Source organism: Coptis chinensis, chromosome 2 (assembly GCF_015680905.1).
Source record: "Coptis chinensis isolate HL-2020 chromosome 2, ASM1568090v1, whole genome shotgun sequence".
In the NCBI taxonomy this organism is placed as follows: domain Eukaryota; kingdom Viridiplantae; phylum Streptophyta; class Magnoliopsida; order Ranunculales; family Ranunculaceae; genus Coptis; species Coptis chinensis.
In genome coordinates this window covers 22057989-22130077 of record NC_141457.1, presented here as the reverse complement: position 1 = coordinate 22130077, position 72089 = coordinate 22057989, and the positions used below count along the sequence as shown (strand labels likewise).

Here is a 72089-nt window from a genome sequence, read left to right as displayed (position 1 = left end):
ACCACCATATCTATCATATCATAATATATCACAAATATTAACTAACATTCATATCACACCACTATATCCACCATATCATGGTAACCATATTCACATTCTTTTGTAATAAATTATATGCATCATATCATAATATATCACCAATCATATACAACAACTCACTCATACTTAAAGCCAATACATTTCTTAAAAACCACTCGGCTACTTATGAGAACGAAGAAAAATATCACAACTAAGGGGTACATTCATCCCTCATGAGTATCAACTCACACAAACCACGTATACATTTCCTTGTAAAAAATCATGTACATCATAATACATAAATATTCATATGCAACAACTCAGTCACACGTAAAAATCAATATTTTACTTTAATATCACTCGTCTACTTATGAGAACGAGGAAAAAGTCACAATTAGGGAGTACATTTGTCACACCTCAAATTTTGACAAAATCAGAAAAAATAATATTTGTTCCCGACTCTTCCATTTTCGAGGTGTGATGCACTCTCAACTTCCAAAAACCCATAAAAAATTTCAAATAAACAAAAGTCCTCTTCATTACAAAAATTCACAAATATGATTAAGTTACAAATTTTCTTTCAACAACTCTTTAATTATAATTACAAATAAAAATACAAAAAATATTGTCTCAACTGAAAATCTATTGCACCTCAAGGAAAAACAAAACATATCCTGTAATGCGACGCTAACGCAAACCACAAGCAGCAACCAACCGTCTTCAACACTAATCATGTCAAGACTTATCAACTGGGTTCATTTTATGAACACACCCGATAAACAAACATGCAAATCGGGTCAGCATTATAAACAATGCTGGTATGAGTAGCCCTAAAATACAAATCATACTTATACATATATATACACAATCAATCAGGCACTTAGTTCCTCCACCGAGGCGCGCCTTAGCTTCCAACGAATAATACAATATTATTAAATACAATAATTAAGGCAGGTAGTTCCTCCACTTAGGCGCCTTAACTTCTCATTCAATAATAATAAGACAATTAGTTCCTCCACTGAGGCACCTTAGCTTCAAACCGTACTAGATCAACTACATCTAATAATAAAATAACCAAACTAAAACTTATTCTATACCTACACTGGTGTAGGCCTGATCACAGAGTGGGTCACACCTGCATAAATAATCCCTTCTGTAAAACCATTGTGAATGCAACATAAATTACAATAAATCATTTATTATAAATTTAACGTACACCTTGATATATCACCACAATTATTGTTTAGAGTTTCTTCAAGTGTCTCTAGAATCACGTCATCTCTATGTCTTACCTAGTTTCTCTGGCTACCACAATCACTTCTTTACGCCGAATATGTACATCCACATGCCTCCCCTCACGTAATGAACCACTCCGTGCGTAGTTACCCTAAGCGGGATATCGCATACCAGGTAACCCCCACATGAACGTCATTACGTGGGTACTACCACTATTCGGCATAAAATATCGCGCGTCTCGTTCTAATTTTGTGAACGAAATAATCAAGCCACTATTCGGCTACGATTGCCCTACACATGGGTCAACCAACTTCTCATACACCCTATACAAGGGCCAATCATATCACATACGCCCTACACATGGGCCAATCACATGAGTTGTGGTAGTTAGGTTATAGGATTTTCGTTACCTAATTTATTCAGGTATCATACCTTTATATCTCATGACCACTTTCATTCTTTCACGTGCCAAATAAATTATTACACTAAGCCACAATCCCTTAAGAAATATCTACAAATATTATACTACCTCATAGTAGCATCTCACAGATAAAATGATGAAGTATTTACATTTATTTCTCCAAAAAAATATTGCATTTAATATATATCCTAACATATGATATCATTTAACAGAACAACATTTACAACATACCACATAATGTCACAATTGCTCCAAACATATCGCATAACATTTTGATAGCGTTTTAAGAATATCATGTCTCTTAAAATTTCACTCTCGTCACGTGTCAATAATTGCACAATATCAACGTCAAATCTTTCTTAGATAATGACAAACATTTTATACATGCTTCCACAACATGCTACCATTAGATTAGTCCATACAATTTAATATATATAAAATAAACAAAGTTAACAGTCAACGGTCAATAGTCAAAGGGTTGACTGGTCAAGCCCAACAGTCACCTGTCCCCAAACCGGTGTTCATCCAAACATGTCCTAACCCAAACCCATGTTTAAAACAGTTCAACCCATTATCCTAATCAAATTAAACAAGACAAAGCCCCAAAACCAAATCCCAAAAGTCTAAACACTTACAGACCCAATTGGACCAATTGTAAGTCATAAGGACCCAGCCTAAAACAAAAAAATAGAAACTGGCCCAAAGAAACAAACAAACTCTAACCAAAGCCCATCTAACTTAATAGAATCTAGTCTACTTAAACTCAACAGATCTGGTCCACTCAAACTCAACAAGCCCAACTCAAGACTAACCCAACAGATCCAAACCAACTAAACAAACCTTAAGCCCAAAAGATCATAAGTCGGCCCAAAGAAAACAAACCCATTGGTTTCAGCCCAAGCCCAAGCCCAAGCCCAACCAAGAGGTCGTCTTCCTCACCTTACCAGCAGCTCTCCTCCACCACCAACCACCACAAACTTCCCCTCGCCACCACTCCAAACCTAACCGAAAATAATCCCAATCAAAACCCTTACAACTTTAACAAACACAAAAATCGATTTAATTAACTTTCGAAATCACTCCCCAACAGATCTCGACAGCCATTAATGCCCTTTCAAATCTTCAACAACACCCCTCTCCAGCACTCAATCAACCAAACATCAAACCCTTCATCCCCCGACATCCACCAACAACTCATTCAATCAACCAAATCAATCTATATGCCAGTTCAAATAAGTCAAATAATTTACAGACGATTCTTTCTGTTGGGCTTTAACCGCCATTACCAGTCCATAAAGCTTCCACAGCCCCTATTCAACATCACTCTAACACCCCCACTACAACCAACCATAACCCAACCAAAACAACAAGATTATACAGGTTCAAAGAAAAATATACCAACACAACAACAGTATCGCAGTTCGAAATAGTATACAGGACAGGATGGTGTTTGGGGCTCGCGCCTCCATTAACAACCACTTAAGAGTTTCAACAGTCCTACAATTTAACTAGTTTTAAAAATAACGCGAAGAATAATAACAGGGGAGAATGAGCGAAAACATTATACTACAGTAAAGTTATCTCTGTATAGACGTGAAATAGAAAACTAAACTACTCACCTCTTGTATCGCCGAAACAAAGTACATAGAAAATTTACGCGTAAAAATCCAATCCCAAGCTAGCTAAAAGATGCATGATCTGTGTCTCCGTTCTTCTTTGTTTTTAGCTTGTGTGTGTTGTTTTTGTTTTTAAGGAAAACCTTATTTTTTTTTTCCAGAGACCATTCTAAAGAATTTACTTACCATATATTTGGCTTAACTTTTTAGAAACTTCCCATTTTACTAAATATCCCTATACATAACTATGGAATATAATTCTCTATTAAAAATAGTATATCTATTAAGAGTCTTTTTGAGTTATCCCCCCAAAGATATGTCGAGTTTTGTGTTTAACCCCCAAAATTTCAATCATCACAATTAGACCCCCAATCTGTCTCAGAACTCTAAAAACACTGTTCATTTTTCCCATAATACCCAAACTACCCTTTCAAGAAAATTGCAAATATCAGTATTGCAGTATCAGTATTTCCAGTGTTTGTTTTCCAAATATCTTTTGCTTATTGCCCATCCCTTGAATGGTCAATTAACGAGTAGTATTTCTCTTCTGATTGAGACCTTTTTCATTTCATGAGACAATTTCAAGCCACCCCAACGTCTAGAGGGGTGTACGGCGTTGGTGTAGGCTCATGACATTGGAGTTGGAATTGGGTTTGAGGTTGCAGCTTGTGTTTCGGTAGAAGGAGAGATGGAGGTTACGTGTAATGAGGATCTTGGAAATTTAGTTGTTTAGCTAACGTTGAATGTAGTCCTTAAGTTGTTACCATTGGATGGGTGAATTTTATGGAAATGTGTATAAATGGGAATAAGTAATGAAACGAAGGTTTTGATTTCGCGGCGTTATGGCTAATTAATTTTCTGTTATGATTTGGAAATAGTCCTTTTTAACTTGGACAGTTCAATTTAAAAGATCAAAACGAAACAAAAAAAATAAATGAAAAATCATGTGAATGCACCCAGTATTTACTAGAAGCTTTAACTTTTAGGTACCTTGTTTTTGAGTCTTTGCATGAAGAGGCCAACTTAACAAATATATTTTTTGCTTAATGGCACTAAAATGCATTTGGGATAGGGTATCAACATGCAAATCAATTTTTCGGCTACACACCTTTCGATCGGCAACCAAAATAACCGATCCATTAAAAAATCGAAACCGACTTGAAACAAAACACACCCCGGCGATCCGACACATAACACAAAGAAGAAAATCTTCAGTTATTTCTATTAAACATGAAGATGTAAGGAGGAACATTGAAAGAGAAACAAAGGCTCAAGAAAAGGAGACTCGAACTTGAAGATGATCGAGAAACCAAACGTCCAAATTCCCATCGATTCACATCTTTGCACTCAATTAACAAATCCTATTCAAGTATTCAACTAAGTTCAGCCACTCTGAACATGTGTTTGGTCGATGAAAAGAATTAAGTGCAATTCTAACGCAAAATGATAGAGCAAGTTCATGAAGGCACTAAGGCCGGTCAAACAACCGAGTATGATGGCATGAATCAGACTATCAGAGTTAAAAGGCAATGTCTGAAACGAAATGAAAAAGGTCTCACTATAAGAGAAATACTACTCGTTAATTGACCATTCAAGGGATGGGCAATAAGCAAAAGATATTTGGAAAACAAACACCGAAATACTCGACATCAATCTACGATATTTGCAATTTTCTTGAAAGGGTAGTTTGGGTATTATGGGAAAAATGAACAGTGTTTTTAGAGTTCTGAGACAGATTGGGGGTCTAATTGTGATGATTGAAATTTTGGGGGTTAAACACAAAACTCGACATATCTTTGGGGGGATAACTCAAAAAGACTCATCTATTAAGTACCTTATATTAATATCTTTTGAAAACTTTCCAAATAATTAAAAATCTCTACACAAAATTCAAAATACTAATTTTCCCTCCTTTTTCTTTCTATCAAAAAGTCAAGCCCACATTTACTATTTACTAGCCCGTTAACCAAGAAATAAATATCAGATTCCAAAATACTAAATATTGTTACGAAATAATGTAAAGATAATTTGGGGGTCTTACAACATTCATCCCTCGTGAGTATCAACTCACACAAACCACATAAATATTTTTCATAAGAAATCATATACATCATATGCAATAACTCCATCACACGTAAAATCAATATTTTACTTTACTTATTAATTATCTTGTTGACTCATTTATTAAAAGACACAGCTTAACCTTTAGTTCCTACTCCATGATTTGCACTTCACACATTTGCCAAATCACACATATCCGTGTGCCTCACTCACACCGAGTACCACTACAAGACATATGTCCCAAGCGAGGATATCGCCTCCAGGAAATATATTTTCATCTTGTAAACTCGTAATTTGTGAGTCACAGCCATCTCTGGGCTTTCCATACACATACACAAAGCCTCTTTTGGGCATAACAAAATATCAGGTCATTTATAACACATTCAATGAATACATTAGGTCATTCCCGCCACATTTAAGGAATACCTATCATAACACTAATAGGTCATTCATGGCACATTCAATAAATACCTTAGGTCATTCCCACCATATTCAAGAAATTCAAACCTACATTCCCGTACACTCAAGGAATACAGCCCACCCGCAAGGTGAATGCCTTAGCTAGTTCCTCTCTAAGGCGGCTTTTCACATGACATCATTAGTCATAAACATTTCTTTTCATCAAAGAGGTGTGGAGAGATCTAAAGATATGGGCGACACATTAAATTTTCACCGTACACTTTTACACAGGATTTTAACACTCAAGAGTTCTCATTTATTATAATATTTTCATTACAAAACAAGCATCGTCTCAAACAATAATTCATTACTAAATATTTCAAACACAATAACTAATCAACTCGATCACCTCATTATATATTAATTATATCAATCATAGATATCAAAATGTTCAATCAGGAATAACACATTAGTTAAATGTCTCGTGAATACATTGTAAACAACCACAATCACGTACACAATTAAGTACTAACATTGTTCACATATAGTTATCACAATAACTAATAACTAATATATAATATATAATATAGTGTTTGCACTTTTGTTCAAAGCTACCTACGTATCCAAATCTTTCAAGATTGGAATCAAGCATTCGTAGTTTTTATCAACCACATAGTCAAAGTCAAAGAACAATAAGAATTTATGTTTTAAAATTGCACACTTCATTTCCATTTCATTCCTCAATTATATATATATTAAACACAAACTTTAATGTAACATGTCACGTGAGATAATATAAATCTATATTAACATTTAGTGTATATGCAACAATTGTACTTGGAATATAATATAAATGTGAAATTAAGCAATCAAGATTCAAGACACTCGTATGTTTAAGTAAAATCATTTATCTCATTACAATAAGAAAAATTAACTAGAGCTCCCCTAAAAAGAAAACATGGTAGGTTATCTAGTTAACTTGCCAAAACAATAACGTTTCCTATAGCCATCCAAATGATACCCCACTTGATTATTTGAAAACTAGGATAGGTATACTTACTTTTTCATGTAGAACTCAAAGTTCCAATGTCATCCTATCTAGGAGTAAAAATATTTCAAAGTTGGTAAAAATCCTAATTTTTAGCAAATTAGATTTCTGACGGACTATCTTCTGAATGACACAACGCTTTCCATAGGTGTCCAAATGCATTGAGGTTTTTTGAGTTGAAATGTTAACACACAGAAATTACTTTCTTATGTTTTACAAAAAAACTCAATCTCATTCTAAATGTTCAAAAACTAGGCTCGAACACAGTACGCATAAACTGATTTCTGACACACTATTTTCTGCCAGTCAAACTTCTAGAAACCATAATTAATTCCATAGGCCTCGGAATGCGATGAGGCCAATTAGAATAGAAAGCAGACTTCCAAATCTTACTTTCTTATGTTCATAAAAATCTAGTTCAAACTCTAACTAAATTAAAACTGGACTTGAACACAGTGCGCAGAAACTTATTTTTGACGCACTGTTTTCTGTCAACCAAACTTCCAGACATCATATCTACCACCACAGACCTCGGAATTCGACGAGGCCAATTGGGTTGGAAAGAAGACTCATAAAACTCACTTTTTCATGTTTTGGAAAAAGTTTGAATCTGACTCTAACTATGTGAAAACTCGATTCCAAACCAGACACAGATTTGGCCCAAAAACAAACTTTCACCCAAAACCCATCTTAAACAAAACTTAAGCCCACATGTTTATATAACAACTCAAGCCCACCATTCTGATTCGACCCAAGCCCAACTAAAACCAACTTAAGTCCACATGTTTATAAGACAACTAAAGCCCACAATTCTAATCTAAACAACAACCCAAATCAACTAGACATACACCAACAGTTCAACCCAAAACCTAATAAAAATCGGTTTACCCCAAACTCAACAATTCCAACAGTAACAAGTTTATATCAAATGTATATAAATAATTAAAATTGATTCATAATCATCTTTTTATCACATAGGTTTGTTTACACAGTAGGCAGACTAAGTTGAACACATTATGCAGACTAAGTCGAACAGTATGTAGAATAAGCACAGAAGAATAATTGAACATAAAATAATGACCAGAAATCAAACAGCGAAGTTTTTAAACAGACTTAAAAATATAGGTTCACTGAGAGATAAGAATATCTACTCACTCGTGATATGTTCCTGTGGCCAGCAAATCCCCAGCAATAAACCTCCCTTTTCCTCTTTGAGTAAAACTCTCATTTTTATTTTTTTTTATTTTTTTATTTTTTTATTTTTTTATTTTTTTATTTTTTTATTTTTGTCTCTGTATAAAAACCTTTTCTCTGTTCAAACTTGTATATTTGTTTCCCCTTTTTTTGAAAAACCATATCTCTGTTCAAACTTTGTTCAAATAGGGAATGAGGTTTATCCTCTTTACCATATCTCTTTCTAATCTTTATCCTTTTTATTTTATTTTATTTTATTTATTCTTATTATTATTATTAATCATATATTATAAAAATAATAAATAGAAATAGTCGGGTGTTATATAAATCGTTTTACATGTCTAGTGTTTACTAAGGTAATACATAGTATAATTGTTTGGACGATGAGGCCCTATTTTTTAACCAACTTTCGGGGCCCAGCCAGTCACCTGTGTCGACTGTCCTCAGAGCCACCCCTACCGGTGGGGATGGCCGTTTTGGACAAGACCCGCTAACCCGACACGAATCTAACACATCAATAATGGATTTGGACTGGGCATAATTGAATTAAACTAACCCGTAACTATACCCGTTTAATTGCTAGGTCAAGCGAGTCGTATCATTAACCCGACTATCATGTAGCATGTTTAGTTGCATATCTTAAGTATTTTGGACTTTAATTTCATTCTCTTTGCCTCAAGAGGTTTCAATTCTTTTTAATTCTGGCATTGTCTTGCCTTAGAGTTTGGAAAACAATTACTATCACCCTTTTTTATATTGGTGAAATAAAGTTATATTTAAACTTTTGAAGTTATATGTAGTTTAGGTACAAGTCAAATTGAGAGCTCAAAGGTACATAGGCGTTTTGTAGACAATTATGTTGATATTCAATTTTCATTGATATGTAATTAAATTATGGATGGTTTTTTAGACTTGATAAATATCTTTTTTAGACTTATCTATTTTTAATAAATAAATTGTGAAATACTATTAATTTTGTTCATACGAGTGAACCTGATCCAAAATTGTAAAATAGTTAGCACATAACACCGCGAAGGTAAATTAATTAATTGAGTCATAGTTGTACACACAAAATCCAAATGAGACCGTAAACTCAACAATGAATACCAATTCAACTAGTCACAATTTCAGTTCAAACATGATTTGTTCGAAAAATCAATAACAAGACCAAAGACACAGTTAATGTACCAATTCACACAACTTAGGCAGTTAAGACTAACACAAACTTTGCACAAAATAATTGACAATTGCATTGAACCCAAAACCTTACTAAACATACATATCGAACATCAATAGAAATAAAGACATAACTTATTTAAGATCAAAATAAAAGGCAGTAGAGATACTTGCCTGATCAATAAGAGATAAACAACAAGAAACAAGCGATATCAGCACTCCAAAAACCTAATAGAACCCCCCCCCCCCTCCCTCCAAATTCTAGCTCTTCCTTATCCCATGGTGGCGGCAGATTTTTACCTAAAAAAGAACCAAAATTCTTAAGCAACCCAAGTAGAATCACTCGCTGGCCATGCATATACCTTTAGAAAACTCTTTGAATCTAGGTTCTAAGGAACCAAACAGAATAAAAAATAAATAAACAAAAAAACGGTTACTAGGGAGAAAGATATAGCTGTTTTCGTGATAGGTACCAAATATGATCCAAAACTGATTTCTCACTCATTTTTTCTTCTTCTTTTGTGTTGAATTCATAAGTGATATAGTTTAAACAGCCAAAAATTGAGCCTCCTCTCATTTGTTCCCTCTTGTAGAAATTATAGTGAATGAGAACAAGAAGAGATCGGTATTTGGTTTTGGTTTCCTCGAGTTTTCTCTCGAACCTTAAAGTGAGTTATCCTCTCTTTAGTCAGTTTTCAATCATACCAAAATAGGTGAACATACACTATGTTGATATATGACAATGATTGTTTCATGTTGAGGGTATGAAGAATGATTGTTCATACTCCAATAAGTGTTTTTACTGCTAGACTGTTTATTATTTTGTATCAGCGTATAGTTAAACTTTTGTCTACCTAAGCCATTTTTTAATTTTATTTTGTGAGAGTGATTTTATTGTCCGGTCATTGTCCTAAAAATTTACTCTCTAAGAGCATCTCTAGGTGGAAGTATCACCTGCAAATTTGCCTCTACAATTCGGAATTTCCCGAAAAACCATCTCTAGGTGGAGGCAAATGTGGAGGTATCACCTGTCTAGCCGCATCCGTGGATGGAAATCTGCAGTTTTGGATGGGGATGCGATGCGATAGTACGTGGTAGTGTCGTGCGCCATTTTCAATTTAGCGCGACAGTGGGAATATCGCATGGGTTGTTTTTTTTTTTTTACTTTTTTCAACTTGGGGTGACAGTAGTAGTGTTGCGGGTGGTAAGTCCTACTCCAAATTTGCCGTTGTTATTTGCCTCCACCTAAAGTTGGTCAAAATTTACATATACTTGTCTCAAATTTCAGCCTAAAAAATATGCATGTGATACTACCACCATCTAGAGATGCTCTAAAGCTGAAACTATTTGTGATGCCACACAGAGACTATTTTTTGTCAGTCTGTCTGAAATAATAACAAAAAAAAAGGGTAATCTTAAATACACTCTCAATTTCTAAGAGGGCACTCTCTGATCGGAAATTTGTTATTATATTTGTGTCCCAACTTAAAACCCATGTTTTCTAAGAGGGCACTCCCCAGCAAAAATAGTGGTAACCACCTATTGCCCTTAACTAACTAATTTGCACTATGCAACTCTTTACACTATCAAAATACACTCTCCTTCTCCAATTATCTACATCCAGCTCAAATTTTCTCTACTTCTCAACTCTCAATACCTCTATATTTTAACTCTCAAATGGAGTATGTATCATTACCCAACTCTCAAATGAATGATTTATCGCAATACAACTACCCACATCTCAATGTCGAATAAATTGAAAATTATATGATGTTAGAATAACCAATTGAACATGAAAAAGAATAAATTAGAGATTAATGTAATTGAAATTGCCTAATGGAATTGAAACTAAATGGATTACGATAGTTTGAATCTTAGATTTCAAAATAAATTTTGTGTAATCTTGATGTATGTGCTATTTTGAGGAATGGTAACATATTGTCGTAAAATACCATAAACCACGGTAACGGGTTGTTGAAACATAACCATAAATTACAGTGTCGGGTTACCATTTACAAAGTAAAGATACAACAAATAGACACCGAAAATTCTTAAACCTTTCGGTATCTTATTGTTATGTTATCAAATTCTAATATTTAAATGTTTCATCATCTATTTGATAATAATTTGATTAATAATTAGCATATTTTAACTTATTTGTAGTAGTTTTAGGTGATAACTTAGTTCAAACAAGTAGAAAACATTTAGGTTATAATTTTTTATTTTCGAATTGGTAGCAATTGTACATGTCTATAGGGTTTAGGGTTTGAATAAATAAAGTTCTAACTAGACTTTGAATCTAACATCTAAATTTTTACCAACACATTAAAATTTGATTATATAATATAATTTAAACCCATTCTCCAATTTATAATAAAACGTTTAGGTTATAATTTTTTATTTCAGAATTGGTAGCAACTATACTTATGTCAAGGGTTTAAGGTTTGAATTAGTACAGTTCTAACTACATTTTTTAATCTAATATCTAAATTTTTACCAACATATTAAAATTGGATTAGACAATATAATTATTTAAATTAACCCGTTCTCCAATCTATAATAAAATGTTTGGGTTGTAATTTTTTATTTCAGAATTAGTAGCAACTTTACTTATGTTTAGGATTTAGGGTTTCAAATAGTACAGTTCTAACTAGACTTTATTTGAATCGATTTGACATCTAAATTTTTACCAACAAATTAAAGTTTGATTAAATGATATAATTTAAACTCATTTCCATTCCATAATAAAACATTTTGGTTATTATTTGTGATTTCAGAATTGGTATGTAACAACTGTACATATGTTTAGGTTTAGCCAATACATTTCTAACAATAATATAACTATATTTTGAAAGAAAAAATAAAAAATAAATAAAAAATAAATCAATACAGTTCTAACTATATTTTGACTCTAGTATCTAACATCTAGTACATTTGGAAGTTAATATTCATTATCTAATCTAATACCTATTTTATTATATATATATATATATATATATATATAATTTTTTTTTTTAATTTGTAATGGTATCAAAATTTGAGATTCCTCAATATTCCCAATTTAGGGTTTAGGGTTTAGGCTTAGACATCTCGATATTTCAATATTTCAATATTTCAATTATTTTGATATCTCGACATCTGAAATTGAGTTTTCATTTCGACCAATTATTCAATAATTCAATACTATTTCAATATTTTGCCCAATTGTTTTTATGAAATTTTGAAATCAATTTATTCTCTTTTTAGGTTGATTTGAATTTCTTTCTCAAAATCAAACTCGAAACTCATTTTCAACTTTTTGGATTCCCCTTCAAATTCAAACTGAAATTCAAACCCAAATTTTAGCCCTTTTTCTACTCTCTTTCTTTCCCCACCCTCAAATCTACTTATCTTTAAACACTTATTCTCTATTCCTAATATAGAAACTTACAAAAACTCAAAACTATGGGAGGTGATGAACATGAAAACTCACATAATCCACACACTTGCAAGGTAATTTGTTTGACTTATCTTCTCTACTTCAATTGTTTTCTTTAAGTTGGGTATATGTCTAACTATTTTCTTTTTGTTGAATTTAAGTCTAATTTAAGCACATTGAAAATGGAAGTAGAAGTTGACAACATATGTCATGGGTTTGGGACAAAAGTTATTGTGAAAGAGAAGGGGAAAAAAAAGGAATCGTAGAATGTTGTAATATTCTCAATCTTATGTTAATTTCGGTAACTGGCTATTACTTTACAAATACAATTTTCAGCAAGTGAATACCAAAAGTTTGAGCAATTTTCAACAACTAGATACCATTTATCAAATTAGTAACTGGATACCGAAGTTGAATTTTAATTTCGGTAACTGGTTACCGCTTTACAAATACAATTTTCAACAACTGAACACCAATATTTTGAGCAATTTTCAACAACTAGATACCATTTATCAAATTAGCAACTGGATACCGAAATTGAGTTTTAATTTCGGTAACTAAATACCAACATTTTCAGCAACTAGATACCAACATTTACTATTACAATTTTCAGCAACTAGATACCAACATTTTTCAACAACTAAACACCAACATTTTGAGCAATTGTCAACAACTAGGTACCACTTTACTATGCTTTGAACAATAAATACAATGTCTTCAATTTAGAATCCCACTACCAAAATCACCACAACCAAAATCCAATTTCTACAAAAAAAAAAGCAAAAACTCCAAACAAAGCGAGACTCGGGTGTTGTTGTTGTTGTTGTTTTTTTATTAATGTCGGTAGTAGTTTAAACGTAAAGAAAAGAGAGGAGGCAGCGGGGGTGGCTGGGAGGAGGAGAGAAGAGAAAGTTTCAAAAGTATTTTACACTGTTAGGGGCTATTTGTTTTTTTGGGTTAAGTTATAAAAGAGTCTTATAAGACCATGTGTTATAAGAGGGTCTTATAAGATGGTCTTATAAAGTGGTTTGTTTTTCATTTTAAGTTTCTCTTATAATTACTTGTAAAAATAGTAAAAACAAATACATGACATCCTATAGATGGTTATTTGACAAATATAACCCTACTTTACATCACATTTAACTTGAATAGATTAATTTGAAACAAGCGTATAGTTTGATTTTCGGTTTTAAATCAATTTTGATAATTAGAATATCAATTTTAGGAAACTATCTTAATTGGCGGTGGTGGTGGTAGTGGAGGTGATGATATTGGTCTTAATAGCACAGTGGTGGTGATAGTAGAAGTGGTGGATATCTTAATAGCACGGTGGTGGTGGTGGTGGTGGTGGTGGTAGTGATAGTCTTAATAGTACGGTGGTAGTAGAGGTAATGACATTGGTCTTAATAGCACAGTGGTGGTAGTAGAAGTGTTGATGGTAGTAGAAGTGGTGGTGGTTTTAATAGCACGGTGGTGGTGATAATGATAGTCTTAATAGTACGGTGGTAGTGGTGATGGTGGTGGTGGTAGTGGCGGCAGTGGTGGTGGTGGTTTTAATAGTTTGGTAGTGGTAGTGGTGGTAGTGGTAGTAGGCGGTGGTGGCTAGAGCAATGGAGTTATTTGGAGAAAAAGATAATAAAAAGGGAAGAAGAGAGAAATGAGGCTAGGGGTATATGGACGGGGGTGTTTGAGTCATTTTTCAAGTTATAAACCTTATAGACTTGAAGTAGATCCAATTTTGGTACTTATAGAATTGGAGCCTCTTATAAGACATTTCTAGTAGAATGCCTCTTATAAGAGGCAAAAAACAAACCAAAAAAATGTCCAAAATTATTGGGCCACATCTTATAAGAGGCAAGGTCTTATAAGCAAGGCCGAAAATATCGGTTGATTTATCGAAAAATCACCGATATATATCGTTTTTTCAACAATCCGACTTCGAAAAATCCGATATTTCGGCTCTGAAAATTTAATCATTTTTAAACTGATATATATCAGTAAAACCAATATATATCTTTATATCTACGACATATTCGATATAATCGATATATATCTTTCTGATTTTTTTCTCCGATAATATGTATTAAAATTGCGATTTAAACGATATATTTCGGCGAATTAAACGATATATATCCGAAAAAATGAAATGTGCATAATAAAGTTTACTTGGTTCTGACGTTCTGTCATTTCTGTGTACATTCAAATTGAATAAAGTGATAAACTATTCTCTCACATTCAATAAAGTGATAAAGTGATAAACTATCATTCAATTCTCTACAGTCTGCACATTCTGTGTTTGCTAAAGTAGTTGCTAAAGTGGCTAATAGCCTAATACTGTGCACATGTGAATGATCACCTATGAATCCCGTGATGACTCCACCCATTGTAACATTATCAAGTGAAATGAATATAACTATATAAGTATATAACTCAAGAACTACCAACTGAAATGAATCATCTCAAATTTCACCCAATCCATTGAAAGATAGCAGCCACTTCATTTCATAATTCATATTACCTTGGTTCCCATTAGTCATTATCATCACGTATGGTTCTTGACGCCACATCACTCCCACAATTTATTACTTGGTTTTTTGATATGTCTTCAAGTCTTCTCACTGGTTGTGTGACTTTATTGTATCTGTGAGAGTCTTACAGACTTATCATAGGCGGAAATGGTGTTTCTGGGCCTCCTGGACAATAGACTTATCTGTTTTATCATATGAGAACTACTTCTCAGGTATGTATTTAGTAAAAGGGAAAAAAAATTGGAGACTAACTTTGTAGTTGTAGTTCAGTTATGTTCTTCCATATCTAGTTGTGCATAGGGATTATTTAGAGCCTGATTGCTTATTATTATTATTGTTATAAATGAAGATAATCTAAATGGAGGTTATGGAGCTAGTATATTAAGTCGGATTATAAGGGTTGATCATGTAACTAATTAATATAAGATTTCTACTTCCCTTGGTTACTGCATGAAAATACTAGTATCGGGATAAAATTATAACTGGGGATGACCTAAAAAATAGTCTGTTTACAATATAGAAAATCCAAAAATTCGGTTCTAAAGGGCTACGTCAGTGTCCCACCTGTCACGACTTACAAGAACTCTAACAATATATATATACACACACGTAGCCAAACGTGTCCATGACGCATCTGTGTCGCGTGTCGGTGTCCGTGCTTGATTAGTGTTGATTGCTTTCACCGGAATAGATCTGATTAATGTAGACTGACCATGTTCTACTTTTATGTTATACATATTTTTTTAAATGCATGTCTTACATTTTGATTAATTAGTTATATTTGTCTACCTACAGATTCTAGGTTATATATTTGTCTAAGATCAAAATGGTTAGGACACCAGATATTGGTTGGTCACATGGTACACCATTGGATAGCACCAAGATGAAGTTTAGATGTAATTATTGTCAACTTGAGTTTCAAAGTGGTGGGGTTAGTCGACTTAAACAACACTTATCTGGGGTTGGTAACAACATAGCAAAGTGTCTTCAAGTCCCTAGAGAAGTAAGAGTTGCAATACGAGATCTAGTAAAGGAAAGAATAGACAAAAGAGTTAAAAGACGGCAGCTGGAGACTCAAGTCCAAGACAGAATGTGTGCAAATTTTGACGATGATTCCAACGATTCTGTCGAGGAAGAAGAAGAAGCAAGAGCATACTCAAGTAGGGGTCAGGAGTTTCAGGGCATGCAACGTGCACGAAGAAACTCTGTAGCTGACCAATGGGAAGAGGGTCAGCTAGGAAGGGAAGGTAGTGAAGCTAGAAATTTTCAGCATCAACCTACTTTTGTCTTAGGAGGTGGTTCTGGGGGTGGTTATGGATCACGCAATAAAGGAAAGAGTTTCATGGGCTTTTGGAGGTCCAAATCCATGAGACAACAAACAATTGATCCATACACTGTTAGACAGTTGGGACATGATCAGCCGAGTATCAAGAACATGGGTAAAATGAAGACATGGAGGGAGAAGTTGGGTAGACGCTTAAGTACATGGTTCAATTTTGCTGGAGTACCTCCACATGCATTAACGTCGAACAATCCGTATTACCAACCAACGATTGATTTTATCACGACGTGTCCTATTGGAGTGAAAGGACCAACTGCTCAAGAGATAATGGAAAAATATTTAAAGATGGAAAGTGATGATATCAACTAATTCAGTTGTGAAGTGGTAGAGAAGTATCCAACTTATGGATGCACCATCATGTGTGATGGCTGGTCTGGGACAAGAAAGATGTCCCTCGTTAACTTTATGGTTTATTGTGATGGAGAAACAATTTTTCGGAAGTCTTTTGATGTCACCATTGATCCGAAAGATCACATAATCATATATAATTTAATGAAGGAGGTTATGGATGAGATAGGTGCACCAAATGTGGTGCAGATAGTAACTGATCAAGGTTCTGCTTACAAAAAGGCTGGAAAATTGTTAATGAAGACACCAGGATACAATTTATTTTGGGCACCGTGTGCTTGTCATTGTATAGACTTGATATTAAAAGATATTGCCAAACAAGAAAGGGTGGCCGGGTGTATCAGTAAGGCTCATGCAGTTACAAAATTTATTTATATTGCATCTAGGGTCTTAGCATTAATGAGGTTGTCATATGGTGGTGATATAGTTAGACCTGCAGCAACTAGATTTGCCACAAACTACTTGGCTTTCAGAAGTTTCCAGTATAAAAAGATATTACTCAGGCAAATGTTCGTGTGTCAAAGATATCTCGACACCACATCGGCTAAGACTGTAGAAGCTATGATGATTGTGGAGCAAGTCGCTCAAGAACACTTTTGGAATGATGTTAACTATGTTTTACAAATTCTTGAGCCCCTGTACAAATGCCTAAGGTTGTTAGATGGTGACAAAAAAAACAACAATGCCATATGTTCATAAAGCTTTTGATGTAGTGAGGAGAAGATCTCCAAATCCCCGGATGTGGTTGGGCCCTTGATATTGTCAACAAAAGATGGACAAAATAATTATTGCATGTGCTACACACACAGTTGGTGAGTTTAATTGATTCAATTTAAATTAATTAAATTATTACTATTTCAAATATTCCTAAAAGAGAGTTTTTTTTTTTTTTTTTTTTTGTATCTCGAACCCGTGAGTACCAAAGACACATTAAACCTCGGATTCTCTCAACCCCACATTGATGCAGCTTCTGGCAAATAAAAAGTGTTATTTGATGATGGTGAAAAGCAGGCTAAAACATTGCATCAGGTAAAAATAAGAATATTGATATTCTCAAGTTAGAATTTAAATTTTACATTCACTAACACTTTGGTCTATTAGATGATTTTGTTTCGGGATCACACTGGGGAATTTGGCACACCTTCAGCGCGGGCTAGAATGACAATTTTAGAACCTGGTAAGTAATTAAGATTTGCTTGGCATACTCTCAAATCTCAATCACACTAATGCTTGGACCATAACTAGTTAAGATTTGCTTTTTCGGTTTAAATAATACAGCTGAATGGTGGGAGTTGTATGGTGGTGACACAAAAGAGCTAAGGGAGTTGGCGATAAAAGTCCTATCTCAAACCGCTTCATTATCTAGGTGTGAGTGCAACTGGAGCACATTCGGCCTAATTCACACGAAGCTTAGGAACCATATTGGCGCGCCAAAATTGATGATGTTGGTGAAAGTTCACTATAATTTACGTTTGAAGCTAAGGCATGCACAAAATGCAGAGAATGACCAAATTATTGACCTCACTCAAGTATTTATGGATAGTGAACAAGTTGATCCCTTGGCTGGCTGGGTTATTGATAAAAATCTTTTAGCGCCAGTGTTAGATACAGAATCAGGTAGGCCTGACCCATATGTTGAAGATCTCATCGACAGAGTAATTGAAGAAGGTGGTGATGCACAACCTAGTTTTAGTTTGGGTCCTAAATTCGACACACCTATCTTTTCAGAAGATAATTTACCTGAAAATATCTCCGATGTTGATGAGACACAAAACCCTGATTCTGTTGATGATGATGACGACGACGACGACGACGACGACGACGACGATAGTGGTGGTGATGGTGACAACAGTGGTGGTGGTGGAGGTGGAGGTGGAGTTAATTTAAACGTTGAATTGCATGACGAGACTGATGAAGAAACTCCACTTGACCCATATGTATATGAGGTTGCATCCAGAAACAACCGTGATAGAGAAGTTCTTAATGATAGTTCCCAAAGAAGGTATGAGCAAAGGCGTGGAAGTGTTGGTCAAAGAAGACATGAAGGACACATTAGACGAGCTGATGTTGATATTGATTCAGTTTCATCTAATTTTGAAGCAATGAGTATGAGTTCAGGAACACACAACCAATCAAGAGAGAATGATGGTTATAGTGGCATGTTCAGTCAACCTGCGAGTAGTGGGTCATATGGTTCCGATTTTGGACAAGCGCCACAACCTCAAACTATTAGTGGTCCCCCTTCATATATGGATACTGGATGGGGGTTCATGAACAACCTTATAGCCCACCACAACCTGAAGCAACATTTGGACAAGTTTATCCAAGTTATGTACCTGTTGGAACTGCACCTGGATATGTTGTGTGGCGCCCAACATATATTTGCACCAATAATACTCCTCGAATTGGAATCATGTTACAATTTCCACCAGAAAAATATGAGGGGCACGTTCGACAATTTCTTGACGGTGGGTTTAACTCTGTATATACTTGGGTACAATATTGTGAAGCAGTTAGGATTCAAGAAGAGGGTATGCGAGCTGAGCAGCCACGTCACTCATTTATGTATTGATGCAATCTATTTCTCATATGTTTTGTAATTTCTCATATGTATTGATGCAATCTATTTTTCATATGTTTTGTAATTTCTCATATGTATTGATGCAATCATTATCTCTGTATCCTGTTTTTCAACAATTTCACTTTATGGGCCAAATCATTACAAAAAAGTCAGGAATACATACAGCTGTAGTGAGTTGTCAAAAAATTACACAATTTCAGTTCCGATATTTTTGATATTCTGATTTATTATGATATTTCCCGATATATCCATATATCAGGCCTTGTCACCAAAAACCGCAAAAACGATTTATCTCTCCGACATATCGATATATCCGATATATATATATATATTTTTGGCTCCTCCGATATATTCTAATATCCCGAAAAATTGAGCCTTGCTTATAAGAGGCAAAAACAAATGACCCTTAGTAATCTATGAAAATAGTACTAAAAACCTGCCCACAAAGTCACCCGGTTTAATGAGCGTGCCCCTCTTCTAATTTTTTAGTGAACCGGCTGAGTTACTCTTAACCAAAACCGGTTCCCGGGTCGGAGAGTGCCGGAGTGTGTATTTAACAGGAACTGCACATACCAAAACACGACAAATCAAACAAGTTCAAGACTTATTATTTAGCCTGTCTGGTTTCTCATGGCGGCTATCATAGCAACAATAAACTTCACGCCGCGAAATACTACACGTACAACAACCAGAAAAGTTAAAGCTACTTTAACTTCTTCTTCTACAACAACGAATGTTTCGGTAAATGGAAAGGCAAGTTTGAGAAAGAAAGAAACGGTTGTTGTTGACAAAAATAATAAGAAAGCGTTAGATTATAGTGAGATTCAAAGGTTGAGCGTGAAGGATTATTTGGAAAGATCAAAGGAGTTGATAAAAGCAGACGGTGGGCCACCTCGTTGGTTTTCTCCTTTAGAGTGTGGAGCAGCTAGATTGAATAATGCTCCTTTGTTTCTTTACTTGCCTGGTAATATTTATTTCTCATTTATCTCTAATATTATTATGATACACTGTAAGTAACTTAGTAACTTGTCAAGTGCAGGGCTGGATGGTGTTGGACTCGGACTCATTTTGCATCATCAGAGACTGGGGAAGTGTGTGTTTTTTAATATTATTATTCATTTCACTTTCAATAACTTTTACTGTAATATATGTATGAGATTATGTAATTTTTACGGGGTACTTATAATACCTGATTCTGCATGAGTGTAGGATGTTTGATGTATGGTGCCTACACATTCCAGTTACGGATAGGACAACATTTGAAGGTCAGTTTGTTAGAATTTAAGATAAGTAAATTGGGCTAATATATACTTTTGTAGCTGTAGTTGATCATCATCACTGTTGTAAAACTATCAGAATTGATTGATGATATGATTGAACTTAAGAATATAATCAGTTTACTGTCTTTCAGTTACGACCATTGATTGATGGATCGGAGAGATGTATGACAATTGAAGATCTTCTTCTTGTAATGGATTTTCAGACCTTGTACATCTGGTTGAACGAACAGTTAAGACAGAGAATACCCGTTCACCAAATAGACCCATATATCTTGTTGGAGAGTCTCTTGGAGGATGCCTTGCACTTGCTGTTGCAGCCCGGAATCCTGGCATTGATCTTTTGCTAATATTGGCCAATCCAGGTGAGGTTTTAGTTCTCATATGCGTTGTTGATCGGTTCTACAATAATTATCCACTTTCTCTCTTAGTATGGGGATCCTTCTAATCCCATGATACAGTACGCATAGGTGGATCTATTTGATAAGAAGTTTTTGTTTTAAAAAAAAGAGACGAGAAGTACATATTATTGCGGAAAGTTGAGTGTGCCTTTGCATCTTTCTGCATAGCTCAAACATCCAGACATGTTTGCCTGCTAATTAATTTACTTCGTTATGGTCTTTGACAGCTACTTCATTTAGCAAGTCCCAACTGCAACCTCTACTCCCTTTTCTGGACACTATGTCTGAACATCTCTATCCTGGTTTCCCTTATATCCTAGGCTTTCTTACAGGTTTGATTTCTATATTCATCCAAGTTTCTCTAAATTTATCCTATCTGGAGGTTTCATGTATGGAAAGAATAGTTTATTCACTTGATGTTCAAATATGTAGATGTTGCATGACAGCCATTTTGCTAAAATTACCCTATGCGTGGACTGTTCCATGATATTGATTTTCTTATCAAAGTATCGACTTGTCGTAGTCTTCATACAAACTTGGCGAGTTGTTAGTGACTCCTGTTATCTGTGGAGAAGAAATAGTTGTAAGATACACATTGATCAATGGGTCAAGTGTGAATAAGTCTGTCAAATTGCAAATTTCTCCATAAGCTCAAACTTGTGGAGAGCGCAAATTATATGATTATGAGAGGAGGCTCAGGGATTGAAAATTGGTGGGACACACCTAGAAATGGGGTGGAATAATCTCAACACTCCCCCTTGGTTGGACACGTTGGAAATGAACATAGATGGACACTTTTTTTATTTATTCTTGTGTAATTGCACCTGACAAGACTTGAACGCAAGACATCTTCTAACCTCAAAATGTCAATCTCTCAATAAGCTTGAACTTGTGGAGAGGGAAAATTTCATTAATATAGAATGGAGGTTTGGGGATAAACATTGGTACGACAAACCTATGGGGAGAAAGAATCTCGACACTCTTCCTCAGCGGGACATGTTGGAAAAAACATAGGTTCACATCTTAATTGTTTTTGTGCAACTGCACCCGGCAAGACTTGAACCCAAGACCTCTTATAACCTAACCTTCGATACCATGTCAAAATTGGGCATCTAACCCAAAACCAATGAGCGAGATGAGTGGAAAGACCCTGGGATTCATATATTGATAGGATGAGGGGAGAGTCCCTGGGATTCATATATTGGTTGGCTAGGCATTAGACTCCTGTTATGGGATCAGTAATCTTTACAATGTTGCAGCAAACATTGAAATAATTATGCACGGACATTGACGCAGATAGACTTGGATATGGACATGGACGCGGACACATCCCGTTCAATCTATCACAAATGCGCAAATCAGTTATTATATATCGAGACGTAAAACGAAGATGCCCCAAATGGGAAAAACAAGCTGGAAACATCTTGTAGGTGTTAGTAACAGTGTTCCTTGATTCCCTTGATTTCCTCTTTCCGTGATTCCCTGATTTTATGGTTCTATATTGCTTATTTTGGCGAGGCTTGGTGGTTACACTCTCTAATTTTGGTTGACAAACTCATGATACTTACTCGTTTACCAGGGAGTGTTAAAGATATTAAGGGTATATGCGTTGTGCTTTACAGATGTATTATTTATTTGCTCTTGGTAGATTTTTAACATTAGGCTATATGTAATTGTAGTTATCGCTTAAGTGAATTAATGCACTGAGCTGTCAATGGTTTTTAACCCATAAAGAACGGAAAACTCGGCAAAAAACACTGATAAAAGAATATACACATCCAGTTAGTGGAACTACCATCGCCGGCTCATCCTATAAGCAGGTGAGGACCTCAAAATTTAAGGCCCAATTTTGGTTCAAGGACTTTTCTTCTTTTCTTTTGACCTCCTCTAAGCCCATCAGTACATTGTTTTCTGCATGCCCAATCCAAGGTAATACTTTACTATCTATAAGAACAGAAAATTTTTCATTAGTTTGCCCATTTCATGCAAGATTTACACTAATTTTACTTTAACCCTTTGAAGGAGCCTCATTTATCCTTAAAAAATGTTCCAATTATACATTATAACATGTGTAGGAAGGGGCCTTTTTATACTTTCGCATAAGGCCCCGAATTGTCTTGAGCCGGTCCTAGGAACTACCTTACTCCTAGAATTAGATAAACACGTTGTTATCTAGCACCTGATAGTAAAGTTTACCCTATTGACTTGTCGAGCGTTGAATGATGTTGCTAAGTCCCCTGCATTGTGTTAAACCCATGGCTTATCTTTTACACATTTAAACCTTGTTATACAGGAGGAAAGCTTTAAGAAGGACAATATTAAAATTAGAAAAATAACATAGTGATTGCTATTGAGTTGATTATGCTATCATTGTTAATTTTGGACATCCAACTCAAATTTACTTGGTAATGAGAGGAGAGGCCCAAGAACTTTTATACTATACAGTAAGGCTTTAAACAACACATGACTATACTAAACATCTTAACAGACCCCTTAGGTCCCCACAATATGGCGTTACTTGAGCCTATGACGTGGAACACATACATGGGTTATACGGAATAAATGGGCATTTGACAACTTGCTGCTTTGATACCATGTTAAATTTGGACATCCCACTCAAAACCAATTGGTGATTCAGTGGAGAGGCCCATGAACGTTTGGGCTATACTGCAAAACTTTAAACATCCCATGTATCCCATGTGGGGTTTTCAGCAAGCAATTGTTTTACTATCAGTCTATCATTTCTTTTGTCCTTACTAATTGTTAAACTCAGACAATGTATAAGGTATAAGTTTCTTTCAGAGTGATACTTATATGGCAATGCCTATTTTTAGGGGATCCGTTCAAGATGATGATGGCAGCTGTCGAAAAAGGAACACCTCCCGAACAAGCAGTTGGAGAATTATCACAGAACCTTGTTGCTATTTTACCGTCATTGTCGGTCAGTGTTAAAGATATTGTTAGACATAGTTTTTCTTTTACATTAAAGGAAAGTATTTAGCTGCTCAGCGTGGAATCCCCAATATTGCTTGACTAATGCAATGTCAAGATGAAGCAAATATGTAAGAGAGGAATGAATAAATAATCAATACCACAAGGAACAATGTTTTATACACAAAATCCTCCAAATACGAAGAAAATACAGCGGTCATGGTCAACTGATTTGAAAGTTTTTTACTAATATGAAAGAGACATAACTTGCAAGCCCAAATCTATCACTTCTATTACAAAAATAATTCATTTCTCTTGTTTGAACCATGAATCTCCTAGGAGAAAAATCCCCTCTCGGATTCCCCCATTAGGAAGCCATTCTGGTCGAACCCTCAAGCCCTCTCAAGAATTGTCTCTTTCCTTTGGAAAGCCTAGATACACAGTAGACATCGTCACTTTACATGTAGTAGGTATTTATAATTTTTTATTATGAAAATGAGAAGCCGATAGAAACATGAACACTTCACACATTTGGCTGTAGTATATGGTTGCCTCTATCCAAACAATCCCAGATAGGTACAACAAGTTAAAGCTTGTTTTAACAGATCTTGCTAATGCTTTTTCTCTTTTTTCCTTTAATTTTATCATTTTTCTACCTTACTTGATAGCACCCTATACATTGCAAAACTGCAAATTGAATCTCATGGTATCTTCGACAAATCCAGTATATAATCTAAGTGTGATGGCATATATGCTTTTCAGAACACAAATTTAGCAAATGAAAACGGATTTTTTCTTTTGTGTATTAACAACCTTTGTGCCTATGCATGAAATTTGACCCGTGCAAACGAACTCCACCAAGAGCTATATCGAACTTGAAACTGTAGGCTGTTTTTGATTACATAGTGGGCAAATGCATATATTTGCCTTGCCCGATTTACCAGTAGCAATTATAGTGAGCAGATACAAATTCCAGTATTAGAGAGGCAAATATATCCAGTATGTAGTTGGTAAAAGTAACCCACAGTGGGAAAATTATGAAAAGTTCGGCAACACCTTAGAAATGCAATCAAATAGTAGCACATAAAGTCAATCACAGCCTAGTGACCCTTGTATGATGTAACTTGTCGGTGGAAACTTCAACTATGGTTGAACATCAATTAATTTAATGAAATAAACACCTAAAACTAGGGTTCAAACGTTCAACTAGAAGAATAAATATTAATTAAAAACCAACTGACAATGAAGGCTAGCATGCCTTTAAATAATAATTCCTATTTATAATCCTAATTGGAATCTAAATAGGAAACCACCTAAATAACCTATTACTAAAAACAAATAAGAAACTAGTAAAATAGAAACGAGTTACTACTTCAAAAAGTAATAACTAAATAGGACTTGGGAAACCATGGTTCTACCATCATAGTTTTAGGATGCAATCATGTCATCAATGCTCTAGAATCAATCTCCCTGCCTTTAAAGCGATTGGCTGTTGAAGTTCACTGTAGGTGATGCCCGTCACTCTCCTGCGGTTCAAGAATATTTTGTCTCGATTTTTGGCTTTGTATTGACTCACAAAAAGAATCAATTAGCATACAACCACTATGTACCACATTATGAGAAATTCATCGAGAAGAAATGGGAAGCCACAATTCACAGAACATGGTCCCAAGGAATTTGATTGTCAATGGAGAAAATTTTGTCTTTTGACCCAACAAGTAAGGATCCTCATACTCACAAACTTGCCGCTTGTAACCATCATAACAATGACAATCTCTTCTTGAGTAAAATTCTACCAATAATGAAAATATCCCTGGATCCTATGGTATGGAAAAAGCTGCTTCATATAGCAGCGGGGGGTGGAAGTTGGTGTTCTTTATCTGTCCTATCTCGCCTCGCAGTGTTACCCACAATGGTCGAATACTGCCATATTGTCATTGATCACAGTCTTAGTATCACACCTGAGTGAGGCACTCACTTTTGAAACACCGAAGCAAAGGGGGGGTAAGGGGGGGTTTTAGATCTACAGAGGATGCCTAGGAACTTCCGTGGCATGGCAATCAGAATACTTAAGTGTGGCAACAATCTGACTGTGTCTGTGTTTATCCTCTTGATTCTGATTTATTCAAAGGAATTTCTGAATTCCCACGTCTGATTTGATCCTGTCTTCCTATACTTGCTCCGTAAATACTTCAACCTGTGTTGCAGCTTGATGATCAACGGTGTGTTGCTCTTCCGCAACAACCTGTGTATAAAGTTTGCTGATGGAACAATCTACGGCAATCTCTTCTGTGACTGTTTAGTGTAAGTTATCATGAGGATGTTGCTTGTTTTGGCAGGGTGGAGTCTTTGTGCTGGCAGGAAGGTGACGTGTATTGGTATGATAGTCTGATTGTAATTGAACACATGAAGGAACATGAACATGATGGTCTGATTCTCGAGATGATTTAATCGAAGAGAAGGTGTTCGCCTGACCAACAAAAGTGAAGTTTTCTTGTCATGGTGGTGGTGGTAGTTCGCCTCACCTTTGAACAGTGATATCTACATTAGTATCCCGAAAATCGACTGGTTCTTGATACCAAATTTGATGTAACTTGTTGGCGGAAGCTTCAGCAATAGTTTAATTAAGTTTAATGAAATAAACACTTAAAACTAAGGTTTAAACCTTCACCTAGAAGAATAAATTATATTCATTAGAAACCAACTTACAATGAAGGCTAGCATGCCTTTAAATAATAAATTATATTCCTAATTCTAATTGAAATCCAAATAGGAAACCATGTAAATAATCTATTTCTAAAAACAAATAAGAGACATAAACTAGTTACTAATTCTAAAACTGATAAGTAATAACTAAACAGGACGTGGGAACCCATGTTTCTGCCATCATAGTTTTAGGATGTCATCAATGCTTCTGCATTATTATAAGCCTGAGAAGATCCTCTTCACATGTGCCTTCGGTAACTGAATATTAAATTCTTTCTATCATCTTGTATTCTTGTAAGTTAGTATCATTTGTCGATCTCGGCTTTCAGAAGTACCCACCTTATAAAAAACTGGCATTTGGATAAAAATTAAGCCGTTTGGATTTTTGGATTTTGGATTATCCAGGAGAAATTTCTCTCACCATTGTGTGTGCATATTCAGCTAGTTCCGATTGCATATCTCATTCCCTTAAAAAGTGAAGTCATCCCCACCCTGGATAACTCTTTATCCAATATGATATGATCCCATCACTATTTATTGAGAAAAACCTTCAAAGGTTTTTGTTTAACTTTTAAAGATGCCCTCTTCTCCTTGAAACCTATTTTCGTTATTTAGAGATTGTCAAGTTTTCGTCATAATGGTACAATGTTGTCACAAGTTGAACTTTGGTTACTGGAGATAATCATGTCTATCAAAGTGCTCTTCTTTTGGTGGTCCAAGGTTGTTAAAGAGTTTGGCGATTGTCCTTTTTGAGCATTTTGTTGTTAGATGGATCATTTGTTATGTTAGGTTGTGGAGTATTTGGTTTTAGAGTTTAGTTTTTTTAGCCCATTTTGTCGTATTGATCAATGATAGTTACTTTTACGAAGCAAAAACAGAACAACGTTAGCCTTTGGGTATCAATAACCCTTCTAAAGAGCAGCAATACATGATTCAACTTGCAGGTCCTGGCTGATATTTTGCCTAGAGAATCGATTCATTGGAAGTTGCAAATGCTTAAGTCAGCTGCATCCTTTACCAATTCTCGAATTCATGCTGTCAAAGCTGAAACTTTGATCCTCGCCAGGTTTTTACTGGAAATCTATTAAATTGCTGGTTTTAATATACTGTTGTGCTTTATCTAGGAAGTAGGAACCATGCATTTAGTACACTTCCATTGTATGATGTGTAGCAGTCAAAATGTAACTATCATTTTCACCTTAGCTTCTTCTCATGCATGGTGGTAAGCAGTAAGCCGGTAACGTGGTACTGGGTTGAAGGAAAAACGTGGGATCAAGTGTCACCTTTCAATAGTCAAAATACGCTTAATGAAAATTGAAAATCGTATACTCATATTTTTTAAGCATTTGCACGGTTGTACCTAAGATACCAACTCTTTTCCTTTATTTATTTAATCACTTAAATTTATAGTAAATCGAAATAGCAGATACCAACTCCTTTTCTTTATTATTTATTCAACGACTAAAATTTAAAGTAAATCTAAATAGCAGTTTATGGATTTTGACTATGCTACGCTAGAACTCTGTTAAGATCTCATGTTTTTCCTGAAACTAACTATCTATTTTAACTAACTCATTGCTCACATACAACTTAGGAAGTCCTTTTACTTTCCATTCACGTTGGTGAGATTCACTGTGCTTACTGGACAAACTATTGAGGTGGATATTCACTTTCTATAGGAGAAAAGTGCAATCAGGGCCGTTGATCCACTTTCTGTCACCCCTACGAAACAAGTTTGTACATATGTTCACCGAGTCAGTGACATTCCGCTCTACAATATAGAGTATATTAGGCGTGCCAGATTTGATACGTTGAAGAGTAGTTGTCACTTTCCTTTTTTATTTAGGTCACACTTTAAATATGTAGGATTGTAAACAACCACAGACGTAAGGTGACTGGAGAGTCAATACACAAGTTCTCTTTATATCTCTTTTTTTTTCTTCTCCTTTACCCTTAAAATTTTGTCCCATGTAATTCTAGGTTAGGGTCTATATTGTTGTAAAGCCTCTAGATTATTTTCTATCCTTATAAGGATCTAGTGGTGTGAATGACTTGCTCATTTACATAATGTGTTATCTCACATTATCTCATAATCTCTCAGTCTGTCTTGTTTTTACATGATATTCTCTATCAGTGTTGTGCTCTAGTTCAGTTTAGAATTCAGACCATGCATCTTCTGACGAAGAACTCTGTTTGCCTTGCTTTCTGTTTGTCAGAAAGTGTCACCTCTTATCTAATATTTTTTCTGCTATATGGTTTTCTATAGAATAAGTTAGAACTGTTTGCTGTTAAACTTTTTCTGCAGTAATGTTTGTAATTGCATTTCCGACCGGTTGGTTAATATAACTGTTTTGTCTCTTTTAGTGGAGGAGACCAGCTGCTACCAAGTCAAAATGAAGCTGAAAGGCTTTCTAAAGTGCTGCCAAGTTGCCAAATCCGTAATTTCAGGGACAGTGGCCACACCCTCCTCATGGTAAGAAGTGCATCTATTGTATTTATTTACTGCCTTTAGCATGCTTACATTTTTCTGAGTGCATATCCTTTCCTTGACTTAGAAACACATGATCACTTTTCCAGCGTGAACTATTTTTTATATGTATGGAATCTTTGTTGCCATTTTAATGTACAATGAAGTCTATGTTGGATGTGATTTTTTCCCTTTCACCATATTGGTTTCATTATGCCTCGATTATCTCGTGTAATATCATTGTCAGAGGACTAGATAAACAAATTTGACGTTCAGGACTGTCATTTCAAATGTTGAGTCAATGATAATCTTACTTGATCACATCAACATCAAAGCTTACAGGTTCAGTAAAAAAAACTTTTGACTTCTATTTATATACTTATTTATCTGTTATAGATAATAATTTGGGGTTGTTGCCAAATATCGCGAAACTATACAGCACGAGGCCATTTTGGAGGGAGGCTGATCAATTGTGGCCTTCTCTGTTTGATTGATCATAAATCGTGGTCAACTTGTATTTTGCTTTTTTCTTTGGGGTCTTTCCCGCAGTTTATGTTCTAATCCAGGTATAAATTTTATAATGAGGTAGAATTCTCAATCTATCCTGGGGGTTTGAGGGTTTTTGTCAAGCGGAAATTCGCTCATTAAGTTCAGAAGATCTTTGATGTAAAAAGATGACGGTAGAAAGAGGGGATTTGCATTTCAAGAATGAAAGCTTCTTGATCTCGTTCCCATGGTTTTTCCTGAGGAGTAAGCTGAGAGGTTTTCCACATAAGCTGTCTTGTGGTTTTGGTTGGTTGCATTTTTCTTCTATTTTATTGATTCATCTTAAATAGGTCTAATCATTGATATTTGGGGCTTTCGCCCAAAGCATATTTGTTTCATCCTTCATAATTTTCTCTTAGGTAGATGCACCTACTACTACCCATCTGTTCTTTAATTTTCTCTTCTAAAGAGGTATGATATGGAAAGTGATTAACTTAAATTTTTTGTTAAGGAAGTGTAACCCCGATGATATTGATACAGTTGGCAAACTTCCTCAAGCTATAAATTTCAGTATGACATGACAATTGTGCCGCCTGCAATGTAAAACTGATTTCTTTCTTTCCTCACATTATCCAGTCTCTCGTATGTGATGGTCTTTTTTATATGAACCAGGAAGATGGCGTTGATTTGGTGACCGTCATCAAGGGTGCTGGTTTTTATCGCCGCACAAGAAAAATTGACTATGTCTCAGATTTTGTGCTACCCACCCCCTCTGAGTTTAAAAAGGTATATGATTCATCGTACAGGTAATATTTACTTAAATTTGGGAGATAGTGATTTTTTTCTTTAGTTCTTTTTGTGATGCTTAAAAAGATAAAAATAAATTTGACCTGAAATGTACCTCTCTCTGTATTCATTTATCAAAGCATAATTATTTCATCTGTAGGTAATAGAGGTTCCATGCCTTTGGGTGAAACAAATTATGTGAAGAAGACAATGAAAACGATTGCTTAAACCAGTTCAGTTTTTTTCCAGTAATTTATTAATAAGAAAAACGTGAACATAGTGAAAATAAAGATTGAAGGAATGAGGAAGAAGTGACTCTGCATTGGAGTAGTGGACATCCCAGGTGGGTTTGCGCCCTATATTGATCAGATAATCACGTACATAGTTCATACCCCTAGCATCCTCTTCTTCAATACTTGTACATTACAAGATTCGGGGTGTCCTTAAGTTGCAGCAGACATGCTTTGTTATTTTAAAATTCTTAATTAGTAAGGCCTGCCACTCGTTTTTAACTATTCAAATTCCAACAATAAAAACTAAATACTTGCATATATATAAGTATAATATGTCGAAGGTATTTAACCTGGGTGTGAGCAATTTGTTTTTATTTGAATAGAGATCATCTAGTTCTTTATATTCATCATGTTAACATTTGTTTTCAAAGTGTCAACATGTCATTATATTAGGATGATACTTTGTCTAACATGGGAACTTATTAAACTATCCTCGCTACGTAGAAGCTACGGAATTGGTACATGCTGTAATAACTAATAAGTAAAAAAAAAATATGCACAATGCACTATCTTTGACATTCACCCCATAGGTTCCCTGAAACTTGTTACTTTCAGTGATTAACCTTGCTATGATATGGATTCTTCCTCCCTTTTTATTTATTTATTTATTTTTGATGGCTGGATTCCTCCTAGATGGGTTGACTTAGCTACTAGTCCTGTGATGCTCTCAACTTTAGAAGACGGGAAGATAGTGAGGAGCCTTGCAGGGATACCTCACCAAGGACCAGTTCTTCTTATTGGCTACCACATGTTAATGGGGTTGGAGTTGGGTCCACTTGTTTGGCGATTCATGGTTGAGAAAGATATACTGTTGCGAGGCATGGCCCATCCAATTATGTTTGAGAAGCACTTGGAGGAACGTTTATTTGATTCGTCATCATTTGACTCGTACAGACTAGTGGGTGGAGTTCCTGTTTCAGCATCAAACTTTTATAGACTTCTCTCTACAAAAGCTCATGTTCTATTGTATCCTGGAGGTGCTCGTGAGGCTCTCCACCGAAAGGTAACATTACCAAGAGATGCCCAATAGTCGAGTAACTTTCTCTCTTCGTACTTACTCAGTAGCTTAGTATCTTGTGATCTATATATCTCTGCCCCCTACCTTTCTTTCCTTTACAAATTTTCTGTTTTTCGGTAACTAATCAGCTTTGCCAAAAGCATGTAATGTTAGTATAATCTCCAAAATCTGCTTGTATTTTGGTCACGTACATATATTTCAAGGAATTAAAGATGAAGTTAAACCCAGAATAAATTGGCAATGAGTGGATTAATATTATTGGGTACCATAGAGCACATGGGCCTTTGGACTAGACAGAATAGCTTTCCCTGATTCCATCTTAAATTTGGAGCAGAACTCGATATCAATTGCCAATGAGTGGGGCACCCTGGAGATCTTTTTTTTTATGCAAGGTTTTAAATGCCTGACGCAGTACTATCTATACTCATTTATAATGAGTCATGGGGGAGCCAGTCGTTTGCGTCGCTTTTGTGAGTGGCGTTTGTCCCCTATTTTGTCGGCTTTGTTTTATCTTTTTTAACTTGGCCCACCCAAATGAATGTAAACCCTTCGCCACTCTTAAATTTGTTTTTGACTTTTTTTGGACCCACAGCAACAATATCGTGCCTGGCTCATGCATATCTCCACTGTCCCACATGTAGAGCAAAACACGTGGATTAAAATTGTTGGTTGATGTGGTTGCGTACTTGCGTGGGCTGTTGGGTTAGACATATCCTTTTTCTGGTGCTAAGTTCAAGATACAATAGCACTGAATTTGTATTATTCAGGGGTGTCAAACATACTAAATGGGGACCTCGTTTCATATAGAGAGGACTTGTCATGCACTAAACTCTATGCAATGTTGATCTAAATAGCAAAACAACCCACATAGACCGTACTACTATAGCATTAGTAATACAAGTTGCATGAGTGCCATACAAATACTCACCACTAGCTGCATAAATGACATGAGTGCCATACAAATACTGTAACTTTGAGGATAGTAGGTTATAGTATTTGTATGGCACTCATGTCATTTATGCAGCTAGCAGTGAGACGGTGATTTATTTCTTATAATTAATAGAATCTATCATGTGTTTTGTTAATTAGTTAACATAATAACATGGTTCTATGTATATTTTAGGGAGAAGAATACAAGTTATTTTGGCCTTTACAGTCAGAGTTTGTCAGGATGGCTGCTCGATTTGGGGCCAAGCTCGTTCCCTTTGGTGTCGTTGGAGAAGATGATATGTTCGATGTAAGAAGAAAGACTTTATATTCTCTATTAGTTTTAATATACATTCGTATCTCATGTGACTGTCTTGTCTGTGTATATGAGAAAATCTTTTCTTCACATAGCTTTTATTTGTTCTTTCCTGTAACTAACACGTACACATACATACACAAAAGTAAAATAACTAAGACGAAGAAAGAAAGGAAAAAAAAAATCAAATAAATAAAGAGAAGAAAAATTACATATATGGAAAGGACAAGTGTGTAAGGATATGTGAGATAACGGAGATTGATTCTATGTTTTGATTCACGACATCCTCTACAATATGCTATCCTTGTGTGTGTGAGTACAATATGATGAAATGATTACTTCTCACATATTCCTATCCATAATTCCGGGTACATACTTTTCCTCAAATTTCCACTCCATAATTTCATCTTATTATTCATCATGGGCAGGAAGCAGCCAAAGTTTCCAGTATCCTTAGTTCTATAGGTTGTTTACCACCATAATTTGGTTGCGTCATGGCACTAGTTATTTGTTTAGGAGTTACCTTAGAGAGAGAAATAGTGACAACTTAAACAGATAATGCAATAGCTTGAGTTTTACTAGGGAATGAAGGAAATCTACTTACATCAGTCGTAAAAAAAATGTAGTACTACTACAGGCAATAAAGGAAGAAAAAGAATCTTTCAATGAAGTTTTAGGTAATATTGCATAATCTAGACAGAAAAATATACTGGTAATACTTTCCTTGAGTTTTGAAATGCAAATCTAACTATTGTTTGGTTAGTTCTTTATATCTCCTTGATTATCTAATGAAATACTAGTGGCGTGTTAATTATTTCAGATATTTTTTGATTATGACGACCAGTTAAAGGTTCCTTACATCAAAGATCGGATAGAAGACATAAATAATGGACTTGTGAGGAGGCTCAGGTATTCTCTCTTTAAGGTTGATATCGTGAGCACTTTTCTTCTACCATAAATACTCTGTAGCTGTTTATCATTCTTTAATCCCATTTATGTCTCCGGTGAAGGTGTCCAGTTGCCTACTGATCAAGACGTCGGAGGCTGGGCGAAGGTCTTGGGTTGGATTCCCACCTTCACTGGGGAATTTAAGAGATTACGAAATATGATTTCAACTATCAAAAATAAATAAATAAATAAAATAAAATCTGTAATTCGTACTTAATGGGTCCTTTTGTTATATTTATGTTTTGAGTTTTTCATTTCTTAAGTTACTATTATGTGTGCCTCGATAATTCCATTTTTATTTATGCTAAACACCTAAAACGCTATGTAAGATCGGCACTAAATGTTCAAAAGATAATCCATGTCTGATTCGTATCCACGTATACTTCGTACCCCTTCGGATACCCATACACGTACCCGTGTTAATAACCCTTAGCTAAAATTGCATTAGAAGCCCTAGTCTTGAGATCTTACTAGTAGCAATCAATAAGCTTCTCTACTTATAATATAAATTCTTGACAGGTTGGTGGGATAGGAGTTTCAAAAGGTGATTTTGTTTACTATAAAGCAGCAAACATCAACTTCTATAGTTTTTAATATACTAGTGGGGATTGGATGGGAGAGGAATTTCTTCGTGCCTTAGTAGTGAAGCGCCAAGTTTGAATACAATGTTTAGAAAATCATGTGAATCCAAAGCTCATAGACAATTGAGTTAAAGTTAGTGCCCTACTATAGCCTTTTGCTGTCATTTCTTTTCTACATAACAGAGTTTTCAGGTAAAAAAATAGGTGAGGTGGATTTGTGTTTACTGTAGAAACTAATTTAGGGAAAAGTTAAGTGACCGAGAGATCTCATCACTTATATTTATAGATGAATAATAGAAACCATAGAAAGGGTAATAAAGTAATTATAGAGGTAATAATAGGAAAGTACAATAATAGCCCTGCTAACATTTACACCTTCATTTGGATTTAGAGCTGTGTTGCATGGGTATGGGACAGAGTGTCTGGTTTGGACACGGGTACGATGATTTGGACACGGCGAGATCTGAGAATTAGGGTACTGTTTTGCTTGTGTCCGGGTGTTCCTATCCGTGTCCGCACGGCACGGGCACGCGATACAGAGGAAATTAGGGCGTACCCATGCAACAGAGATTTAGAGTTGTTTGAACTTTTGTAACTAAAACTAGAATTTGATAATGCCATAATGGCTATTAGTTATATATCCTGACAATGCTGCCGAATTGCATTTATATTTTGGACTAACCGTTTGGATTCAATGCTTTTTTTCCTAGGACTGAAATTAATGGCGAGGTTGCAGAGGAAGACCTTTATATACCAGGGCTGCGGCCAAAACTGCCAGGCCGTATCTATTTTCTGTTTGGGAAGCCAATTGATACGCAAGGTAATAATTACCCAAACTGTTGTACCAGATTGATCTATCAAACTGTTTTAAGTCTAACTACATTTACACAAGTATGCATGTCGGTTTCCAACACAGATACGGAGTGCCCAACATGGCAACCTATGTGTAGTAGGACACGGGAAACAACTAAGTAGAAAGAAAACCAATACCAGGTTGTTTAGTTACCCAAGAATTTAATAGGCTCAAGACCTTACAAAGTGTCTCCTTACAAATAAATTGCTACAAGTAGCATATCGTGGAGTTGTGACTACATTAATAGATCATTTTCTTACTCTTTTAGGGTTTAAAAAATACCCTAGTTTGTAATAGTATGCTTGTTGTATCCGTGTTTCTGACATGAGTGTCCAACACAGACGTTTCCAACTTACTTTTTTGATAATATGAAGTATCCATGTTACATAAATGTATTTGCAATATTACCCAATAGCTAACATAAATCTGTTAAACCATGCAACTATAGAAAAAGTCTCTGAATATCCGATATGTTGATGTGCAACGCCTTTGGTGAAGCTCAAAGGTCATAGTCTCTATGTGGTATACGTGTATAACATATTGATCTCAAAATTGGCATATGTACTGTCGAATCCCTGACTTTTCCAAAGGCTCAAGCTGCTAGAGAGGATAAATTGTTATGTATTTCAAGTTAGTCCTGGTTGTTGGTATATAAGTAAGACACCAAAATGTGGGTTAAGTAAGACATTTTCATCTAGGTAAGGAGAATAGGGTTACTGATGCCTTGAGTAGGCGTGAACAGGTTTTAGTTACTATGCATTTTTCTCTCGTACTAGCAAGCACTTCTACTCCCAGTATATCATATCCACTTCCTTGAGCTTTGCAAATACATCTTGCATTGCCTTGGTGATCTCTTATTATACAACCACCCACCCCCACCCCACCCCACCCCTTATCCCGCTTCATCCTTTTTGACACCCATCACTATAAAGTTTATTTGTCTATCATAGGAGGGATCCAAAAGCATTGTATCGCCAGTTAATGTATATATTGTAGGCTCAATCCCATAACTTAAGCCGTAGTCCTATTGTGTGGCTCTTATCATAACATTTGAATGTTTGCCTTCACTAATATAATCTGGTTTTGATGTGAGGCGCACTGTATGTCTGTATGATATCGTCTATATGGCGTTGTCTCATGCACACCGCCATGCACCATCCAAATCTTAATCTGTTCCACGCTCATCCATTGCCCCTTCTCATGGGAGATCTAGAGTCACTTCGTGAGTCAATCTTGGGTGTAATGGATGCTTCCTCAGTCAGTGAAAGACTTGTTGGTCTCTTGGTATCTAAGTGTCCACTCTCCTAAAGAGTGTCAACCGTGGAGCATTCTACCCTTAGCTATTGTGTTGGCTCTGTTGCTGGAAAGGAATAGGAGACATGTTGATGGTTGTATGGTGTCCATGGCTGAGTTATTGTATCGATCAAAGAGTTTATTAAACACTATGAGCATTCAACTTAAAACCAATTAGTGATAAGTGGAGAGGCCCATAAACATTTATACTATATTGTAAGGTTTCACACATCAAATGTGGGACTATAACAAGCATCTCAACACGCCTCTCACATGTAGCATTGTTTGAGCCTAACATGTGAACAACACACTTGGGTGGGGTGACAAGGAATTAACGGGCCTTTTGAGCCAAACACAAATATCTTGCTCTGATACTATATGAAACATTATGAGCATTCAATTTAATACCAATTGGTGATAAGTGGATAGGCTAAAAAAACATTGTAAGCGGAGAGAGGCCCAGTAAAATTTATACTGTACTATAAGGCTTCACAGATCCCATGTGGGTGGGACTATAACAAAAATCTCAACAGGGTTCATTTTCCTTTGGTCAAAATTTTCCGAGCAGCCAAGCATGACCCAAGCTACTGCTAGTTGTTTTTTGTCTTGTTTTGTATTGGAGGCCTCATCCCATTACTTAGGGGCGGATCTATGTAGAGGCCAGGTAAACCACCCAAGGTTGAATTTTTGACAAAAAAATAAAATACTAGTACTTGTATCCCAAATTTAGCCCACAGTCTACCGCCCAAACAAAAAAATAGAAAATAAAAAACTAGCAAGTGTAATACAACTTAATAACCAGCCCACCTAGACTAAGTTTTCCCATTCAACAATTCTCTAGCTATAGAACTTTATATTTAAGTTTTTTTTGTTTGTTTGTTTGTTTTTTTATCAGTAAAATTCACTTTGTGTTCATAGAAAGATAATAGTGTTACAATGTTCAAGGGTCTAAGTAGCAAGTAGCAATGTAATTAGGCAATTACCAAACTCGCTCATCTTGCTAGCCCATCCCAATTACGCATGAAATCAACAAATTTTACACTCATAAACAATGGAGTATCATATGTAGGAGTTCATTGTTTAAGTTTTTATTATTACAAAACAATCTCCACTCTTTTTTGTTAATTGGATTATCTTTTCTAATGAAGTATTGATCATATATTTTGTAACAGTGTTATAGATTATCAAAATTTGTCAGGTTACTTTTATACCCCCAAAAAAACCCTGGCTCTGCCATTACTATTGTTAGTCTCTAGTTTGGTTATATTTTATTGTACTGGTGGAGAGTTTCCCGTTTCATCCTTCACTTTTCCTAATCCATGCTTGCCATTTGCCGTAGCTTCATCGAAATGCACAACTCCACGTGTTGAATTTTTCAAAATTTGGAATGCAGATCAATGAATAATGCAACGAAAAAAAATACACACTTCATGTACAACTACTTTTTTTAATATCTTCTAGATTATTATTATTATTATTATTATTATTTATTTATTTAATTTTACTTTTGAAGTACGGCGAGAGGATCTGAGAGACAGAGACAGAGCCAATGAACTGTATTTACATGTGAAGTCTGAAGTTGAAAGAAGCATTGCCTACTTGAAGGTGAGGAGAGAAAAAGACCCATACAGAACACTCTTGTCCAGGGTACTTTACCAAGCAACCAATGGTTCCACTTCCGAAATTCCGACATTTGAATTTTAGTATCTGCCTGTTCATAGTGCAAACTCTTTGAAAAATCTGGTGCATCTGTCAAGGTATTGACGATTTTACTCTTAGTGCAAACAGCTACTGTAATTGTATTCATATTTAGATTATCAAATGTAGTATGAATAATGGAAAAGTTCAGATTATCATAAATTCTGACAGGGAGGTTAGGATATTTATACAATCATACATACTCTTATTGTTGCAAATTGCTAAATGCAAGTGCTATCTCCCAAACACTGAGATAGCCCAAAGTACTGGTGCATCTGATGTGTATCATGCATTCCTGTGTAATAACATTTTTCATGTTGTCAAGTTGAATGTATTTATGAGTTATGCTTTCATAGCTTCATCAAATTTATTTGGAGAATATTTGTCAAAGTTGAAATACTGTGATACTTGACAAATTACTTTAAGAAGTTTTATCATAGCATGCCGATTCAATGAATTGGTTGGGACGTAACTATCACACTTGGAATTTGAGTTAGTTTCCAGTTGCATGAATTGCTTCAAAGTTCGCAAATGAAGTTGAGTGTTACGTCTTGGTTTTTAACAATCCGACCTTTGATTAATAAACTAGCCATTTGGCTCGGCCCATGGCTGGACTTGCTATATAGATAGTTAAAGACTCAAAATCCTAAAGTCCACTTGAATAAATAATATATCCATATTGATATCTAATGATTCATTGCTTATAATATATGTATATTTTGTTTTGTTTGAAGGATTTATGTTTTTCTAATTTTTTTTGAAGGGTTGTATTTCTATTTTTTGGTTATTATTGTCCTAAACAATAATCCTTATCATTTTCATTTATATAAACTATTATAACGCAACAATCAAAGAATAAAACTCTCAAAACATACCATATGTTTAAGCGATAACTGAATTATATTTATTGCGCACAATGGTTTCTCCATCTGCATACCATATGCTTGAAGGAATGAAATGTGCCAATTTTAATACTAACACTACCCAGAAACACTTATATATATATAATAATGGATTGGGAAAAAACAAAGTAAATCTAAAATAAAGCAATAGATAAGAAGACATATATACAAAAAGTCGAAGTTGAAAGTATATAAGTGCTAAAACGTTATGAAATCATATATGCATAGAAGGAACAAAAAGATGCCAACCTTAAAAATCATTGCATCAACAAAAAGAATAGCTCTTAGCGATATCACCGAAGCATGTGGTAAACTCAAGAAGATGCTCAAATTGAACTTAACTCCACAACAATGAGATAGCAACAATACTTCTCACCAAGATAGATTGAGCTTAATGTAAACTCATTTCACTTGGTAACATATGTAACGTGCCTTTAACATATTATGATATTCATAATAAGAGGGTATTGTTGCTCACAACTCATGCACAATAAAGAATTTATAAAGTGCATCAGCTACAAATTCAGAAAAAATATGCAAGAGGGAAAAAATTTCTTCTAAACAAACCAAGTTTGCATTACAATAGGGGAAGTTTGCATTACCCTTCCAAATGAACCTGAGGTTGGTGAGTAACTGGCTCAGACTGTTTCATTATCAAAGTGAATTTTCTCCATTGACGAGTGTATATTTCAATAAGAGTGCGCATCAAGAGTAGGGGAGTCATACTCATATTCAAACTTTTCAATTTTTAGCAGGAGTAACTATAAAAGATGAGTAATTTTGGCAGCATCCTAAAGTAATTGACTCAACACTCCAAACCTACCCAAAACTTTAGCTCTTGTTCAAAGTCGTACTTCCAGTATGGTTTAGTATGGTTTAGTAGTTACTACTAAAGGATTAAACGTGACCTGGAGGCTCTTTACAGACACACACTTTTGTAGTTTTGCGACCAAACTCGGAAGGCTCAATGGGTTATCCACCATACAGACTAGAGAAAAATTAGCCTGTTAATAATAAGTGAGTAAATTTTTTGGTATATGGAGCAAAGTGTAAACAATGGCACAAAATGCTGAACTCTTGGATTTCTACTATTCAAAATTAGGAAATATAATGTTGTCACTTGATATATTCTCATATTGGGCATTTAAGGCCACTCATGACAGTGTACAATATTCTCAGCGCACTCTAGCCATGCTAATTGGTTGAGTTGGCTGCTCCAAGCTAAACAGAGCATGCCCTCACATAACTGCTATATAGGACAATACAGAGACGCAAAGCAAAATTCAGCACCAACTTTTCGGAGATTGAACATCACCCAGTAGTCGAGTAGTTCAAAAAGTCCAAGAACTCAAACCTGCCAAAGAAATAAAGGTTACTCTTTGGCTGACTTGATACAGCAAAAAAAAACATCTTCCATTAACTTTATCTACTATATATACATCCGTTTACATGTCAAGGCTTCATTTAGTTGTTTCTTCCAAAGAAAGAAAGCAGTGTCTATTGCTTATCTTCTGTACTCTTCAGCTTGCCTTTCTTCTTTACTTGGCTTGTGCATAGCTTCTCAGTGTTGTTGGCATATATATGGCTTCAGGTCAGACATTGACTCATAATCTCGTTTGGTTCCACACCATTCAGCTTCATTATGATTTATAAGAGAAATACCAGCATCAGAACTTTCGTTAGGTTCTTCAAAATCAGTTGAAGACGTTTTTCCCTCTAACACTTCTGGATCTTCATCAACATATTCTTTTGATGAACTTACAATTTGTGAAGTTGATTGTTGTTCACTATCAACTTTCTTCTTCGAAAAGAACTTTGAGATGAGCTTGTTCTCTTCAGCCTGCAATGGTATCTGCAGCACATACAGAACACATTAATTATCCCCAACTGATAAGGTACTACAACACAATTGGATAAAAGTTATCGTACATCCACTACTCTCACTGACGAACTCATTTAGGCGATCAAACACTTACTCGGTTCATAAAATTGAAGACAACCCAAGGCATCACAACAAATATATCTACAGAGCTAATTTGGTAAAAAAAAACATTCAATACCTCATCCGAATGCTAATTCCTTGATCATCGACATGTACCTGCGCACGATCCACTTTTTAAAAAAAAAAAAGTAAGCTAGGGTTAGGCAGACCCCCACCTGTATTAACCTCAAAGCTGCTCATACAATATTCACGTTCTTGATAGTCTGGATTGCCCATAGAGAATCTGATTCCACTTCAATGTCTTGTACTTCTAACTCGTGACATCTTATCAGTCCTATCTCAATTGCCTTGAGTTCTTGAAATATTACCGATTGCATCCCCCCCCAAAACCTGAATATGCTTTGATCGTTGTTCTGCCCATCACGTATCACTCCTCTATACCCTGTATCTAGATCATTTAACACCCCATATGTATTCAGTTTAAGTATTGGACCAATTGGTGGGTGTCATTGGCACCATTTTCTTTCTTTAGCTTTGAATTGTACCTGAATACCTATTGACTGACATAAACTTATACTCTCAGGGTATCTTGAAGAGCACTGATCTGAATATGGACATAAACTCTCATTTCTCTGATTATTCTACCCAACACCACTACCGCGGGTTTTGAATTATTCTTGAACCTCCTCGCATTTTTCTCTTTCCATATTGCATCCACTGAAGCACATATGAAAGCAACATATATATCACCAATCTGAGCTTCCCTTTTACATAATCTCAAAAGTGAAGACCAGTCTCTATTGGATGACCTCGCACGATCCACTTGCCATAGCTTGATGCCAACAATCAACCACTAACCAAACAAAGTAAACAACCATGCATAATATGACTAATTGCAAGTACACTATTATACAACGCCACCTTATCTAACACAATCAAAACCTTAAAAACACCATTGTTGAGTGCCATCAACACATACATTTTAACATAATGTTGTGAAAAGAAAATAAAACTTAATTATTAAAAACAATATGCTACCAAAAAAAGCACAAAACTCATCATGAACCCTAAAATAACAAAAGCCCAACAAACTTCAGACCCCATAACTTCAGATAACAAACTTACATAGTTTGGGCATCAATAGCTAATCCAATATACAATTCATCATGAATTTTGAATATTTTGTGAAAATCAGTAGCGATTTTAATGAAATACAATTCAAAAAATTCTTCAGGCTATTTAAATTATACTTTATGTGATTCCAGAACTCATGTTGCAAGTCAGCAACAAATTGCAAAGCATCCTTAGTAAGGATTTGTAATGCCTCCTTGCAAAGCATCCTTGGATCAACCACCTAATATACTGTAATATGTTAAATTTATATTTTCTCATCCAATAATCAGAATCACGGGTTAATAGTTTTATCGGTCTTACATATCGGGTAAATTAATGTGTTGATACCATCAATGACTTAGCAATACAATTCCAAACTATGACAAAAAAACGCAAAAAGAATATAAAAGTACGCCTAATAAAATCACAATCCCATTGACTAAAATAGTGGGATACTTTTGGTCCTTCCAACTTGGGTTCAGGAGTTGCCACAACATTTGAGGTTCGAACGACATGAATTATGACATCAATACATGACTCCAAAAACAATGAGCCCAAATAAGAAAAATTAGAAACCAGACCCTCAAAGCTCACCTCATTCGATTCGGCTTTCACCATAGTTGAATGGTTCATCTTTGATTGCAGATCCTACAGAGTCCAATCTTACCAACATCATCATTACTTCATGGTTCCTATAAAATTTCAGAAAGCTCATTTGTTTGCACTGCTTGCAACTTGATTGATAAGTTTCGATAAAATGATAACCAAAACAAAACCAAAAACATAAAAATTAAATAAGCAATTAGAGCCTACACGCAAGCGACTTCTGTTGCTTTTGGAGCATTGGACATAGTGGAAACAATCACTATAAGCTAAACATCATTGTAATAACTAACTAACCATTTGTTGTTTCAATAGCTTTAACAGAAAATAAGATAACACCTTTTTTTGCATGTTGGTATTAAATTCATAACTATAGATCTCTAAGTAATTGGATGAACTTTCAACAGCCCACTTGCTTTCTAAAACACTCAATGAATCAAAAATCAATTGTACCAAAACAATAATGCAATAGAATAGTTGTTCAATATATATATATATATATATATTGAACAACGTACCACATATTGATAATCAACACATCAAAGTGACTCGGATCGAGCTTGGGCTTTCATCAGAGAAAACTGTTCAAAAAAAAAAAAAAAACTCAGTAAATCAATTCATTCTTTACTGAGAAATGAATTATTTCAAATGGGTTTTATGTTCAAATACCTAGAGTGGTTGGAATCAAAATGGAATTAGATTGTAAAACCTAGTCGATGGCAAACGATTAACTATTTCGGCAAGTGGGGGTTTGCGCATCGAAGGAGTTCTCAACGTAAATTTTCAGGATCTGCCTACACTCAGTCAAGGTCAACCTCAACATATTACACTGTCTTTTCTGGTCCGTTAGTTCAGTTCTACTTTAACTTCTCTTTATTTATTTTATTTAACTAAGATAGCATACATAAGAAAAACACTAAATAAATTACAACATTTAGATTGACCAATGTCATTGAGCAAAGTCATACATGTCATTCAAAGTAGCAAGAGATGATGGTATTCCTCCGATCAAATTCATTTTGCAGAAAATTAAATAAAACAAAATATGAAGTATAACCTTGTGGCTACACCTCATAATATCTATTCTAAATGTTAAAAGTGAACACATGTAGCTTACACCAACTTTAAGGACATATATAACTCACATTTGTTTTAAGGCATTGTGCTCACTTCTCTCACTAACACCTCCGCACTTGGACCTTTTCCACCACAAATATGGTATGCTACCATGAATCTTAGCTATATCATTGAGCATTGCCTTAACAGTACAAAGATACTCAGTTAGACTATAACACCCCGTCTTTTATTTTATTTTTCCTAATAATAATAAAGATAATAATAATAATAATAATAATAATAATAATAATAATGTAATAGATAAAATAGATATAGGATATCCAGTAGTTACGGATAACAGCCTGTAAATAACTAGATAAGAGTTATCCTTATTTTTGAGAAGTTTTTAAAAACTAGAAAATAGAGTTTCTCACGTAGAGTTTTTAGGGAAAAACAAAACGAGAGTTTTAGAAAAAAAGGAGAATTTTACTGAGAGAAAAAAAAAGAAAAAAAGAGGGGGGTTTGAACAAGAAATATCGTCCCGGTTTACGGACATGACATTGGGCTTTCGGGTTTTTAGCTCTTGGGAAGTCTGCTCGGTTTTAAAACGATGAGTAGTAGTCATATTTTTTTTCTATTTCACCTCACCTTGAGTTTTACAGTTTTATGGTACGAAGAAAAACTTAGTTTTCCACTTAGTATTTTTGTTCTGTATATTCTTCCGTTGTTGTTTTCTGTCGGATTGATAAACATGTTAATCATATTGATTTGCGAGACTATGAAATGGTATTGGAAAAGTTTTGTGTGCTGTTAATGGCGGTGTATGCCCAACAGCAGAAATCGTCTAGGATTTCGTTTGAACTCTTTTATTGTGGTATTGAATTTGTATGGTAGTTGTTTTGGGTTGTATGCGAATTGATTGTCGCGAGGGATTGAGTGTAGATTAGGTAGGGAGTTTTGTGAGTCTTTGTGGAAAGCTCCAAGCAGCCATTAATGGCGGCACGCCCATCCTCCAGTAAACTATTCGAACTGTTTTGTTGTTGTGTGGTGTATGCTGTTGAATTATCAAACTGTGATTGGGATGGGTGCTGTTAATAGGTGCTATTAAAGCTTAGGAAAAGCTTGGAAATGGCATTAATGGCGCGGATTTCATCTCGATCTAGTTTTGGGGCGAGATGTTAAATTCAAGAGTTGAGGTTTTGGCGTTTATTTAAGTGGTTTGGTTTTTCAAAAGAAGTCAAACCGATATGAGGGAGAAGGGAGATGGTGGTGGCGGAAATTGGGTCTTTGGTGGTGGAGGAGAAGAGTGAAGAAGATGAACAGTAAAGTCTGATTTGGGATTGGGCCCGAAAATCGTGGGTTGGGCTTAGGCTTTAACTTTTTGATTTTTTATTTTTGACTTAAGTTAGACTATGGGCCCTAGTGCTTTGGGCTTTTGGGTTTTTGGAGTTTAGGCTAGGTTGACCAATATTGACTGTTGACCAAAGTGGACTCTGACTTTGACTGTTGACCAGAGTGGACTTTGACTTTGACCAGTTGACCCAAAAATTTGACTTTTTCCTAAAATTATGATTCGGTCTATTAGGATAAGTCTAGGACTATTAGCATGTTTGACTTAGGCTAAGACCTTTATAAATATACTTGTGTACGTGTATTTACTGCTTTGTGATTTTTCAGTCTTTTACGATACACAACGTTAGGACACTTATACATCCATGAAATTAATAACGCGTAAACCAAAAATACTTGAATCATGATATTCCTTCGTTCTCTGAAATAATATATACAATAAATTTCAACAATGCGTAAACAAAATTTACCGCACCCTTTTAGAACTCTCCACGCCTCAAGTTTTAGAATTTAGTTTATGACTGATGAAGTCATATGTTAGGTGGGCATTTATTGAATGTGCCATAAATGGCCCGTTAGCGTTATATAAGGGTATTCATTGAATGTGTCATGAATGACCAGATGGTTTGGACTGCCCTAAAGAGGAACTAAGGTATTCGCCTTGCGGGTTAGTTGAATTCCTTGAGTGTACGGGAATGTAGGATTGGGTATTCTTTGAATGTGGCAGGAATGACCCAGGGCATTCATTGAATGTGCCATGAATGGCCCGTTAGTGATATGATAGGTATTCTTTGAATGTGGCGGGAATGACCTAAGGTATTCATTGAATGTGTCATGAATGACCTGAGTTTTTGTGCCCAAAGAGGCTGTGAAATATGTGTATGAAAGCCCAGAGATGGCTATGATATTGTGGTATTTGGTGGGAGAGAGGCACACAGGAATGTGTGATTTGGCAAATGTGTGGAGTGCAAATCGTAGAGTAGGTACTAAAGGGTGGGTGTATAAGAAAAGTAATTGATTAATTGATAAGAGAAATGGATTTGTTTATACGAGTGTGCTTGGGTTTACCTTTGAATACATATAGAATATCTACATATGTTATATATACAAGTTCTAACTTTCTTTTGCAGGAGGGTAGGACTTAATAATATTTTGTGCGAGGGGAGCGGTCCCTACCCTTATCTGGGCGGATATCGGTAAGTGTAATTCAATTATTTAGATATTAAAAGGAGTTATTAGAATGATTTAATAAAATGGAAGTTAATAAAATGAAAGTTTTGCTTGGGAAGAAACTATGCCGGTTGAGATGACGGAACTACCTGTCTTCCAAGCTGAGAATGATTAGGTTATAATAGATTTAAAGTGTTAGTTGGATAAGTAAAGTTTGAAATGTTTATATGTAGTTAGTCTACTCATACCAGCAAATTTTATTTTGCTGACCCATGTTTGCTTTGTTTTGGCAACGTGGGTGTGTTAGTTCTTGGGAACATAGGTGGAAGGCAGTGGAACCGCGGCGTGTGATTGAGATTCGTGCCTGGAGCAGTCCGTTAGTTTTCGTTTAGGTCTGATTCTTTATTGGAAGAATGTAATAACGTAGTTTACCTTTTGCATGGCATGAGAACATGGTAGTGAGGAAATTTTATTTATGAGAGTTTGGTTGATATTTTATTTGGACGGATGATATCTTAATAAAGCAATGGCAGATAATTATTGGGATTATTTTAATTTAAGTTGTTTCTGTTATGACATGGCTATTAGGGTTTGTATGTGTAGTATCCTCCGTCATAGTCTGGGTTTTTAAACAAGTGAACCTAGTGATGTTTGAGATATTTATATTTCAAATATTCACTTATTGTTTAGAAATTCGGGCTGTGACATAGACCCAACTCCATAGACTCTAAGTAATCAAAATAGCTCCAAGTACTTCTAAAACTTGGCAAAAGTCATTATTTCATACCATTGCAGACGGAGCAATCTCTTTCTCGAGATTCAAAAACCCAAAACCAAGAGTTTTGTTGGACACTTCCTGCATCAAACTAAACCAAATAAATTACAAAACTTCTCATACATTCAAGAAAGAAAAATTCCTTAAAGTATAGTAAGTTATTTATTGAAATATAAAAGTTACCCATTGCTTGATTTTCTCATCTAAACCAATTTTTATCACCTGTGTGCATTCCAGAAGGCATATACGTTAACATGCTTTTCATACATCTTGCTGATACACAAAGAATATTGATTTGTCAAATTGTAAGGAGATACTAAGATAAAGACATATTAAACACCTTTAACCAATTCAAGATACATCTCCCCAATAATCTATTAATTAAATAATATACAATTCATTTGCGACAGTCATAGATATCTTCACAAAACTAATTCATGTTGGTATTTAATAAGCTATAATGAACTGATAAAAATTGCTAAGAAGAGGAGAAAGCATTGAATTTGTTGGCCCTTTAAGCTTAACCCCTCCTTGTTGATTTCATCTTCCAAAGAAGATGTAAAGGATTGGTTGGTTTCCGAAATTGAAAACAACTTTCATAGTTTAATCATAATAGTCAACACATGACCTTTTGTCTAACATAAAACTCAGTAGACATACAATAGAAGGATATGATGTAAGTGATCATCCAAATAGCTTGATACATTGAGCAAACTTAAGATCATCAGGAACCAAATTAACGTGCTTCATAGCACATAAACACCTAGTTTTCTTGTAGGTTAGAGAACCAATTAGTTCCAACAGTGAATTGAAGATGATAAATAGACAAATAACCCATTGAAACAATCAAATATCATTGACAAAAGAACCCAAAAATAAATCCAAGAGAATTCAATGATACTTTACATTCTTTTTTGTTCAAACCATTGATAAACTTAATGCCCGCGTAAACTAAAAAGAGGAGAAAATCTACCAACAAAAATGAAAAAGATGAGACATATATACCTGATTTGCAGAGATGAGGAGAAGATGTACCAGAAAAGGAACTGAGAGGAAGAAGGCCAATGTAAATCAGCTATAAAACAGAAAAAACTATAAAACAGTTTGCTCCAACTTTGAGTCCACCACTTTGCAAGTCTCTGTAGTTCTGCAACTGATTGTTGTTCGATTTAACCAACTATAAAACTCATGGTGTAAATCCTAAGTTATCTGTTCCTATTGCTGAGAGCTTCTGTTTTGTTTTCCTTTTGATTTTTTGGGCATGAGTTTTTATAGGGTTAGAAAGTTAGAATGCCGAACAATTGAAAAGAGGGAAAAAGGGCGTGGATTTCCTTTTTTTTGGGCGAACCATTGTTTTTGGCCAAAAAAGATGAGGTGTCCACTTTTGAGGAAAAAAAAAGGCGATGACGTGGCTTCTTGGGAGCATTTTCCACTACTCAATATTAATGGTTTTTTATTACACAGGTGCCAATTCTACTTCAACACCCCTTTATGAGTAACAACTATACAACTCATCTTAAAACAGTAGTATTCATGCATGTATTATATGGCTTCAGTTTGTTCAGTATACAAATTTCTTCCATTTGTACCTAAAAGTGTTAGTCCTACCTGGTATCAATATTAGTAGTTTTATTTACTATAACATATCCATGCTATTGGTATTCAATGAAGTATTTATTTGTTCTAGATAGCATAATTCATGTTCTTCACCAACACGTATATGCACATAGCTTAATTGATTTTGATAGCCCCCTTTTTTTTTCATTATAATTATTATTGTTTCTATGTCTTAGAAAAGATTAATCTTTCAATATATGTCATGTGTACCAGATAGGTTTATTCTACTCTATTTTGGTTGAGTATCACATGTCATAGGATTGACTACTTAAATTCATTTATGCAATTTCTTGAGAAAGCACCAATAAAATTACCTTCATTGCGCGTTCATTTATGCGACGAACAATTGTTTATTTGCTTGCTCTTACTTGATGAGTTGATGTTGCGTCGGACGTCCTTGGCAGGTTATTTAAAACCTATATCAACAAAACCACAGTTCATGAGAGTTAGTAAAACATCTCATCTTTGATTTGTGATAAGATAGCTATCATCTCAACTGTTAGTAGCTTTAGAAAGCCCACAAACAATGCACAATAACATGATTTCCAATATCCACCCATTTGTTTGCATAAAATTCCAGCTATAAGAATCTTTGAGTTAAAGGCTAGCTTTCTTAGTTTATCCATCGGTGAATTGAAAGGAGCGAAGTTGTTAGGGTCTCAAAAAATGGTGAGGATGTCGCTAGCCAGAAAACCCATCATATAATCTATCTACTGAAAGTCTAAACCTTATCTTCTCCTTCGATTGAGTTAAGTTCAACTCCAGCACACCATCCATGAGTGAGATCTGCATTTAAAAAGAATAGTAATGAGTCATGTGTTCTTACAACTACAACTCACTTAACACCAAGTGGGCTAATCTATCATTCATACCAATTAGCTGTATGAGAATATGAATTCATACTAAACTCATGACAATGCATTGTACCAAAATTGTATACTAAACGCATGTTTTTACTGTAAACCAATGTGAAATTGTGCACTATAATACAACTGATAACCACTCGTAAAATCAATTTTATATTACTACGTGTACAGAGAGAAAGAAATAACAAAGTGTATGAAAATCAACCCATAGATTTTGTGATTGATAGCATCAACCTCATTGGACCTGTTACTTAAGTGTTAATATTAAATCGATATTAAACTGAAGTTCATGATAAATGTGTATGAAAAAGAGATTATTAAAAAAGGAAAAAAATGTGGATTCAAGTGTCTCTCTTGTCTAGGCAAAGCGTCTAGAGGATGTCTAAAATGTTAGGAATCTTAGTGCCAAAGAGACTCAATGTGTCATTATCAACATAAAGGTACATATTATATAAAACTATTGATTCTTGTAATAGTTAATATACTCTAAGCATGATCAATTTGAATATTAGCTTTTTGGTTAACTGCCTGGAATTATTAGAACAGTCTTCACAGAACCAATAAAACCCCAAATATAAAATAATGTCAAACGAATAAAGAGGGGGGAGGGATAATCATAATAAATGAGAAAAAAATTGGATCTATGAGAGAATGGGTAATAGACCATCTGATGGATTACCGATCCCAATTGAATGATACCTGTTAATTCTCCCTTCATCCCTTTCAAAAAATAAACTCTCACCAATAGGAAGAGAAAACCAAAAACACTCCCCATATCTTATCTTAGAGATGTTACTTCAATTTATTTACCAAAGATCCTTTCAAATTGGAACATCACATACACACCTGATTAACCTGTCCTCATATGATGCTAACTTGTCATCATTAGCAGAATGCTTGCTTATTAAAACAAACAAACAAAAAAAGTTAAAACATAACTTAATACAGCTATCCGAGACTTGTGCATTAATTATACAATACTCTATCGCAGTGATGTTATCTATATTAATTCCTTCAAAAAGTATTGTATGCTCTGAATAATGGTACTCAAATTAATCAATCATCACAGAAATTAAGCAACAACAATGGTACCCAAATCTATGTCAATAGAAACAAAATCATACCTTTCTTCTTTTTCTGGTATTTTTCAGATCATTCTATTCTTATTCTTCAGAGAGATTTGAGAGAGAGAGATTTGAAATATGTTGATCAACAAATAAGTAACTTAGTTTTGTGAAATGTCAAGAAATAACACTGAACAAAGAAGTTTTTGGGGGAAAAGTTGGGGCTTTTGCTTTGTTTTTCTATTTTTGTTTTTTCTTTGGTGGTTAATAGGGTGAGAACGAACAATTGAAATTGGGAAAAGAGAGCGTAGATTTTCTTTTTTCCTGCCAAATTATTGGAAAAGCTGAGGTGTCCACCTCTGAGAAAAAGGGGGGCTGACGTGGCTTCCTGGGAGCATTCTCAACTACTCAGTATTATTTTTTGTGAAATGTCAAGAAATAACACTGAACAAAGATGAGATGAAGTTTTTGGGGGAAAAGTTGGGACTTTTGTTTTGTTTTTCTATTTTTGTTTTTTCTTTGGTGGTTAATAGGGTGAGAACGAACAATTGAAATTGGGAAAAGAGGGCGTAGATTTTCTTTTTTTTCTGCCGAATTATTGGAAAGCTGAGGTGTCTATCTCTAACAAAAAAGGGGGGGCTGATGTGCTTCATGGGAGCATTCTCAACTACTCAGTATTAATGGTCTTTGATAGCAAAAAGAGAGTACAACTCAGTCCAGACTCTATCAAAACAGGCACTAGTAGATATGGGGACTTTGCCATTACATCCCAAAATGCGATTTGCCTTTGCTGATTCAGCCATAATGTGAGCATGTTGAATACTTGAATCTACTGTCTATGGCAAAATACATATTTGACATAACGAAAAGACTGCTAAAGAGATTGTTTCTTGCAAAAGACACGATAGATTGCATGGAAGATCAGAGTTGACTCCATTGACTGCATTTTTTGACAATCCAAACAGACCACCAAATTTTTAATCCCCAAGTGCAACGCTTGCTCAAGCCCTTACTTTAGTCGGTTTCCTCTGCTGAGATTGCTGAGAAGTGCTTGCTTCCTGCATGTGTGAGAGGTTGTTGCCATTTGTTAATAGTGAATCATGTACCTGCTATATGACTTATGGGGTCATAGCCATCATCCGTGCACAGCAAATACAACTCATTCAAATGAGTTTTTGGGATCAAATGTTTAGTAGGAAGGTTTGGTTAGATTGGTATGATAGAGTTTTGGGCTTGGTTAAGAATAACAGAAATGTCTAAGGGAACATGTTTAGGATAAAAAAAACTAGGCTATTCCTATCTAATCAGATGAAGTAAGCTACATTAGCAAAAGTTGTTAGAGAAGCAATAAGATCATTTTTATTCATACAATCACAAATAATCCTCTTTATAATATCTTTAGATGTCACATGCACATTCTAAGCATTAAAACAGATAACTAAAGGGAAGGTGAACCAAATTTTAGTAATACGAGTACAAGTAAACAAAACATGCTCAATAGTCTCAATACAAACATTACATCGAGGACATATATTAGTAATACAGCTATGTATATCAAAAAAGAATTTTTCTAATAGGTAATATTCTTCTCATAATCTTCCAAAGAAAATTTTTAATTCTAAGTGAGTTTATCTTCCAAATACTAGTCCATGTTTGCTGGAGAAAACCATGATTATTATTACTTTTAATGTCAGATTCACGCTCAATGAACCAAGAGTAAACAGATTTAACAGTAAAGAAATCATTCTTCTTATTCGGCCAGAACATCTTTTGGGTATAGTTTAGATTTTGAAAGTTGATTTTCAGAAACTCAACAATGACAACAGGCAGGAAAAGCATCTAAAGCAGATCCAACTTCCACGACATGGTATCATGATCTATAAGATTATACATAAAGACAATGTTATAATTCAAAGGTCTTGGTCCAGCGGGTTTTTTATAAAAACAAAGATGGAATCCAAATGTCAATATTATGGGCATTATATATGGACCAGCAGGGAATAAACCTGCACGGCTGTACTTGCTTTCCATGTAGTTTTGTTATATATCGAAAAGATCAGTACATATCGGCAAATAGCTTCCAAAAAGGCAAAAACAAGATATTTGGAAAGAAATCGGATTGTTAACCAATATCTGCCATCATTATATCGCAATATTTCCAGCCATATTTAGAAAATTTAGAATTAGTGGGAATTTTGTCGTTAAAGGAAACAAATTAATTTCGCCCTTTAAATGTTTTCCGTTTTTACAGTGAACAATTAATTTCCCCTTCCTAAAATATCTCCTTGGACCGCAAGAAACGCATTTTCATCCTAATCCATTTATTCCTTGAACCCCACGTAAACTTTCCCCATATATATATATATATATAAACTCACTGACATCTCTCTCAACCTCCTCCTTCACACAAAACGCGTTTTCAGTCTTGATCTATTTTCTTCTTCTTTCTTTCTATCCAGCCACCACAACCATGTCCTCAAATCAATCATCCGACGTGGATGATCCCATGGACGCGGTTCCAACAAAGGGTTTGACTGAAACCTGCTCACCAACTTTTCTCACAACAGGTAATCCATGTCTTGATTTCTTTTTCCATATACTTCCTGATACACCATCACAAGATTTAATCCAACGTCTAGAATTAGCATGGACTCATAATCCTTTAACAGCATTAAAACTCGTTTCCCACTTACGTGGCGTTAGAGGTACTGGTAAGTCAGATAAACAAGGGTTTTATGCAGCTGCATTGTGGTTACATGAACACCACCCTAAGACACTAGCTCTTAATGTTAGATGGTTTGCGGAATTCGGGTATTTGAAAGATTTGCTTGAGATTTTGTATAGGATACTTGAAGGGTTAGATGTTCGAAAGGTGGCGAAAGAGGAGAGGAAAGATCGTGTGGTGTATTGGAAGAGAGGGAAAAGGATTGAGAGAACAGAGGAAGTGACTATTTGGAAGAAAGGTGAAAGAGTTAAGGTGAATAAGAAAATTTGTAAGAATACAAGTTTGAGTGGTACTGTAAAGAAAGGTTCAGAATCATTGTTGAAAGATTGGGTTAATGAGAATATGAAGAATCTTACTATTGAAGAGAAGAAGCAGAAAGATGATAAGGATCGGGAGAAGTTGACTCCGAAAGTGCTTAGAAAGAAAAAGACTACTGCTATGGCGGAAAAAGCTCTTGCAAGGTATACTAATGATCCCAATTATCAGTTCTTGCATGATCAGATTTCTGCTCTGTTTGCTGAGTTGTTGAGTTCGGATATTAAGTGTTTGAAATCTGAAAAGTATGGTAAGGTTAGTTTGGCTGCGAAATGGTGTCCGTCTCTTGATTCTTCCTATGATCGGTCGACTCTTATATGTGAGAGCATTGCGAAAAAAGTTTTTCCAAGAGACTCTGATCCAGAGTATGAAAGGATTGTAGAAAGTCACTATGCTTTTAAAGTCCGTAATCGTCTGAGAAAACAAGTTCTCGTCCCTCTTCGTCAAGCTCTAGAACTTCCTGAGATTTACATGGCTGCAAACAAGTGGAACTCTCTTCCTTACAAAAGGGTGGCCTCTGTTGCTATGAAAATTTACAAGGGACTCTTCATGGAACACGACGAATCGCGATTCACTGAGTACCTTGAAGATGTGAAGAAGGGAAACGCGAAAATTGCTGCTGGTGCATTGCTTCCACACGAGATTTTGGGCAAAGTGGTCCATACATATGGTGAAGAAGAAGAAGAAGACGAAAAACTTGACGAGGTTGCTGAGCTACAATGGAAGAGAATGGTTGAAGATCTTTCCCTTAAGGGCAAATTCAAAAATTGTCTTGCTGTCTGCGATGTGTCTGGTAGCATGAACGGGACACCAATGGATGTGTGTATTGCCCTTGGGATTTTGCTTTCAGAACTGAGCGAACACCCATGGAAAGGGAAGTTAATCACATTCAGCGAAAACCCCACTCTTCAAACAATTAAAGGAGAAACACTTGAAGAAAAGAAGGGATTTGTCCGGGATATGGATTGGGGGGCGAACACAGACTTCCAAAAAGCCTTCGATTTAATCCTTGAAGTTGCTGTAAAAGGAAAGTTGAACGCATCCAAGATGGTTAAAAAGGTGTTTGTATTTAGTGATATGGAATTCGATGTGGCTTCTGCCAACACCTGGGAAACTGATTATGAAGCCATCATAAGGAAATTCAGTGAGCAGGGGTATGGTTCAGTTGTACCAGAAATTGTGTTCTGGAATCTCAGAGATTCAAGATCCACACCAGTAGCAGCAACACAAAAAGGAGTTGCACTTGTTAGTGGATATTCGAAAAACTTGTTAACGTTGTTCCTGGGGGATGATGGCCAATTGAATCCAGAGGTTATAATGGAATCGGCCATCTCTGGAGAGGAATATAAGAAGTTAGCTGTGTTCGATTGATTCAAAGATCAAAGTAATGTTTCTTCTTATGTTTCTCCTTTTTCGTTTTTTGGCTTTTTATAGCTCTTTTTATTTGAATTGTCAAATAGTTTTGTTCTTAGATGCTTGATGGACTAACAATGTGCATGAACGGGCGCAGCAGGGTTTGTTCAAACACAATATAGTATATAACAAGAACCTGACTTTATGATTATTAATGCAGATCAAAGATATTATTGCTATACATCACTTTTCCATTATTATCTTGTATAATAATTCTAATAACGCTAGTACTTTACTTTTATGAGTTGCATATACCTTTTGAACTTGGCAAGGAAACTAGCGCCCCCCCTCGATTTTTTTTCAAAATTATCTCAGAAATATTTTCAGAAAGATTGAATGTGAGGAACTGTTGACATTTATTTCTAATGATCCATAGTAGTGATGGTGTGGCACTTGGATACAGTGAAAGTAGTAGAACGCTGCTGCTGGTATTGCCAGGAATCACGGGTACTAGTTTTGTAGCAATGTTAAGGCATTATATGTTTTCTGCTGGTTGTTACTCAGGATGCATTGAAATCAAGGCATTGCTTTGATAGGGTTCTCTAGATCCATACTAAGGAGAGATCTCTGATCTCCACATCCAAGGATTGAGTAAGTTCTTTATAAAGGATGCAGGCAATATTGAACTGCTACTTGTGATGGATGATCTCCACTCATGTGTTTGCGATTTTTTTAGGGGGGGTGAGTGCAGAATGCAGGGGACCCAAAGGAACCAGGACATTTTGATTTGTGGGTTGCAACAGAACAAATTGCTGGCCTCAGTCTCTCGGAATTTATACAGCTAACTCTTCTTTGAACATGACCATTCTATTGGATTATACATTGCAAAGATAAGGAAAGGCGGAAATTGCGAAGTTATCTTGAAAAGTGAAAAAAAATCTGGAATTATGGCGGTGTGAAGTTGTGTATTTGCATAATGGTTTCAAAGAATTTGTTGGGCTTGTTTATGAACTGGGAAGGGATTAGGAACCCTGAGGCTATGATGAAGGTGGCAATCTCTGGTGAAAACACCCAGAAACGAACTCGTTGTATATGATTGAGCCAAAACTGTAATTTCTGATTTGCAAGAATATAGAGCTTTGCTGGATCATAATTGTTGCTGGCTTAAAATGTTTCTTAGGATGCTTGAAAATCTAATGGGTACATACAGATGCAGTGATGCACCTTTTAAACACAGTACCATACAAAGATCTGTTTTAAGGCCAACTGCAAGACAGCAAGAGTATACTGCAATTAACTAAAGGGAAGATCAAGCTTATTAGATTTTCGAAGTAGTGTCAGGCAGGAGAGACATTGTATTGGTTAGAGAAAATGACTAAAAAATACATTGAACTTTGGTTTCAAAACAGACAACATATATATTTTTTTTAATTCAAATAAACATTGTACTTTCAAAAAAAAAATTCAATTTAGAAAAACCGTCCAATTAATTGGATGTCAAGCTTATGTGAACCATTAAAATCTTCGCCAAATCTAATTTGCCCATGTGGTAGCTCTCACAACCATGAGGTGGCATCCATCTAACATTTCGACACACCAACTCATGAAATGTTAACTGATATTAAGTATACAAAATTTCAACAACTGATATTGAAATTCCAACATCACGTGAGTTGTCTCCCCCATTCCCTTTTTCTTTCTTCCTCGTTCTCTTCTCCACCGTTAATAAACCACCCCCGATCTTCATATTCAAATCTCTGTCTTCAAAATCACCTCAAACAATTAAAATAAACAAATTAAAGTTTGGGTATATATCAAAAACTAAAATTGTACGTTGACTGCAGAGTTGATAAACTTTTGGTATATAGTCAAAAACTGAATAGTATTATGCAAGCCAACTTTGATGTCGTACTTGGTAATCATCAACAAAGAGGACGCTGGGAATAATTTCGGTACTGAAAATACACAACTCATATGTGAAAACAAGATGAGATTTCAGAGTTCTGACAACGAGTTCATAAATTCGAAACAGTGTGAAACTTAACAAGAAAAGATTTACACAACTCGTGAGTTCATATTCTCATCCCATTATGAGTGGAAAATCTATTTATGCCAAAAAGACTAATCAGATTACGATGCTTAGAAAACCTTGGCCTAAACTTCTATATTTTGGTTGAGAACATCACCACTCTCGCCACTTCTTCCTCACTTGATCGATAAGTTGTTTGTTTATCTTCTTCTCCAATGATTGATGGGGGTATTTCGAGTATCTAAATTTCAGCCGGAAGCTAGTTTTAGGCTTTCAACTTAGATTTTGGGATTTTGAAAATAAATTAGAATTTGGATATTTTGAAATTTCGGTCCCAGTCCACCTCACTGTTGTGGGAGCTGCCACATAGGCAAATTAGAGTTGGGGAAAATTTTAATAGTCCACCTAAGTTGGACATCTAATTAATTGGACGGTTTATTTGAATAAAAAAAAAAATACATTGTCTATTTTGAAACCAAGTGCAAAGTTCAATGTATTTTTTGGTTATTTTCCCTATTGGTTACTGCGGGAGAGGGAATTAGGAAAGACCAGAGTAAATTGGGACACTGCAGGTTTTGTTGTTACATAAAGAGATAAACTGCACCTTGCGTCGTCCAACTTGGTATTTAGTTTAATCAATCCACAACACGACCCATTGTCGGAGCGGTATTTAGTAATCGTTATTTTAATTTTAGCAACAATTTCTCGGTCTCAATATATCTTTACTCCATTGGTGAGTATGGAATAGGAAAGTGAACATGCACTTTGATAAGTTTCGATCATCATATAACCCCGCACATTACACATTCTAATGGTGTATTCTGGTTAGTTAGGGATACCCCATTATCAGTTGCAATTACCACCTCCCCTCCCCTTTCAAAAATATTAGGAATACCTCTCCATTTGTAAGATCCAACGGTAACGCTTCTTTACGGAAAAAAAATTCATCTAGTAACTGTTGGATCTTGCAACTAGAAGATATCACTAATATTTTTGAAAATGGAAAAGAGGAAACTAACTCTTAATAATCCTCTGAATATGTTGGGCGTATGCAACCCTATTACCCAAGAAACATTAATTCTATCCAGGAACGAAAAGTATTTCAAGAATCGCTACATCCCCGATTTAGTAAATTTTGGGTTTGATCCCTTGTCTCAAAAATATAAAGTACTTGTTTGGGTTAGGTGCCCACTTTGTCTTCATACTTTGGGATCAAGTTCATGGAGGCTACTAACGAGGACAAGCATATTGGCCGACTTTCTGTTTGCATTAAAGGAGGGGTTAATTACCAACCCGGGAATCCCTTGACTTTGAGTCATCACACCAGGTTAAATAAGACACGTGTCACGATCTCCGACGAAAATATCAACAGGCAGAATTGATCCAAAGAAAAAGACACCCACTACCCCTTTAATTACTCATTTGCCACCGTACTATTTACCATGGTTTGAACTGTAAAACATGTGTCGCCATCTTGTGAAAGTAATCCAACGGTCATGATAAGTTAATAAAGAAATTACTTTTCAGTCATAATAGATAGACACGTGGAGTCATCCAGTGCATTCTATCCAACAGATCGAAGCTAAAGTAAAACTAGCCATTGAAGGTCTAAGAATACAGAATACTATAAAAAAACAAACTTCATCTTCTCCCTAAACCCATCAAATTGAAGATGGGTGGCGGTCACGAGTCAAACTCCAACTGCATTCTGATTTACAAGGTACTTACTATTGTCTTACTGTTGTTTTCGAAAGGTAAGACATTAGACCTTTTTGGTTTATCGTGAATTTGAACTTTGGGGGGCTATTACTAATTAATGTTATAACAGTGGGGTGGTATGTCTAAAATATGTTTATAATATTTCAGGATTGTTCATGCTTATTGTGTGGCCAAAAGACACATAAAACAGCTCAATGCCCTTGGATGCACGTAATTTGTAAGAATTGCAACAACGAATGCGACTTGCTTGAAGACAATATCAAAAAAAGGTTTATCAAATGTCAGAAATGTGAATTGGTGCAATGGCTAGATGATTTAATGGGAAATTCAAGTGACAACCCCAACGATCTATTGGAGTTATCCCTCACATGAGGAGAAACTGAAGTTCAGTCTGCGTGAAGAAGGCTGAGCGCGCTCAGTTTGTTCTTGCTCAAAGCGCGACCCACACTCTTGCCTTGATGAAACTCCAAGCGATTGAGCGCGCCATGCGCTCGACTTGGCCTTGCCCAAGGCGCGCCCCGCACCCATGCCTTGGTCGATCTCCAGTTCCTTAAGGGTGCCACGCGCTCGACTTGGCCTTGCCCAAGGCGCGCCCCGCACCCATACCTATTTTCGGCAACATTCTATTTTTTGTGAACCACGAGTTTGCAATAAAGGTTGGGGTTTTTGGCAAAACCTAACACTCAGAAGAGACACGAAAATACACAAGAACAAAGAGAGAAACCCAATCTTGAAAGCAATCAAGATTGAGAGATAACCTTTACAGAGAAACAACCCTGTAAAGAGAGAGGATCGGAGTGATCTCGTAAGGTGAGAGACTGAAAGGAGTGATTGTAATCTTCCTTCCCACTTTATAAAAAGACTGGCTCTTGTGGAAGTAGGCACCATTGGCCGAACTACGGTATATCTTTGTGTTGTGGTTTGCTTTTACTGCTTTACATTATTATCTGTTGTTAATAGTTGTTCAGCGAGTTGGGCATGTTAGTTTGGTTGTAGGGAATATTTAGATTGTTGTCTGGAGTTGCTATTGTTTAAATACAAGTTATTTGTGTAGTGGGGAATCAATTGGTATTGGTATAAACCCCAACAAGTGGTATCGGAGCCAGGTTAGATTAGCCTAGGGTGTTATCCAAATTTTGGTTGAAAGGTGTTTAACAAAACTTCTGAGAGAAGATTTGAGTTTAAATAACTTGTAAAGATGGACAATTCTGTGAACACTCGCATGACGAGTCTGAATAGGACGAACTACACCATTTGGAAAACCAATATGGAAGACTTGCTTTATTGCAAGGACTTGGCACAACCCATTGAGAATGGAGGAGAAAGACTGGAAATGGTTGCTGCGGCTGAGTGGAGCAAGCTTGACAGAAAAGCAATTGGGTACATTCGACAGTGGATTGACAACAGTGTCTTTCACCATGTATCCCAAGAGACTATATCTTTTGGCATGTGGAAGAGACTCGAAGACCTCTATGAGAGGAAGTCGGGTGGGAACAAAGTGTTGGTCGTTAAGAAATTTGCCAACACGAAGTACCAAGAAGGTTCTTCAATGTCTGAGCATCTTAACGAAGTACAGAATACCATCAATCAGATGCATTTGATAAAGATTAATTAATTTGGGAGACGAAGTTGAGGCTTTATTTCTATTAGGCTCTCTACTCGAAAGTTGGGAGACGTTAGCAGTCTCTCTACACGGAGTAGCCAAGGATGGAATCGTTACCATGGAGATGGCTACCGCATCTTTGTTGAATGAGGAGACTAGAAAGAGTTCAAAAGGCAGCTCCTCTCACTCAGAGATCCTTGTCATAGAGAAACGGGGGAGAGGTAGAAACAGAAAACCATCTCGTTCTAAAGGTGATGACAGAAGTAAATCTAGGAGTAAAGCTAGAACTCCTAAGGCAGAGAGGCAATATTACTATTGTGCCACCAAGGGTCACTTCAGGTATGAGTGTAAAACACTGAAGAGGGATAAGAAGAATAACTGTGTACATGAAGACATGATGTAGAGGAATGGAAACACATGCAGAGATACTACCGCACTAGTCGACGATCTAGTGGAATTGTGTTAGATTGTGGTGTGTTATGTCTTAGTACCTCAGGCCAGGATACAGAGTGAGTGACAGATACAGGATCATCCTATCACATCACACCACACAGGGGATTCTTTACTACCTACAGCTATGGTGAATGTGGTGAATATGGTGAAGTGAAGATGGGTAACAGTGGAGTCTCGAAGATTATAGGCATTGGTGATGTTCATGTAGAAACCAATGTCGGCTGCACCTTGACACTCAAGGATGTAAGACATGTCCCTGACATTCAGTTAAGCCTAATTTCGGCTGGAAAATTAGATGACAATGGCTTTGTAAACTCGTTTTGTAACGGGGTATAGAAAATGAGCAGAGGTTCTATTGTAGCAGCCAGAGGGAAGAAAACTTGCTCTCTTTACAAAACATAGGCTAGTTTGTGTAAAACAGAAGTGAATGTGGCAGAAGAAGAAGCATCCTCCGAACTGTGGCACAAGAGACTGTGTCATATGGGCGTAAAAGGAATGGAAGTTCTTGCTAAGCAAAAGGCCTTGCCAGACATCAGAGGTACACATTTAAATACATGTACTCACTGTTTGGTAGGAAAGCAACACAGGGTGTCTTTCCAAAGATTCACGTCTCATAGAAAGGACAATGTCCTTGAACTAGTGCACATAGACTTATGTGGTTCTATAAAAGTGAAGTCCCACGAGGGAGCTTTATACTTCGTGACCTTCATTGATGATGCGTCAAGAAAGGTATGGGCATATAGTCTGAAGCCCAAGGATGAAGTACTTGGCGTGTTTGAGAAATTCCATAGCATGGTGGAAAGAGAGACAGGGAAGTTGTTGAAGTGTATTCGCTCAGATAATGGGGGTGAGTACATTGGGCCATTTGAAGAGTATTGCCAGAGTCATGAGATTCGTCATAAGCAGACCGTTCCCAAGACACCGCAACAGAATAGAATAGCAGAGAGAATGAACCGTACCATTGTAGAGAGGATGAGATGCATGCTGTCTCACTATAAGCTACCTAGAACCTACTGGGTAGAAACAAAGCATATAGCCGTACATGTGATCAACATATCACCGTCAAAGCCTCTAAATAGTGATTATCCAGAGAGAGTATGGTCAAACAGAGATGTTGATTATGGATACTTGAGGGTATTTGGGTGCAAGACATTTGTGCACATTCCGAAGGATGAGAGATCCAAGCTTGATGACAAAGCCAAGCAGTGCATTTTTCTGGGTTATGGAGATGAAAAGTTTGGTTACAAACTCTATGATCCGATTAATAAGAAGGTAATCCGAAGTCGAGATGTTGTGTTCTTGGAAGACCAAACTATAGCAGACTTTGAGGAGGGTGAGAAGCTATAGGCTTTCACCAATGATCTTGTTAATTCATAACCAGAAGTTCCTACCGTGGAACGTGCAGAAGGCATTTAGATAGTAGATAACCATGAGTTTGAAGCTCATGATGAGAATCCTATTGCTCATGATGGGATAGAACCTATTGGTATAGAAGATGCAGATGAATTGCATGAACTAACACCAGAGCAAACAGAAGTGCATCCTCCTAAGGCACCAACAGATGGGGCAAGGAGGTTAGACAGAGAGAGACTAGCTTCAACCAGGTATCCACCACATACGTATGTTTACTATATGATGGCGGAGAGCCTATGTACTATCAAGAGGCTCTTGAAGGTATAGACAAAGAGAAGTGGTTGAAAGTCATGCATGACGAGATGGATTCTTTGTATAAGAATCACACTTATGAGTTAGTTGAGAAACCGACAGGAAGAAAAGTTCTCAAGAATAAGTGGATTTACAAAGTCAAGCATGAGGAGAGAAATCCACACCTAAGGCACAAAGCTCGCCTTGTTGTGAAAGAATTCGGTAAAAAAAAAAAAAGGATTGACTTTGATGAGATTTTCTCTTCTGTAGTAAAGATGACTTCTATCCGGGTGGTATTTGTAGGAACTGTTATGGTTTCACCGAATGATTTACGAACAGCGAAAATCCATGCGCAGCGGAATAAAGGGTGTTCACGGTTTGGTTAGAAATCATACCTTTAGATCGGTTGTGATTTTTCTGAGAATCCAAAATCTACGAAATCAGCAACCTCTTGATCTTCTATTGTATTCCTATCCTTAGAATGGACGTTGTGTGGGCAACGATCTTCCAGCCTCTTCTTTCTTTGTTGGCCTCTCTCACTCACAAAGTTGGAACCAAATTTGGATCTCACTTTTCTTGAGCAAAACCTTGGTAAAAACGGCCAAAGAAAGAGGTTTCTATTTATAGGCTACAACATGGACCATGAGGAGAAATTAAGTGTTACGTTTTGGGCTCCATATTATATGTTTGTTGATCTCCCCATGTTTAAGATATCGAATGTCCATTGATTAAGTCAAGTTACTGACAACTACATTAATCAACTTTTTATGTCCTTGAGTAGTTGATAAGAGCCAAAAATTGCAGTTTTAACCCCTTAATAATAATACTTTTAGACCAATTATGTGAGTAATAAATAAGGGTTAATACTGATTACGTGTTTTTATGTATTTCAGGCTTTGGAGTCAATTATGTGTAGAAATGTGTCACTTTGGCGAGATAAAGGAGCAAGGGTTGGTTGCTAAGGAGTTCTATGATTAAAGGCCAAGATTTAAGGAGAAAAAAAGCCTTTAAAAAGCCCGGTCAAAGCTGAAAAGTCAAAGTCAACGCGGGCAGAAACAGCACACAAAAGTCAGTAGAACTTCCAAAGACTGTATCTTTGGGCTCAGACCTCGGAATTGGGCCTACCTTATGTCAAAACGACCGACTCGGAAAGAGCTTTCCAATGGTTCAAGTTTTGACCCAATCAGATGAGCAGAAGTGGACGAAAAGTCTGCTGAAGTCAAATCCAGCAGAAAAGGAGTCTGTGGACTGAAGAAATTGGGCTTTAGGCTCGATTTTCCGGCCCAAAACATGGCTCCTCAGCCCATGCACAAAAATGTGGATCTGGTCTCCTCCATTTGAATGGAGAAGACTTAACTCTTAATATATACTGAGGTTAGGAAAAAAAAAGTAGCCATTAGAGCATAATCTAAATCTAGTTTTCTTGTTTTTCCATTAATTAATTAGTTTTTATTATCTTATTTTAACTTAGTATTTGAATCAATTGTTATTTATTTATTAGATTAATAAAGTAGTATGTTCTACATAATATAATTTCATTTCATTAAATCTTTATAGTTCAATTCATAGATTTAGTTATTATCATTGTTAGTTTCAATTAAATCTAGCAAATTTAGATTTCCATTTGAGTTGAAATAAGCAAAGTTATAATCTTTACATCATGTCTTGTTTAATTTCATTGGGAAATGATAGCATAATGATTCTAGGCTAAACCTCCATTAGAGGGGGTTGAAGAAACCTTGATGAAGCTTGATTTGTGTTAGCGTAGAGTAGTCGTAATTTCCATTCCATTCTAGAAACGATTAGTTCACCATGAGAATGGGTTTGATTGTTTCACATGCTAGATGTTAGTTGGTAGAGATTACCATGAACAACTAGGGATTAGGAAGAACCAATTGTTATGCGAAAGCAGTTCAATTCGGATTACGACGATTCTTCGTTAGTAAATTAAGTCGAGTTAAGGTGGAATCAATCCCCCCTAATTCTTTATCTAGCATCAATTTAGAAATTCCGTAGTTTGAATTAGCGTATCTTGTTATTTGAATTCACATCGTAGTATAATTCCCTTCGTAAAACTCTCATTAAACTTTGGATAAACCGATAGTCGTAGAAAACATTGAATACTAACAAACTAGGAGTGGAACGAATCTTTTACTCCACTCTATTTCGATAGAATCGAGAGTAGAGAAATCTTTGATAAATTAGACACGAATTCAGTTTTAGTTTTACTTTCGTTGGAACTTTATCATTTTATTCGTGAGTAGAATTAGTATTTTTACGTTTATCAAATGGCGCCGCTACCATCTTAGTTCCCTTTAGTATTGTTTTCTCTAGAATTGTTAGTCTTCCAAAGTCCCATAACCCACCCACCCTTGTTTGATTCTAACTGTGGTTGTCCGGTTCAGCACTGAAAATTTCCTCTCAGAATTACACGGAGCACGACCCGCGCCCTAGGCAGGCTAAATTGGAGCGCCACCTGTGCCCAAACGCCTGGAACTCCAGTTTTTAGCGAAGCGACCGCGTTTTGCCAAGGCAAAACTTCGAAATTCACCCACGCCAAACCGGAACTTGAGTTTTTACCGAGCCCATCCACGCCATTCCAAGGCATAAACGAAGGCCCGCACGCCTAAATGCCTAGAACTCCAAATTTCTTGACTGAAGCAACCTCATGCCCTACCTAGGCCTATTCTGAGCGCGACCTGCACCCTCTACTGAAACTGCCCGATTTCCACAGATTTGTTTCAAACTTCCATTTCTTTAAGGTTTTCAGTGTTCTAACTTGTTGTATACACTGAGCACGCGTATACAAGACGCTATTCATAAGCGAAGCAATGAGGCATTCAGGTACTTCTTTCTTCTACACCTCACATCTCCTGTTAGAGGTTCATACTAGCATATCAGGATTGTTTGGAGTGTTGTCGTGTTTAGTTAAGATTGGTCTTAGCCTTGCATGAGATTAAGGTCAGACCGAAGAAAAACGCCTAACGTAATCAATCGACAACGTCAACAAACACGCCTTTCTAGTATACCACTCACTACACCTCTAGCTAGCATACCACACACCACACCTGAAACAATGGCTGAAGAAAGAGAGTCTTCTCTCTCTGACTTTTACAAAGCCTTGAACGATAGCCCAAAATCTTGCATCATTCTATCAGACCCAGTGGGGGATTTCCAAATCCCCCCAAATATATTTAATTTGTTACCCGTTTTTCATGGGTTAGACCATGAAAAACCTTATCAGCACATGCGTAGGATTGACCAAGTCCTTACTATATTCCACCATCCTACGGTTGGTGCTGAACAAATTAAACTGAGGGCATTTCCCTTCACTTTAGCCGATAAGGTGGCGTCTTGGTTAACTGCCCAAGTGCCTAATTCTGTGGACTCGTGGGCGAAACTTGTTCAATTATTTATGGAACATTTTTACCTACCACTGAAGACCGATGAAATGCTTTCCAAGATTCATTTCTTTCGACAGAATCCTCATGAATCATTTTCAGAGGCTTGGAATCGTTTAACCAATCTTCTTATAGAGTGTCCACACCATAACCTCGCGAAAGACACGTTAGTTCGTGCCTTTTTCAAAGGACTTTTACACCACCATAAAGAAGTCCTTGACATAATGAATGGGGGTAGTTTCCTAAGTAAGGGAGCCTTAAAGGCTTATAAATTTTTAGAAGATTAAACCTAAGCGTAATAATAACTAGGGGGGGGGGGGGGGTAGTGACGATATCTCCCGTTCCGCTAGTTCTTCTACAACAGTTAAGGCCGCCGGTATGTTCGAGATGAAACCCGACCCTGAACTTAAAAATCTAATCGAATCTCTCACTAAAAAGGTAGAGGCTATTTCTGTTCAACAAAAGCTTATTCCCGTCATGAATGTCAACACCAATCCATGTAATTTCTGTTTGAGTCCAGAGCATCCCGACTCTTATTGTCCTCTCGCTTACGAACAACAAACATTACAATAAGATAAAGTTTGCTCAATTAATAGTTATCCTATTCCTAACGCCCCTTGGAGACAACATCCCAACTTCAATTGGAGAAATAATCAACAAGTAACACTTCCAGGGTTTAATAATCAAAATGTTAGGCCAACAAACAATTATAACCAAGGCCTACCATGACAAGGTCAAGGACAAGGTCAGGGTAATTATAATTATAACAACCAAGCTCAAGGGTAATTATAATAATTATAACAATAATAATTATAATGCTAATAGAGGTATCGTTCCGGTAAATAATAACTATCAAAATCCACCAATTAATAATCAACGTGATATAGTTCCTGTCACACAACCTATAGCTAACACTCCTCCACAATCGAATCATTTCGATACATTTATGCAATCTCAACAACAGATTTTATAAGTCATCCAACTTTCTTTACAGCAGTTAGCTCAAGAGAAAGTACAACCCAAAGGTGTGTTTCCAGGTCAAGCAATAACTAATCCTAAAATAACAAACACAGCCTTTGAGGTGAACGGTAATACTAGTACAGAAAATGCAAACATAGGTGAGTTAAATGTTATCACCACTCTCCGTTCTGGGAGAGTGGTTGATAACTACGTAAATATGCCTATAGTTGCCCCACAAATAGTCCCTACATCGGAGATTGAACTAGATATCAAAATAGAAACTGAAAAACCTACCCCTCTAGAGGTACCAGTTAAACCACAACCTAAAAAACAGAAAGCAAAGGTTAGACATCCAATTGATCCATACGCTAAATATAGAAAGAAACCACTGTTTCCCCAGAAATTAGCTATGTTAAACAGGAATATAAACTTTGACGAGATTAGGGAAGTTTTTAAAAATCTAACGATAAACTTACCTTTTCTGGAAGCAATTTAAAAATTACCTCACCATGGTAAGTTTCTCAAAGAGTTGTGCACTAAAAGGCGTAAGACAAATATTCCTAAAGACGCCTTTTGAACTTAATAGTTTCCAACTTTAATGAAACACAATGGAATTGTTAAGTACAAGGACCCTGGTCGTCCTACTGTACAATACACCTTAGGAGATTCCCACACGACGACCGCTTTACTAGACTTGAGGGAGAGTGTTAACTTACTCCCGTATTATCCATACAAACAAATAGGTCTACTATAGATGCAACCTACTAAAATGACGTTGCAATTAGCGGATCGATCTATTAAGTACCCTAAGGGTGTGGTTGAAAGCATGCTTGTTAAGGTCTAAGATTTCTACTATCCTGCTGATTTTGTTATCCTCGATACAGAAGTCTCTAACGACTCTATTCCAATCATTTTAGGGCGTCCTTTCTTGACAATTACTAACGCGCTCATAAACTGCCGCGATGATTCGATGTCCTTGTCTTTTGGCCATCTTTATGTTGAGGTAAATGTTTTTAAAATGATGAAACAGTTACTAGATTCATCTGTAGATAGGGAGGTTATCATGATCGAGAGCTTAGCTCAAGATTATTTTAATAGCACGTTTCCAGAAAACCAGATGCATAAATTCCTGTCTTTTGGAAGTTCAGATTTCGCCAATGACTCCTACTTAGAGGAAGTCAACACCATCTTCGAGTCTACACCTATCGTAGACCATCTACTGAGTTTGAAGACCTGCTGCCTAAGCAAGTATTCATTACTCAAGATGAGGACCCTCCAGAAGCATTTATCGACATTTCTTCCACCCCGGTGCTTAAACCTCTTCCTCCTGAGTTAAAGTATATTCAACTTGATCCGGATGGTAGTCATCTGGTAATAATATATTTCCTGTTATCTAAGGAGGAAGAGACACGTTTGATCAGGGTGATTAGGGAACATCGCTCTGCGATTGGTTGGTCCCTAGCCGACATTAAGGGAATTGACCCTACTGTGTGCACTCATCGTATCCATTTAGAGGATAACGCAAAGACTTCTCGCAAACCTCAGCGTCGTTTGAACCCTACCATGAAAGAAGTGGTCAGGGAAGAAGTCTTACGGTTACTCGATGCGGGTATCATATACCCAATCTCTGATAGCGAATGGGTAAGTCCCATTCATGTTGTTCCGAAGAAATCAGGAATTACCATGGTACATAATGCCAAGGGTGAATATGTTGCCACACATGGTCCTATGAAATGGAGGATCTGTATTGATTACAGACGTTTAAATGCCATAACACGAAAGGATCATTTTCCTTTACCCTTTATAGATCAGATGCTTGAACGTCTAGCTAGTCATGCTTTTTATTGTTTTTTGGATGGCTACTTTGGCTATTTCCAAATTATTATTGATATTGATGACCAATAAAAGACTACCTTCACATGTTCTTTTGGAACATACACCTATAAACGAATGCCTTTTGGCCTTTGTAATGCTTCTGGTACCTTCCAGCGGTGTATGCTTTATATATTTAGTGACATGGTAGAGCGTTTCATGGAAGTATTCATGGATGATTTTTCTATCTATGGAGACTCTTTCACTAACTGCCTGCCTAACCTGTCTAAAGTTTTGACACGATGTGAAGAGAAGAGTCTGGTTTTAAATTGGGAAAAATGTCATTTCATGGTGAAAAAAAGCATAGTACTAGGTCACATTGTATCTAGTGATGGCATCGAAATAGATAAGGCCAAACTAGATAAGATAACGACTCTACCTATACCACGGACTATCCGTGATATTAGAGCCTTTCTAGGCCATGTAGGTTTTTATAGGCGCTTTATCAAAGATTTTTCAAAAATAGATAGGCCGTTAACTAATCTCCTTTTAAAGGATGCCATTTTTTATTTTAATTTTAACTGTAAATAGGCTTTTGAAACTTTAAAAGCCGCCTTAACTTCTGCACCCATTATACAGCCTCCCGATTGGTCTAAACCTTTCGAACTCATGTGTGATGCTAGTGATTATGCAGTTGGTGTTGTCTTGGGACAAAAACTAGATAATAAGTCCACTATTATTTATTATGCTAGTAAAACTCTAAACGATGCTCAAAAGAATTATATAACTACTAAAAAAGAATTCTTAGCTGTCGTTTATGCTTTAGATAAGTTTCGTCCTTATTTGGTTGGTTCTAAGACTCTAGTTTACACGGACCATGCAGCCCTTAGGTACCTTCTCGTAAAGAAGGATGCTAATCAGAGATTAATCCGATGGATTTTTCTCCTGCAAGAGTTCACATTAGAAATAAAGGACAAAAGAGGGGTCGAAAACATAGTTGCCGACCACTTATCTAGACTTACAAACGACGATGATAGTGATTCTGAGTCCATACCAGACTCTTTTCCTGATGAGCACCTGTATGCTATTTTTTCTGCACCATGGTATGCTGACATTGTGAATTATTTAGCGTCTGATGTTATTCCTTATGATTGGCCAAGAAATGAATGTAAGAAGTTCTTGGCCAGAGTTAAGCTATACTACTGGGATGAGCCCTACCTTTTCAAGTATTGTGCATATCAGATTATTCGTCGTTGTATTCCCTAATGGGAATATAACGAGGTTCTCTCATTCTGCCATGACAAAGAGTGTGGTGGCCATTTTAATGGTATGAAAATAGCTGCTAAAATTCTTCAATGTGGCTTTTATTGGCCTACTCTCTTTAAAGATGCCCAAGTGCATTGCAAGACGTGTGTTCGTTGCCAACAACTTGGGTGAATCACGAAACGTAATATGATGCCATTAAATCCAATCATAGTGGTAGAAATTTTTGACGTATGGGGTATTGATTTCAAGGGTCCCTTTCCAGTTTCCCACAGTTTCATTTATATTCTAGTTGTCGTGGACTACGTGTCTAAATTGATAGAGGTGGCTTACGGTAGTAATGACCATAAGACAGTTGTGTTTTTTGTTAAAAAATATATTTTCTGTCGATTTGGCATTCCCAAAGCCATCATTAGTGATGGTGGAACACATTTTTGCAACAGAGTTGTTGCATCTCTCGTGAAAAAGTATGGAGTTACACATAAGGTAGCAACTCCGTATCATCCACAAACTAGCAGACAAGTAGAAGTTTCTAATAGGGAAATCAAAAAGATCTTAGAAACAACTGTAAATCCTGATAGGAAAGACTGGTCAAAATATCTATTTGATGCCTTATGAGCATATAGGACTTCTTTCAAAACTCCTATAGGTATGTCTCTCTTTAGACTTGTATTTGGGAAATCTTGTCATTTGCCCGTTGAATTGGAGCACCGTGCTATGTGGGCTATAAAAAGCCTTAACTTCAATTTTGATGAGGCGGGCAAGCTGCAATTGAATGAGCTTGAAGAAATCCATAGCGATTCTTATGATCTCGTGAAGGATTATAAAGCTAACATGAAACGTGTTCATGATAAGCAAATCTTGTGCAAAGAGTTTGTGGTAGGTCAAAAGGTCTTGCTTTACAAGTCCCGTCTACATATTTTTCTAGGGAAATTAAAAACCCGTTGGTCTGGTCTTTTTCTGGTTACTGAAGTCACCCCTCACGGGGCAATCACCATAGTAAATCCCAAGGACAACAGTACATTTCAAGTCAATGGCCAACGGTTGAAACATTTTCACGAGCTATTGTCCCCTGATGTAGAGAAAGTCCTTTTACAGGACCCTGTCTATGAGAACTGACCTTTGTTGGTTGGTGTACTTCCTTTCATTTCCATATATTGGTAAGTGCACCATTCAGATAACCAGGCCCTCCCTAAGGAGTGTGTGGCTGTAAGTATCGGATCCTAAATCCACATCGAACATAATTCACGTTTTCCACTCCTGCATGTTTTCTGGATTTTTTAGTCATGTTCCTCTATGGTGTGATTTATGCATTTATTGCTTTATTGTTTTTCTTATATTAAACGTCATGCATAAAAATTTAAAATAAAAAAAAAATCATAAAAATAGTAATTTAGGAAGTCTCGGGAATCTGACTTTAAAATACTCACTTTTAAAACAAATTTTTTAAACTTTGTTGTCTAAAATTTGTTTGAGGGTGGGGTATTTGTTTTTCCGTACTAGATTGTTCAACTTTCCATTTGTGGTTCTTAGGCCGTTTAATCGTATTTCGATTCGGGTTGACATTATCTATGAATTTAGATTTCATTCGTTCGCATAACTTACGTCATGCACGCACTTTGAGGCATTTTCCATCTTCTCATATGTCACCCATGGTCGGAATAGAGTGTTTTATAGATCATTGGATTTGAAATTCTCTCCTGATCATTTTCATAGCTTATTTGTAAAAATCGGACCGGTAAGGAAACGGCAATTTTAGTTTGAAGTTGCGCGACAAATCGAAAAAAATTTGAAAAATCAAATTGGGATTGGGCCCAAACTCGGGCGCACGTGCGTCTCCATCTTCAAACCAACAGTCGCGAGTTTGTTTTCACCACCGCCATTAACAAGCTTTAAACCCTAGAACCAAAATAAAATAAATAAAAAAAAAAAAAAAAAAAAAAAAGAAAACCTAACTACACCCACGCCCACAATACAATCCCAACTT

General features: G+C 36.0%; 3 protein-coding genes across 18 annotated transcripts; 2 read left to right on the top strand and 1 right to left on the bottom strand.

The window, feature by feature from the left end:
- Positions 1 to 19790: 19790 nt before the first annotated feature.
- LOC147515371 (phytyl ester synthase 1, chloroplastic-like) lies at positions 19791 to 38720 on the top strand. Of its 2 annotated transcripts, none has more exons than XR_015210366.1 (14): positions 19791 to 20350; positions 20426 to 20477; positions 20596 to 20651; positions 20870 to 21028; positions 21292 to 21396; positions 23899 to 24005; positions 27646 to 27767; positions 29066 to 29174; positions 30327 to 30460; positions 31367 to 31736; positions 32875 to 32988; positions 33815 to 33903; positions 34005 to 35343; positions 38183 to 38585. XR_015210366.1 is itself a non-coding variant. In XM_086587196.1 (14 exons), exons 1-14 carry the CDS (start codon positions 20017 to 20019, stop codon positions 38371 to 38373), a joined length of 2052 nt encoding a protein of 683 aa, XP_086443322.1. In that variant the 5' UTR covers positions 19902 to 20016; the 3' UTR covers positions 38374 to 38720. The 2 variants fall into 2 exon arrangements, 1 of the variants encoding a protein (XP_086443322.1); XM_086587196.1 differs by having other exon boundaries at positions 19902 to 20350; positions 35234 to 35343; positions 38183 to 38720.
- A 1647-nt stretch (positions 38721 to 40367) lies between these two features.
- LOC147515370 (uncharacterized) lies at positions 40368 to 43780 on the bottom strand. 11 transcript variants are annotated; one of them, XR_015210356.1, is made up of 6 exons: positions 43597 to 43762; positions 43446 to 43508; positions 42919 to 43016; positions 41330 to 42064; positions 40719 to 41121; positions 40368 to 40623 (listed from the first exon to the last, which is right to left on the bottom strand). XR_015210356.1 is itself a non-coding variant. In XM_086587168.1 (4 exons), the coding sequence occupies exons 3-4, from the start codon at positions 42955 to 42957 to the stop codon at positions 40831 to 40833; spliced, it is 330 nt and encodes a 109-aa protein (XP_086443294.1). In that variant the 5' UTR covers positions 42958 to 43016; positions 43446 to 43508; positions 43597 to 43775; the 3' UTR covers positions 40368 to 40830. The 11 variants fall into 11 exon arrangements, 2 of the variants coding, with proteins under 2 accessions (XP_086443294.1, XP_086443285.1); XR_015210348.1 differs by having other exon boundaries at positions 40368 to 41121; positions 43597 to 43780; XR_015210354.1 differs by having other exon boundaries at positions 40368 to 41121; positions 41330 to 42565; positions 43381 to 43508; positions 43597 to 43755.
- A 9413-nt stretch (positions 43781 to 53193) lies between these two features.
- LOC147515369 (uncharacterized) lies at positions 53194 to 56365 on the top strand. Of its 5 annotated transcripts, none has more exons than XR_015210341.1 (3): positions 53194 to 55249; positions 55783 to 55869; positions 55955 to 56365. XR_015210341.1 is itself a non-coding variant. In XM_086587128.1 (2 exons), the coding sequence occupies exon 1, from the start codon at positions 53296 to 53298 to the stop codon at positions 55234 to 55236; it is 1941 nt and encodes a 646-aa protein (XP_086443254.1). In that variant the 5' UTR covers positions 53194 to 53295; the 3' UTR covers positions 55237 to 55249; positions 55682 to 56365. The 5 variants fall into 5 exon arrangements, 3 of the variants coding, with proteins under 3 accessions (XP_086443254.1, XP_086443261.1, XP_086443266.1); XR_015210328.1 differs by having other exon boundaries at positions 55682 to 55869; XM_086587128.1 differs by having other exon boundaries at positions 55682 to 56365.
- Positions 56366 to 72089: the final 15724 nt, after the last annotated feature.

What these genes read in the sequence shown, in the direction of transcription:
- LOC147515371 (XM_086587196.1), top strand. Translation starts at nt 20,017, where the DNA reads ATGGCGGCTATCATAGCAACAATAAACTTCACGCCGCGAAATACTACA. An exon ending in GGATAGGACAACATTTGAAG is followed by an intron (nt 20,652 to 20,869) that starts GTCAGTTTGTTA and finishes ATGGATTTTCAG; the next exon opens with ACCTTGTACATCTGGTTGAA. An exon ending in GTGAGGCTCTCCACCGAAAG is followed by an intron (nt 31,737 to 32,874) that starts GTAACATTACCA and finishes TGTATATTTTAG; the next exon opens with GGAGAAGAATACAAGTTATT.
- LOC147515370 (XM_086587168.1), bottom strand. Translation starts at nt 42,957, where the DNA reads ATGAACCATTCAACTATGGTGAAAGCCGAATCGAATGAG. An exon ending in TGAAAGCCGAATCGAATGAG is followed by an intron (nt 41,122 to 42,918) that starts GTGAGCTTTGAG and finishes TATGTGCTGCAG; the next exon opens with ATACCATTGCAGGCTGAAGA.
- LOC147515369 (XM_086587128.1), top strand. Translation starts at nt 53,296, where the DNA reads ATGTCCTCAAATCAATCATCCGACGTGGATGATCCCATGGACGCGGTT.